The sequence below is a fragment of the Polyodon spathula genome, chromosome 4 (assembly GCF_017654505.1).
Source record: "Polyodon spathula isolate WHYD16114869_AA chromosome 4, ASM1765450v1, whole genome shotgun sequence".
Lineage (NCBI taxonomy): Eukaryota > Metazoa > Chordata > Actinopteri > Acipenseriformes > Polyodontidae > Polyodon > Polyodon spathula.
Genome location: NC_054537.1, coordinates 33,330,654 through 33,402,742, shown reverse-complemented (window position 1 = coordinate 33,402,742; position 72,089 = coordinate 33,330,654). Strand labels below are relative to the sequence as shown.

At 36.2% G+C, this 72,089-nt stretch overlaps 1 protein-coding gene across 1 annotated transcript; it reads left to right on the top strand.

The window, feature by feature from the left end:
• The first annotated feature begins 27,252 nt into the window (after nucleotides 1-27,252).
• Nucleotides 27,253-61,442, top strand: LOC121313832 (histamine H3 receptor-like). The gene is made up of 3 exons (XM_041246624.1): nucleotides 27,253-27,403; nucleotides 36,505-36,671; nucleotides 60,540-61,442. The coding sequence occupies exons 1-3, from the start codon at nucleotides 27,253-27,255 to the stop codon at nucleotides 61,371-61,373; spliced, it is 1,152 nt and encodes a 383-aa protein (XP_041102558.1). The 3' UTR covers nucleotides 61,374-61,442.
• Nucleotides 61,443-72,089: the final 10,647 nt, after the last annotated feature.

Here is a 72,089-nt window from a genome sequence, read left to right as displayed (position 1 = left end):
AGAAATAGAATATAACTTCCTGTTTTAGAGTGTGTAAAAAATGTATTATGTTTGTTTGAAATATGCAACTCAAAAGGAGTTGCCTCGTAAATGCAGAGAATTTCATCATTGCCCCATTTGAGTTAATTTGAATATATAATTAACTGAGGTTGATAACATATTATTAGTTTGGTACATCACATCTAAACTAAATTAACACTGTACTGGAATGTTGGATTCCGTTTTGAATGGGAAGTTGAATTAATTCTCGTGCATATTTACATGATCGATTACAACAAGAAATGGGTATTGAAAATACTAATGCAAAGCAGACACTTTGTGTGATAAGACATATATAACCATGTATGCTAATGATGTTATACCATTATATACCAATCAGTATATAACCATGTATGCTAATGATGTTATGGTCATTGTAATTGTTTGACAATGGAATCAATGAACTGCATATTACTATTCACACATATCTCCAACCAATAGACTTTCCTTTCTGTAATATTAGATTAGTTGTGAACCCCTTTTCCCCTTAAACGATTGTTTTATATCTGACACGTTGTGTGGATGTCAATTGTTGTCAAGGGAATCTGAGTTCTATATGATATCACAGAACTATTATGGTATGTCTCAATTACTAACATTTGGCCATTCTTAAACAGTGCGCCTAGAGACTAATTTATATATAAATAAATTGAATACCAAAGTCACTACACTCTGATTTATAATTTTCAGCTATGCATCTCCAACTCAACAATGACTATAAGCAGATGACTGAGCCCTTTGATTGGCTTCTCCTCGCTGATCAACCGTCTAGACTCACTGACATTGACATCTTACTGTTTCTGACACCTCGATCGTGCCTGCCTCTGTCACAGAACTTCACTCTCACTGAAATGGCTCCTCCTTCATCTATTCTCTCCTTCTCTCCTCTTCTCTGCCACAATATTATCTCAGGTAATGACATCAATCTGGTTTCCATCTTCATCTCTGCTTTCTAGTTCATAGATCACAGCAATGACCTGTCAGTCAATTTGAAGTCCTGGGATCCATACCTCCTGAAAAACCTCACCCTCTGTGAATTCGGCCTCTCTTTCTCCATCTTAATGGACATCGTTGGTAAAGTTTAATTCCATCACTGGCAAGAATTAGACTTTTGTCATCGTCGACTTTTCTATCTGATATGATGGCACTATCTTCTTAGACTACCACAAAGCTTTCTCCTCCACAGCAGCTTCCCATCTTGCTCTCGAAAACACCCCCATTGATTGGTCACAGCCAGATCCCAATCAATTCAACTGTTTCTTCAGTGGCTTCCAGGCCAATACATGCAGCGTCTCCACTCTCCTCTGACCTGCCCACCACTCCTCCACTCCCCCCGATATCCTCCATCCAGAAAGACATCCATGCTGGAAAACAAATCTGCAACTTCAGTTCCTCTTTCTACTCCTGAAATTCTTCCACTTTCTTCACATTTGCACTTCCTGTGGTGATGCTGACTCCCGCTCTGCTCTTTCAAATGACATTCAGCTATACTTTCCATACCCATCAAGATCTCCCTCTCCTCTGAAGAACTAAAAAAAAACATCCTGATAGAGAATTTGTCATCTACCTGATTTCTGGACTTTCCCATGGGTCTGCTCTCAAAGAACCTAAAGCTGTCAATTCCATACTGCAGTTTCTCTATGGAGCCCCTCCTGGCAGAATATTCAATTTTAAGCTATAATCCAATTCTATAATCATTAACAAGGGAGCGTTTTCCTACCATTATTCTTCCCTCATCTCCTTCCAGATAGGAGCAGCAATTAAAGTAAACATCAACCAACACCTTATTAAGAAAGTAGGTCACTAGTCTTCCTCATCCATGGAAACCTACATCCCCTCCTCTCTTCCTGTCATTTTGTTTTCTCAGCTACATATTTTGAGTATACCAGGAGTGTAGACCATTTCTCCACCAAGACCAAAAGATGTTTCCTCCCAAGTGGTGAGAGGGGCAAGATATAGTCTAAAATGAATATTTAAAAGTGTAACAAAAATCCTTTACCTAACTTTTTTCTTTGGGCTTTTTGCTTTGGTGCAGGAAGCCGGGGGTCATCTTATGGGGACAAGAGAAGCTTACTTCCTAGCCTTGGCGGCTGGGCAATGGCGATCTCACCTCAACCATGGGTGGTTCTCAGTGAGCTAGAGGGGGACCCCAGAACAAATAATTTGAGGAGATAATAATTCCAATAATAAGACCATAAACTGAATGAGATTTGACCTCCTTGAGGTCAAATAAGTAAATAACAAAATAAATAAATAAAATAGTAAATAAATAAATACTTAAATACATAAAATATAAAAAAATCATCTGGCATCCCTGATCACCTGCACTGGGGTTTTGCACTGTCAGGCACGGTAAATCAGAAAGTATGGTAAAGCCACATTCTCGACCAGCAAATAAAAAAGTCAAGCACAGTAAATGAGTAGTATAAGCATTGGAGAAGGGTGATAAACTGCCAAATTAGTGTGCAAATGTATGATCAACTTTGTGATTAACTTTTATAAGGGTAGCCTTATTTGCTTCTTAGTAAAACATAATGAACGTACTACAAATAAGCTGCAAATAAAATATCTGTTGCTCAAATAATATAACTCGACTGATTTTGTACAAGGATTACTACTAAAAACCAGAGCAAAACACGTACCCTTCAGATGGTAAATTACAAATAGAAATCCAAACCTGTGCAGACATAAAATGGCTGACAAAAAAGACTGAAAAATAAAGATAATCATCTACCTAAATAACTATCGATAAGCGATCAATCTGACAGGTAATTAATATATAAAAACAGTAAATAAACCAACTTGCAACGAAACTGGCAAACATGATAACGTGTCTCTGGTGGGGTGTACCCTGCCCCTGTACATATTTTGTTTTTGTACTATGCACTGCTGTATTATGATTTAAATGTTGCCAAATCACTTCACGTGTAGAATGTGCCTGAGTCCGATTGAACGATTAACAAGCAATCGAGCTCAGGCACAGCTGCATAAAAAAGGTAGAAATCTCCCAGTCTTGGTTCGGTGTTCAAGGAAAAAGAACAGGAGAGAGAAGTGAGTGACTACTGGTTTGTTCAGTGTTTGCTTGTATCTGTTTATTATTTGTTTTGGCCAACGTGCCTTTTGGTTTGTCTAACTGTTTTATTTAATATAATAAATATGTGCATCAGCGCTTCATTCTGTAGTACAGTACTGTGTCTGTCTATTCCTAGTCTGACGTCACCCAAAAAGCCATCCACTTGATAGTGTCCTAAATATATTACTAATGTATTAGTAAGGGGATATTTGAGCAAGAACATGCATAAAAGAACAGATACATAAATCAAATAATGAATCATTTTACCTTCCATGTCTATAGCAAAAATAAGATCCAATAGCTTTTCATCGTCTATATCAGGATCCTCGACCCCACTAGAATAATCACAATTACTCCAATTCGCCAAAACTAAATGCATTGAAGCCTGTGCATCTACCTTGCGACATTGCTTGCGAATTCCATTTTACAAAAATTAGCTCTCTCTGTTTTCACTCCTAACTACAATCTCATTGGGGTTCAGAGTTCCCTTCACTCCATGTGACTGTTTTAAGCCTATCAGTACACACAGATGGTGCAACTGATAAATAAAACAGGCAGTGCTGCGAAACGCGGGGCCTGAAATATTCGGGCTGAGCCTTGAAAGGGTTAAACACTAGATACCATCTAATTACTTTCTATGCGCATGTTCCCAGGCAATAAAAACAAACAAAACAAACAAAAATAGAATATGCAACATTTAATGTCATCTGTGTGGTTAAAGCTTAGTATTAGAGAGAAATACAAAACGTTGTACCTTTTTAAGTTTGCTTTTAAAAATGCCTTTTAGTGTCTTGTTCAGTCAACTAGTAAACTTCCCAAGCAGCACGACTGGTCCTTTAAAGAGCTCCTTTGTGATACACCTTTATAACTCTCCGCCTCAATCATGACCTACCTACTAGTAACCATTTCCAGTCCTATGTCATCAAAAAGACGTAAAGCACAGGTCTCTAGTCGTTTTTTCTCCGGAAAAAGTGAAGAACACCTTTCAATGGCAGAGTGAGACAGATAAAGGCCGAATTAAGCTGAAAAAAGGGCTTATCCCTAACCCTAACCCTAACCCTAACCCTAACCCCATGCACCACATAGATAACATGCACATAAACAAAGGAGATAGCTGCTTCTGCATCCAGCACTCAAAGAATATCACAGACATTTGCAGAGCTTTTGGAGATGTTATAGTAATAAAATAATGACTTGGATCACATTATTGAGGAGTTTGGTGATAAAACGAGTGATCAGGAGAGGTATTTCAGTATTTTTCAGGTTTATCAGTATGCACGTCTATAAAGAGGTATGTGAAAAATACAGCTAACAAGGGGTGGGGCTTGGCTGTGGATACAGCACTGAGTGTGTATGATGAGTCAAAGGGATTTTGGTCTGTGATTCAGCCTCCCGACAGTAGATGGCATCAAACCAACTCAGGACTTCCCTTACCAAGATCTTGTGACCATGGCAAAAGTCATCTTTTTGAGGGGCGGCACCTTGGTGAGGGGTGGAAGTACGAGTATGTAAATTCCAGCCACTGGAGTCAAGTGAAGGATAAGGACACTTATCAGTTGGGGATTGGTGTTCCACCAACTACAGAGGCGGGACATTACATACTAAAGGGAACGTACTACTGTGTTCGGGGTTGGTCTGAAAGTAAAATAGGAGGAGTAATGGGTGGAGGGAGAGACTAGTTTGGTGCAGTGGGATTTTTTAAAAAACACTAACATTTCTTTTGTCTTTTTTTTTTGTTTATGTATGGTTCGCCACAAAGACGATTAAAGACGAGTTCTCACGGTCTGTTTTGGATTTCATCCCTGCACTCCTTCCCTCACACCATTTTGTTTTCTTTTGTTATTTAACTATTTTGTTGTGTATAGATAATAAAAATAAATTATTTTATTTCTGTACACATAAATTACTGTCTGGACATTCCATTTAATACACTCTCGCCTCGCAGTGTGCTTTTGCGATTCAATGCCTTTCAAACTTGTTTTACTTAAAACAAAAGTTAAACAGCACATGTAAAATAAACGGCATGTGTGAAAATAAATTGGACCTGATGCGCCTGACAGGCGCTGAATAAACGGACTGCAAAGTGTTAAGATGGATTAAGCTTCTATATGGACCTTCATTAACATGAAAATAAAAATTGACCAGGGTTTTCAAAAGGAGAGCATTGCTTTTCCTACACAATCTGCACTTTTTTTTCAGAATTAACAGCATATGTAAATCGTAGCACTTCAAAACTGACTTAAGTCTAGCTCAAACCGTTATAATTTAGATTTGTCTTTTGTTATTCTAAGGTGGCCAGTCTCTCATTCATAAAACGGTCAGCTTATGCTCTGTACTTTTAAATAGTAATTATGTTTGAGTGCACTTTAATAATTTAAACATATTCACTCACTTAAATATAGTGAGAGATTTATTTTCTGTGTTCAGGAGCACTTTCAGAACAAACTAGAAAAATGATCAGACCTGATTTGTATCCTTAATGATTCCCTTGTTTGTATCCACTTAACATCTTATTGCAGATCAAAGTACTTGCAGTTTATGCCCAGTAGTACGGGTGATCTGCTGCAATGGGCCACAAAGCTTTTATCATTCTGCTAGGTTTGCATCAGTCTTTTAGGAAAAGGTAAACTTGTGGTACCGGCCACATGATTAAGGGCAAGTTAGCACCCCTCTTCTGCTTCTTAATCGAAAAGCACATTATTATGTCTTACCAAATGCAATTATGAATTCATATTGTTGTATATTTGTATTCATCACCCTGAGTGGTGTTTTTATTTCCATTTGCCTGAATGTAAGTGTGAAAGGGAGGCAGCACTAGTCCGCCTCACTGCACAAAGGGACGACCATGTGAAAATTCCAAGAACACGGGGTGTAAATTGGCTGCCTGGCCCTTAAACTGAAGTAAAAAGCTTTCTGTTCAATCAGGTTTGGTGAACCAGGAGAACACAGAGGTTGCTGTCCGTGCCACAGCGTGTGGAACCGAGTGCTCAAATTGATACAGAGCTGTCCAGGTGCTGAACATGGATGCCGTTTCTCAGATAGAAGGATCCCTCATGTTTTGTTAAACTTTGCTTGATTTCGATTTTTTTACCTTTGTGGACTTTTCATTTTTGAGCAGTGCTCTTGACTTTTTTCTGTTTGTAGGAAAAGGAAACAATAAAGCTCCCAATGTTACTGATACAGGCAGCAGTCGGATACAAAGCCCATCTCTTCAGTTTTACAATTTATTTGATTATCCATCACAGCCCACATTTCTTTTTTTTCTTGGATGCCAAATCAGTCTGTCTTTATTGCTCAATCCAGACGGTTGTCGTGCTGATGTGCTCGGGAGACTGCACTGGGTTGATTCTCAGAGGCAGCATTGCGGCCGTTGTGTGTGCTGATGCGTTGGGCAGGCAAAATAAGCTGATCCCTGGAGCCAGAATTACACTTCAGCAATCAACACCAGACAGAAGGATATCTACATCATCAGATGGAAAGCAACGCAAACGGATGGCGATGCAGATGGATCACATTAGTTTACTGCAAAGCTACGTCTTAGTTGGTGCTTATCTTGGTGAGAGCTGAATTCAAATCAGCATGAAGTTTAACATCTACTCTCATGTAATGGAAATCATGCAGTTTACATAGTGATTTCTCCAATTTCACATGACAAAAATGCAGTAAAAACAAAACGAGCGAAAAAAGTTATGGTAATGTAAAACAGTTAATCATTAAATAGTTTTAGATACTCTGATGTGTATGGTTTTTTTTTTTTAATCTTTTGCTAAATTTCATTGCCTTTTACGTTTTATGCAGTTCTGTGCATGGGTATGTGAGAGAGCGCTCATGCTTTGCTGCTGATTTAAATAAATAGTACCAGGGGTGTGTCTTCCAGGATGACGGTACCCTCATCCACAGAGCATATATGCTAGCCCAATGGTTTGATGAGTATGACACTGATGTTATCCATTGAAGCCAATCGAGCATTTATGGTATATTCTGGAACGACGCCTGAGACAGCGTTCAGCGTTCTCTGATGGGGACGAATATAATATTTGTGGGTATACACTGTATAGGAAAGACAGGCAGGACAGAAGAGGAGGAGGGGTAGCGCTATACATAAGAAACAGTCTTGAAGCCCAGGTGTTAAACCTGGACAAAGAAAATAAAACCGAATCAATATGGGTCAGAATAACAGACAAAAATTCAAAAGGCATAATAATAGGAGCATGCTATAGACCGCCAGATTCAGGCGGTGAGCACAATAATCTGTTATACAATGACATTAGAAATGTGTGTAGCAAAGGAGAAGCCATACTAATGGGGGATTTCAACCCGGTGGGTAGCGCGAAGGATGAAATAGAAATGGTGGAAATGACAAATGACTGCTTCCTAACACAATTTGTGAAGGCACCCACTAGAGGGGAGGCATGCCTTGATTTAGTCTTTTCAAATAACGAAGATAGAATAACTAAAACAGAGGTCAGAGAACCACTGGCAAACTCAGACCACAACATGGTCTCATTTGAAGTGTTTTTTAAATCCCCAAAAGTAAAGACTAAAGCTAAGGTTTACAATTTTAGAAAAGCAAACTATGAAGGTATGAAACAGAGACTAACAGAAGTAGATTGGAGTAAAATAGAGAAAACACCCACAGAAGAAGGATGGTTATTCTTCAAAAATGTAGTACTAGAGGCGCAAAACAATTATATCCCTAAAGTAGACAAATCTAAATGTAAAACTAAATTGCCAAAATGGTTTAATAGATCAATTAAAAAAAAATATTCAGCAAAAAAAGGCACTTTACAGAGCATTAAAAAAGGACCAAAAAGAAAGTACGCAGAAAGAGTACACAGAACTGCAAACGCAAGTCAAAAAGGAAGTTAGAAAGGCCAAGAGAGAAATAGAAATAAACATTGCTAAGGGAGCTAAAACCAATTCCAAAATGTTTTTCCAATATTACAACAGCAAGAGAACATTCAAAGAGGAGATTAAATGTTTAAGAGATACAAATGGCAAAATCGTAGAGGAAGAAAAAAAAATAGCAAATATGTTAAATGATTACTTTTCACAAGTTTTTACAAAGGAAGATACTGACAACATGCCCCACATGTCATCCAGTTCCTATCCAGTTTTAAATAACTTTAGCATAACTGAGGCAGAAGTGTTAAAGGGACTAGGAGCTCTTAAAATAAACAAATCCCCTGGGCCGGATGAGATCCTCCCAGTAGTACTCAAAGAAATGAAAGAAGTAATTTACAAACCGCTAACCAAGATCATGCAGCAGTCTCTTGACACAGGGGTGGTACCGACAGACTGGAAAATTGCAAACGTAATACCGATCCACAAAAAGGGAAACAAAACTGAACCAGGTAACTACAGACCAGTAAGCCTGACTTCTATTATATGCAAACTTATGGAAACTATAATAAGATCCAAAATGGAAAATTACCTATATGGTAACAGGGTACTGGGAGACAGTCAACATGGTTTTAGGAAAGGGAGATCGTGCCTAACTAACTTGCTTGATTTTTTTGAGGATGCAACATCGATAATGGATAATTGCAAAGCATATGACATGGTTTATTTAGATTTCCAGAAAGCTTTTGACAAAGTCCCGCACAAAAGATTAATTCTCAAACTGAACACAGTTGGGATTCAAGGAAACACATGTACATGGATTAGGGAGTGGTTAACATGTAGAAAACAGAAAGTACTGATTAGAGGAAAAACCTCAGAATGGAGTGTGGTAACCAGCGGTGTACCACAGGGATCAGTATTAGGTCCTCTGCTATTCCTAATCTACATTAATGATTTAGATTCTGGTATAGTAAGCAAACTTGTTAAATTTGCAGACGACACAAAAGTAGGAGGAGTGGCAAACACTGTTGCAGCAGCAAAGGTCATTCAAAATGATCTAGACAAGATTCAGAACTGGGCAGACACATGGCAAATGACATTTAATAGAGAAAAGTGTAAGGTACTGCACGCAGGAAATAAAAATGTACATTATAAATATCATATGGGAGATATTGAAATTGGAGAAGGAATCTATGAAAAAGACCTAGGAGTTTTTGTTGACTCAGAAATGTCTTCATCTAGACAATGTGGGGAAGCTATAAAAAAGGCTAACAAGATGCTCGGATACATTGTGAAAAGTGTTGAATTTAAATCAAGGGAAGTAATGTTAAAACTGTACAATGCACTAGTAAGACCTCATCTTGAATATTGTGTTCAGTTCTGGTCACCTCGCTATAAAAAAGATATTGCTGCTCTAGAAAGAGTGCAAAGAAGAGCGACCAGAATTATTCTGGGCTTAAAAGGCATGTCATATGCAGACAGGCTAAAAGAATTGAATCTGTTCAGTCTTGAACAAAGAAGACTACGTGGCGACCTAATTCAAGCATTCAAAATTCTAAAAGGTATTGACAGTGTCGACCCAAGGGACTTTTTCAGCCTGAAAAAAGAAACAAGGACCAGGGGTCACAAATGGAGTTTAGAAAAAGGGGTATTCAGAACAGAAAATAGGAGACACTTTTTTACACAGAGAATTGTGAGGGTCTGGAATCAACTCCCCAGTAATGTTGTTGAAGCTGACACCCTGGGATCCTTCAAGAAGCTGCTTGATGAGATTTTGGGATCAATAAGCTACTAACAACCAAACGAGCAAGATGGGCCGAATGGCCTCCTCTCGTTTGTAAACTTTCTTATGTTCTTATGTTCTTCATGCATTTAAATGAGGATTTTTTCCCACTTATCTACACACCATACTCTACACTGTTAAGGGGGGAAAAAAGTTTTTATTGAGAAAAAAATTATATATTAAAAATACAAAACTGAAAGGTCATAACTGGATAAGTCTCCACCCCCCTGTGTTAATACTTGGTGGAAGCACCTTCCTTTGGCAGCAATTACAACTGTGAGACTGTTGGGATAGATCTCTGTTAACTTTGCATACCTAGATTTGGCAATATTTGACATTCTTCATTACAGAACTGTTCAAGCTCTGTCAAGTTCCTTGGGAAGATTTGATGGACAGCAATCAATTCAAGTCATGCCACAAATTTTCAATTGGATTTTGGTCGGGGCTCTGGCTGGGGCACTCGAGGACATTTACCTTTTTGTTACTTAGCTACTCCAGTGTAGCTTTGGCTGTGTGCTTTGGGTCGTTTTCATGGTGAAAGGTGAACTTCTGTCCCAGTTTTAGCTTTCTTGCAGAGGGCAGCAGGTTTTCCTCAAGGACTTCTCTGTACTTTGCTTTGTTCATTTTCCCTTCTATCCTGACAAGTGCCCCAGTGCTGCCAACATGATGCCACCACCACCATGCTTCACAGGTTTTTTTGCATACTTCAAACTAGATTCAAGGTGGGCTTTCTTGAGTAATGGCTTCCTTCTTGCTACCCTACCATCACATGCACACTTTGACCAGTCTTGGCCATAAAAGCATGCAGCTCTTGTAAAGTTGCCATTGGCCTCTTGGTAGCCTCTCTGATCAGTCTCCTTCCTGCTCAGTCATCCAGTTTGGAGGGACAGCCTGATCTAGGCAGGGTCTTGGTGGTACCATACACCTTCCACATCTTAATAATCGTCTTGACCGTGCTCCAAGGGATATTCAAGGCCTTTGATATTTTTTTTATACCCATCCCCTGATCTGTGCCTTTTAACAACTTTGTCCTGGAGTTCTTTTGAAAGCGCCTTGGTGCTCATGGTTGAGTCTATGCTTTGAAAGGCACTACCCAGCAGAAGTCCTACAGGAACTGTTGAATTTATCCTGAAATTTATTCCAAAATCATATGAATCCTGAATTTATCCTGAAATCATGTCAATCACTACAAGGAAACACAGGTGGAGGCCACTTGTGTGATTTTGAAGGCGATTGGTTACATCTATATTGTGACTGGTTACATCTATAGTGTGATTTTGAAGGTGATATATATATATATATATATATATATATATATATATATATATATATATATATATATATATAATATATATATATGCAAATGGTATTTATTTTGTATATTTTGGTGAGTAAATGTTGATTTTGAATTATATGAAGGATGATTGGTTAAGAGGGATGTAGGAGGAGCCAGGGACCCTATAATACTGGTCTCCATTCCCACAGACAAACTTGTCAGAGCATTTCAGCTAAAGAAAGTGAAACCTGTGTAAAGTTTCCTACAGCAAAGGAAAGTTTATAACTTTATTTAGTGATTTGGACCTTGCTGAAGGGATATCATTTTTTTGGTTTGTTTAAATATCTGTTTTGTCTGCTTCACCCACAATTATTTTTTCTAAATTACTTTATTATTTTTTGTTTATTTCACAAGCTGTATAATAAACATCATCAATTTCTTCACCTTATCTTTGCTTGGACTTCTATTTGTTAATTTGCTGTGAACCAACTCATTATAAATTGGCTTATACTATCTTCACTAGGGTGTAATGTAACAGGGTAACATTTTGATTTCATTTTGCTGCTGGGTCATTACTGGTGAGTTTTACATACTGCTATAATACATACCAGATTTAAAAGTATGTACTGTATTACAGTCCACGTGTCTCTTCTCTTTTGGCAACTGGTATTTTCAGAATCATATTGTTCTGAATTAATATACTTCTGTTGAAAATATAGTACTGTTCCAAAAAGAACAACTATAGTAATCTAAAGGAAGCCTACTTATTTTAAAACACAGTCCTTTCAACTATGTATTTTTGACATTATATCTTTTTTGTGTTCCTTGAAAAAACAGAACTCGGAAAAATGAAATAATCAGATATGCATCACACTCGTTTAACTGTCACTGAAGTAAAAATACTGAAAGCAGAATACTATTAACAATTTGTCATTGTGTTTAATTATTTTGTCTTTTTCAGTATAGCAAGTGTTGTTATTTTTTTCTCTTAAGAATGATGAAGCAATGTGGATGCCAAGCTAAATTGTGACAGCGGCTGATATTTTGCCATTCATAAGAAACAAAAAAATTCTGCACCCCTGTATAACATGCAGGTGAGCTGCCCTTCTGTATAGTGTGCATGTGCACCTTGTATAATAGCCTTTCAAAAACACCAAAGTAAACTCTGTATGGAACACACAGATATTCTATTAAAATTTGTAAAATGATCCATTTTATATACTCAGTTAGAGTGAATTTACTTTTATTATTGTTCTATAGCAAACTTTAAGGGTGTGTGCATATCATTTCCACTGCATCCAGCTATTAAGCACTGTACTCAACATGGATGTATTGTCTCCTTTATCCTCATCCTAAAACAGTGTTGTGACAACTGTGTTGTCATGTCAAATAAATAAATAAATAGTATTTGCAAGAGACCAGCTACTATTTGTCATTGGAATCAAAGGTCTGAAAGGGCAATTTGTAAATTAGATGTTTCAACAATCAGATTACTCTGACACCCAGAAGAGCCATTCAGATTGTTGTGCTGAGGTACCCTGACACACATAATGCACATCTAATGAAAGTACCTAGTACAGTGGGATGCAGCCCTCTTTGTTTTTAAAACTGTCGAGCACTATAACTGCAGAGTATTGTTGGACTGACTTTCCCAACGTGTTTTATTGGATTTTTTTACTGTGCCGAAACTAAAGGTTTTTAAGCACCCTGTGTTTCAATGTAGTGTTTGCAGGTTTACATTTTTAGAGAGAGAGTTCAATCACGTCTTCAGTGTGTATAAGTGCTTCATTTAATTGATTAGTGCCACCTGGTCTAACTTTAAAAAAAAAAGAAAATGCTCATAAAAAAATAATAAACATGTAAGGAAACTAATATATTGTGGTTTATATGTTTGTAATGATTTATGTCCAAAGAGTAATTAATGATTTAACATAATTCATTTACTTTATTCCAATATTCAAGAGTTACACACATAATATTTGAACATTATCTTAATACAAAATAATGAAACCCTAGTTATCACAGAAGTAAAGGTAGAGCTCAATTACATAGACCGTGGCACACACGCCTTGAAGGTCACTGGCAGGACTTGGAAGGCATCTCAAAAAGTGCTTGTGTGTACTCCCAATTTATACAAGACAGATAAACAAGTTTATGTGCCGTGCTAAAATTATCTCCTATGTCGGTATTGTACTTCCTGTTTTCTCAGCATTGTTGTTTCCACAGAACATTAGTTTAGTCAGGCTCTTACCAGCTGATATTCCATGAATCACTAATTGTAGTATTTCCTGTGTAAGCAAGGCATGTGTTCTTGAGTTCAACTAAAGTGCACCCACTTTAGACATACCCTCACTTCTTTTTCACCTCTCCTGTCAAACCGCAACTTGGTTCTTCTCCGAACCCTTTCTTAGCTCATTTCTAACCCCTACTCACAGATGTATACATATCAAGTAAAAAATTAAAAAAAAAAAAATTCAATAGACTTTTTTTTTTTGCAGTCTATACAATGTATATGTATTTCCAAACATACAAAATGCCATGCAATAAATACCAATACAATTTGTGTACATATTGTGAATACACATAATGACAATGATTTAGGGTGCATGAAATGGGGATATACAAGAAAACCCTTAAACTGGATTTAAACTGCATCTTCTGATAGCTTTTTTTTTTGTTTTTTTAATTTTTTTAACCAAGCTTCAAATTACATTTTCTTTTTTTTTCTACACCTTTTTATGACATTTGCAACAATTCTGAGTAGATCTAAATGTAAAAATATTGCATATGATCAAGTATAGTGCTTTGGACTGTTTGGAAAAGCTCAACTCCTATACGATTCTGTAAGTATTCCTTGATTAGATCTATCAAGTACAGCACAGACTGAACAGTAAATTTGATTTTGTAAGCAGTTTTATGTGAATACAAAGGTAACACTTTATATTAAGATGCTGCTTATTAATGTTTTATAAAAGTTTTCTAAATATATAATAGATTAATTATGTTTTTATGAAGGGGACAGTTTTTAGCTGCCTATTGTACTTTGTTGTGTTTAAACACAATCTGTCTATGGCTACTGCATGGTTATAAACGATCTATAATGTTTTGTTAATACTCTATAACATAGTTATTAAGCATGTGTTATATATTTATAAAACATTAATAAGCAGCACCTTAATATTAAATGTTACCAATACAAATATGAAAACAGTTGTTATTATATTAAAACTGTATTGCAGGAATATGTACAACACAACAGGCAGCTATGAGCAGTAATATGTGTTGTCATAAACATTAAAATGCATTTTTAAAAAAGAGTTAACACAAAAATGGGTGCAGTGATGATGTGGTTAATATGTAGGAATGGAAGGATGTGAAGTCAATCTCCACACTGTCCTAGCAGTGTCCTTGGTCTGAGTTGTATTATCTTTCATTACAGGTGATCAAAAGTTTTCCACCTCCGGATATGAGATTAAAGTAGTGGATTATTTTGTGACACTTTCCAGTCTTCGACCCTAATGAGTTCCGGTTCCAGTCATACTCTTCCCACCTCAGTTTATTGAGCAGCAAAACATGGTTTCTCATGAACTTCGCAGAATATGAACTGGATCATATTCATAAGAATGATTGCTTTCTGGGCCCATCTTAGTACAACTTTATGAACAATTTCTTTTTTACACATTTTTTTCTGAACTAAGGTTAGAATCTTGGTTAATATTGGGGATTTGTATGTACTCGCAAATATGTTTTTACATACAACTGCTTGTTCAACTAAATCTCATACACCTTGAGAAGGGTATCTTGGTATTCTGCCATATAACATATAGTAACAGTACTGCTGAGAAAAGAAAGGGATAAGGACATATTAGGACAAATTAGAAAAAAAATGTTTCAATTGTATATTGTTGATTACTGTAATTATTAACAGTGCAACTAAAAAATAAAGATCATAGCCTTTTAGTATGATACATAATCCTAACCGTACTAAAAATAGTTTGGGCCCAACTTGTTTGGTTGAGCTAGCCTGAGTCTATTGTACTGTTGAAATGAGACACCCTGCTATGACACCAAGCTTAAGTGCCTGAGTAATGCAGTTACAGTACAAAGAAGTACTGTAAGAATGCTAGCAATCCTTTGACATGTTTGTTTCTTCCAGGATGACCCGGCAAACTCAGGAGGAAAGAACAAGAAGCAAAAGAGATACAAAGAAAAATGAAAGAGATCCAGTGATGTTTTGCCTGGGTGCACTTTTCTTGATGAAAAACTTTGCAGAAGCTGTAATTTGCTGATACTGCCACAGATTATAATACAGGAGACTATAATTATACAGGAGATCCTCATGCAAGCGCAACTCTCCTGATTATAATTACAGCCATAACATTCTAATTTCACTAATGTCATTTTAAAGAACTGTTCCCTAAAGTTGCAATTAATAATGAACTATATCTGAAATTTCAGATAACCCACCTTTATAGATCTTTTGCAAATGTTTTAGTTATCTAACAATACCACCAATTAGAAACTCAGCAGTAGGAGGAAGGCTTATTTATTTTTTGATTTTTTTGATTCTGTAGATTTTGAATACTACATGCAGGACAGCTGCTATAAGATCGTTACCTTTAATAAAAATGTGCACAGATGAATCTACCTAGTATTATTATTATTATTATTATTATTATTATTATTATTATTATTATTATTATTTATTATTTTTATTACTTTGTAGTTAAGTCTTTGCGATGGTAAAACGTTATTTGATTATTTAGAGGTTCTTTGCTTGGAAAATACTACCCAGGGCTGTCAGTATCAGAATGTAATATAAAGAGTGTGTGTGTGTGTGTGTGTGTGTGTGTGTGTGTGTGTGTGTGTGTGTGTGTGTGTGTGTGTGTGTGTGTGTGTGTGTGTGTGTGATGGTTTAATTTAAACTCTGACCCCGGCATTTAATTGTTCATAAAAATGTATTAGAAGCAAATCCCTAGTTATCTTCTAAACTGGTACATCTGTTAGTTAGTCCAGAACACTGCTGCAAAAATATTGACAGGCACAAAAAAATGTAACACGTAACCCAGTCCTAAAATCTCTACATTTTTATCAAGTATTTTAAAGGTCCTCCTGCTGACCTTTAAGGCTGTCCAGGGAACTGGTCCTTCATATTTGACACTCCTCAGGAGCTGGGCTGCTGGCTATTCTATCAACTAGATGCGCTACATTGGGAGATCAAAGCTTCTCTTCGTGTGCTCCTACTCTTCAAATTGCTTTGTTTCTAAATGCTGTTTCTAGGGTTTTTTAAATGTATTTTATTAACAATTACTGATGTGTTTTATGCTATGTACAGCGATTTGAGAAGTTCCACAGGAAAGATGCGATATAAAAATAAAATTGTTCTGTATAAAATGAGTTGTGAAAACAAAATAGGATTTTTTTTTCTTAATTTAGTCGTTGGCAATGTTTATTACCCCGGTTTTCCCAATTTGGAATGCCCAATTATTATTTTTATCCCGGTTCACCGCTGCAACCCCCTGGCGACTCGAGAAATGGAGGCTGAAAGACACGGCCTCTGAAATGTATTCTTGCCAATCTCGGGCAGGGGTCGCTGATGTGTGGTGAACCGTGGATTGCCCTGCCGACCTAAGCCCTCCCTACCTGGGCCATCCCTGGGAACCCTGGTCACGGTCGGCAATGACATAGCCTGGATTCGAACCTGTGATCTCCAGGCTATGGGGCGCATCCTGCACTCCACATAGACCGCCTATACTAGATGCGACACTCGGGAGCCCTTACAACTTAACATTTTCATTTAAAGAAGTTATTTTACGATGTAGTTGTGGTGCATTGATTTGGTTGCTTTTGTGCTGTCATTGCTAAATTGACCATTGAATAAAAAACACAATTTCAAATACACTGGTAATTGAGAGAACACTCTGTTATTTTATGTTGTTTTCCTTTCCTGTTGGTTTTGTTTGTTTTTCCCCTCAAATGTGACATCCATAATACATTGTGTTAAATGCCCTCTTGACTTTCTCCTTGTTTATGTTTCCTTGGTAACTACAGGGTAGGAAACTGTTACAGCTTCATTTATATACAATATACATATTTATATCTGACTGCTATGTGTGCATGCATTGTACAATATCATATGAAGCACAGATGTGCCCCTTTTTTCGTAACATGGCTCTGATCAGCAAGTAGAAAAGATAATCACTCACTTTACAGTACGGTACAGTATGTATAAAGACTTCCCATTTGGGTTGATGCAGTAAATGAGCTGCACAGGCAACATTTATTTACACCCAGCCTGCTGTGCCCAATACTGTTAAAGTGTTTTTTCAACAAGTGGTGCAACATCTATTTTTTTTCACAAATGCACTATTTTCCTATTGTAGAACATGCACACTATGGCTTAACTAAGGTAAAAATAGGGTCTCCAACATTTTTCCAACAATGGGGACTGTGGAAACAGCCGACACTCCTATTAAATATACAGTATCTGTGATGTAAGAAACACCTTGAAGCTGACAGCCCCACAACCCTACTCACATTAAATGGCATCGCCTGGCTTATAAAAGAACTACAAATTGCAATGAAAACATTCACACATATAGCAACTTGAAATCATAATGTACAGATGTTCAAATTCTATTTCAATAAATAACTCAGTTTTGTTTCTGTTTTTGCACTTGCATTTTCAACACTTTTGTTTTTCAATCTGTTCTGTTCTATTAATAATGTTATATAATTCCAGAAGAAGCCTCTGACCTTGTTCAGTTCCAGCTGAGGTCTCTGTAGAAATTGAGGATAATGAGGGCTGGAACTAAACCATTGAAATGCAATGCAGAAATCCCAGTTGACAGTGGGCTGAAGTCATTTCAACCCTAACGTATGTATTTCAACCTTTAAATCCAGAATAACACAACCTTAGAACTCTTGTTAACTTTCCCCCATATTCTACCATAATCTTTTCCTAAATGCCAAAATATCCTAATACTGCAAGCTGTATACAATGTTTGACAGATAGCTGTAACATGAAAAATAATTTCCTCAGAGGTACTTCTTTACAGTTATAGCAACTGCTCTCTTGTAAGTAAAAGGTTTCATTGCTAACCTCTGCTTCGTAGCTTTGTTTCAAACACTTCAAAAGCATTAGTGTAATTGTCAGTAACACAGTGATGTAATGTCTCTGCCTTTCTCTACCTGTTTTTTGTGCAGGATATTTTGAGCCCATTTCTAAACAAATTATATATATATTAAAAAAGTCAAATCCTTTTCCTGAATAGCAACATAGTTGTTTACATGAAAGTTGTTCTAGATGGTTTTGACTACATTAAAGTATAACAATGAAGTGTTCCTCTCTTGTACAAGGTATTGTTTCCTATTGAATGGATGGCCTATGCAGCCAAAGTAACAGGCCCTTCGAGCGATGATAATAAAGCTTGGGAAACCTTGGATATGAAAAATAGTGAATTCTGTCCAACTCAAATATTTTGGATGGAAGGAATACCTAACAAAATAGCCCTCTGCGATCAAAATGAAATGCATAAACACAACAGTTATCAGTCCAGAATCATTTCTAAAAGGTGGACAGACCGGCATGTGTCTGGACCAGAGGTTATTAAGGGTGAGCCAATACCTGATTGGAAAATATTTTTTCAGACTTGGCGATTGTAAAAGCTCCGCAGTAAATGGCAGACTCGGTGAGCCCACCTCCAGGATGACTGACTCAATCAACTACTCAAGCAGGGATCACATTTAATCTGACCAACCCCCTGTGAAACCTGACCAATCCCCATCACAGAGCTTGTGTTGTTTCAGACCTATCGCAGCTCAACGACTCTATTGCCTCATCCTCCTTCATTTGAAAGTGCAGCGGTGGCGGGTTTTAATATTAAATACATTTTCTTCACAAATCAAATCAAATGAAAAAAAATAGATTTAGATACACCTACAGTCAAATACATCTTTTATAAAGTTATAATAAAAAAATAAGCTGGACAAACATTACAATTACTATTCGTAATTGCATTAACATTAACCCTTGTGGTCCTATGTTGGACCAGGTCCAACATTACAATTCTACCTTTCCAGTCCGATCAAAAAGATGTCAAGCACAAGTCTCTAGTCATTTTTTCTCCGGAAAAAGCCAAGAAAACCTTTCAATGGCCAAGTGAGACTGATAGGAGCTGAGAGAAGCCGAAAAAATGGGGCGGATCGGAACAATACGCATAGTCCCTGCAACACAGACCTAGCATGGACATAAAGAAACAAGATAGCTGCTTCCACATCCAGCGCTCAAATAATATCACAGGCATTTGCAGAGCTTTTTGAGATGCCACAGTAATAAAATAATGACTTGGATCACATTATTGAAGAGTTTGGTGATAAAACGAGTTATCGGGAAGTGTCTATGATATTCTTTGAGTGCTAGATGCAGAAGCAGCTATCTATCTCTCCTTTGTTTATGTCTGTGTTATCTCTGTAGTGCATGGGGCTGTGAGATATGCCCTTTTTTCAGCTTCATTCAGCTCCTGAGCTTCCAGAGAAAAAACGACTAGCGACCTGTGCTTTATATCTTTTTGATGGACTGTAAAAGGAACATTGTAATATTGGACCTGGTCCGACATAGAACCGCAAAGGGTTAAACCTGTTTTACTTTGAATAAAATTACTTTTAAACAGCGTGTGTAAAATAAACCGCGTGTGAAAATAAATTTGGAAAAAAGAACTTGGGGGATTTAAAAACCCATTTAGTTGTTTCACAGCCAAAAACTTAAATTAAACTATTATTATTATTATTATTATTATTATTATTATTATTATTATTATTATTATTATTATTATTGCTAATACAGTACCTTTTATTTCACAAACAAACACATTGAAATGCGTTTCAATGATTGCAAATTAAAAGCACTAAGGGCGTTACTACTAGTAAAACCACACTGCGATATAAATAAAAGGTATACTGTAATAACAATTCTGTAATAATAATGGTAAAATCTGTTTTATGTACAGGGTTCTGCTGTGAAACAATTAAATGGGCTTTTATATCTTCCATGTCCTTACTTTCTCATTTAAATGTGGAATGAAAAACGAGAATAAGTGACTATGTATTGAACTGAATACAAGGCTGATGAAGGCGGATGGAGGGCGTGGTTTAATCCGAAGCGATAAATAGGAGGGCCTGAGTGCAGTTGTGTGGGTAAGTGAGTGATAGAGGTTGTCTCAGTGAGAATGAGAGATTTTAGCACAGAGAGATTTTATTATTTTGTTTTGTTTTGGTGTGGTCCTTATATCAATTGTTTATTTGTCCTGTGCTAATAAACTGCTGAATTTGAGCACAAAGCTACTGCCTGTGTGGAGCCTGCTTTCATTTTACACGCAATGTTACAATATGTTTTTTGAGGAAAATTATATTTTTCTAAGTATTGTACTGTTTACCAGAAGGGGGGGGGGCAAAGCAAAAAAAAAAATCACTGAAGTTGGGGAACTACTAGTCTAGACTAATACGTGGATGTCAAAGATGCAGAACTGGATTGCCACAAGCAGAACCAAAACCGTGTCCTGCGTGTACCCATGTGGTAAAGCATTGTAGGATAATGTGTGAGTGTGCCTGTGGCAATGTTGCCCCGCCCCTGTGTGTATTTCAGTGTTGTATGTTACGTGTAGTGTGTTAGTGTTGTTGTATAGTCATTGGTACACGGGATATAAATGGGTCTGCGTAACACAAGTGGTTTAAAATGTATATTTGTATTTAGGCATGAGGATTGCACAGCACTTCATGTGTAGGTAAAATGTAATAATATGCAAGCACAGGGAATTGCACTTTTATTAATTCACGTGGAGTTGTACCAAGACTCCAATTGAATGACTGATTAGCAATCAAGTCTCGGTACAGCTGCATAAAAGCAACATGTTTTCACTCACTCGGGGTTGTGTGTTCGGTGAGTGGAGAACGGGTGTGGAGAGGAGAAAGTAAAAACGTTAAGTAAATCATAATCTCACCATCTCACCGTGTTTGTCTGTGTAGCATGTTTTGTTTGTATATTTATTTTGGCTAAAGTGCTTTGTCCTGTGTTTTGTTTGTCTTACAAACTTTGATTTTTCCGTCTGTTTAATTATTAAATGCTGAGGGAAAACAATCGCTCAGCTTCATCAAAAATCCACGTCTCTCGGCTCTTCTGTGTTGGTTCCTATTTCTGGTCTTCTTCTAGGAGGTGCTGGTAATCCCATGATGACACCATGTGTCACAAAAACGGCTGTAGTGGCTGACATCAGACCAGAATCAGGAACCAACACAGAATAGACAGAGAGACGTGGAGTTTTGGTGAAGCTGAGCGCTTGCTTTTGCTCAGCATTTAATGATTACACAAGCAGAAAATAAAAGGTTCAAGACAATAAAAATGCAATGCACCTGTTGTTCAGGAGATTTTCTGTTCTGTGCTTGGAAAAGGGAACCCCCTGCATTTGTTGAATAAACAATTCTCTTTTTGATGAACTAAAGAGTTTTGGAATTGTAACTCACAATAACTGGATGTAGTAGTATTTTTCAAAGAGTCCTAATGGAGATGGGAACCTATTTCACACAGGCTCTAAAATAAACCACCTGTTTGTACCTAACAGAAAAGCAAGTGCTACGAAGATATCAAATGCAGAAGCCTATGATATTTTATTTATGTGTGTAAAGTTAGAGAGGATTTAGTCAAGCACCCTGAGGGGTTATGCCAGTATCACTCAGCCATGTCATTCTTTTACACAGTTGTTGTATGATATCCTATTATACACTTGCATGTTATTAATTTTCATAAAGTGCAACCAGGTATGGAGGATATTTTATGCCAGAAATGAAAAATAAATAAATAAACGCATAAATAAACATATGTCTATATAGTTACTTATGTATTTCTATATTTATTTATGTATTCATTTATTTTTCATTTTGGAATAAAATATCCACCAAAAACTGGGTACATGAAACTATAATTGAATTAATACAAAATATGCATTCAAAATTAGGCTACATTAAACTGACGTGGCTTTTCGGTAGTCAGCATTGTTTCTCGCTCAACCCAGGTTAAAGTGTGTCAACCCACATCCTGAGGAGGGTTTCTGGGACCCTGGTTAACCCAAGTGTGACCCAGGTATGTGGCTTCACACTACACAGGATTGTGACCTGGTTAGCCAGGACCTGGGTCCGGACAAGGGCAGGCGTGCCAGTGTGAAAGGGGCTTAACTTTATTTTTTGTCTCGCTGTCCTGACATAATTGCTTTATTATTATGTTCCATTACTGTAAGTGTATGTTTTCTTGTTGGTCCATATCTCCTGAAACACACATTTGTTTTGTTTATCTCTGCTGTTACTACCTTTTAAGCCGACCTGTCCATTGATTGAAATCCTGAAATGATGTAAAAACTGTACTATACATCATTAACATATATGTTTCTCATTTAAATACTGAATAGTTATTCCACCACCTTTCTGTAAATTGCACCCATTCCACCTGTCTGAAAAAAACAGAAAAGTGTTTCATTTTTATTATGGTAACAACGTTCAAGATAAGGGTCGTGTAAAAACAAACAGAGACAGCGAGTTTCGGACTGTCGGAAGACACTTTTGATATTCAGGGCCAACATACGCTCATAACTAGACAAAACACCAGTAGAGCTCAACTAATAACAACCCCAGTCAGTCTTTTTTTTAATCTGTCTAGAGGGAACAGTACACCACATTGTTTTTTACCCCAATGTATTACAGTACTTCTAATTATTTCAACATGTGTATTTTATAATGCCAGATGCCAGAAAAAATCTGCATAACTGAAAAAAGGCACTCATTGCACTGCAGTTTGAGACATTTCTGGTTTTACAAGCTGCAGGACCTGTACACATTGTACTGACGTAGCAGGAAAAAATGGAAATGCCTGCAGCAAGTAAAAAATGAAATGGTTCAAACACCTATGCAAGGAGAGTCATTTCCATCCCTGTAGAGTGTAGCTTGGAAAAACAAATTTGTCAATACAGTTGTCTCCGGCTAAGAGAACACCCATTGGGAAGCAAGCAAAGTGTTCTCTAAGACGGAGTTGACCACCAGACACAATATGTCAAGGCCAATCACAATATGAATAAATCAAATGTATTTATTACTTGTCATGACACTCATCCATCAGCATATGCAATAAACAGAATAAATAAAAGAAAAGCATTAGGCAAGGGTATGTTAATAAACTATAATTATAAACTAACTGACAAACTAAACTACCTGATGACAAGCTAAATTAATAAAGCACGCAAAGCATGCAGCAGCGGCACTAATAGTAATTATGAATAAGGGAGCACTATTCAAGACAAGCATACATTTAAACAGATTAACACAGCACTCCCACACACGTTAAAAAATGCAGCTGCAGCGCTGGATTAATTATGAACACAGGAGCAATAATATTCATGACAATACAGAAATGGAAGATGAAGTGCTTCAGTTAGTTTTTACTTCTGATTTGCTTTTAAGAAGATGACAACGTCGTAAACATGATCATGTGAGAAATCCACCTCAAATGGCTCAGTTTCTCCAAAAATACTCTATATATAGATTATATATATAGATTATATAGATCTATATATATAGATTAATTGGACGCTGACAATGTATTGATCAGGCGGTAATGTAGTAACAGGTTTTCAGACGAGCAACTGGCCTTCACCCAAGTATTACACAAAAATGAATGACAAAACAAGCATTGGTTTGTGGTATTGATAGTCACTGAAATTGTTAATTATATACAAGTAGGTATTTAAGACAAAAAAAAAAAAAAAAAATACTGATTTCTTTCCGAGCACTTTTTGTCACATGATGCGTCCAGTCCACTCTTCTTAATCACGACCTTTCAAGAGAAATTAAAACTCCCGCTCAATTGTGGAGTCTCTAACTGCACACGTTTCCATTCATACTGCAGTTTGATTTGTTGACTCTCCAGTCATTCAAATGTGCACGGCCAAAACAGCAGTTTGACTGTGTGTGCTGCTATATACACCTCAGAAAGGGTGTTCACCTGCAAATATTTGAAATATAAAATATATAAAGGTAAAACTAATTCAGTGGGGTTGATAACTATCTTGCCTATCTTGCCTAACTGTTTTGCCTATGTTGCCAAAAACTCACTTGCCCCACAAAATATAAAAACAAGTCATATCTGGCAAGATACAAAATCTTCACATAGCAAACGCATTTTTAGCATCCCCCACCTTTGAATAAAAAAAAGTGAAAGGACTCTTAAAAGAAGTAAGGGTGGGGGGGTGGGGGGGGGTTTGTGTACCCCCCTTTTTTTTAACATACTTTAATATATGCAATGTTGTTTTGACTCCTTTTTGACTCCTGCAGTGGTGTGTACCCCCCTTTTTTTTAACATACTTTAATATATGCAATGTTGTTTTGACTCCTATAGTATATTAAAGAGAGACCCCAGTTTCAATATACATTTTAATAGCATTTAAGGTGACTTAATGAGGTACTCAGTTGAAAGTGTAGGATCTCACCATAGCGTCAAACATTTTGAAATCATAAATAGTTTGCATTATCAATCCAATTATAGCTCTCAATCAGTGTTAATTTACCTTAAATCCAAACAACATCATTTTTTTTTTACACTATTCAGAAATCAGCCTTTTGTTAAATAAACCATTCTTGTTTCCATTGTTTCCATGTTATTTGATGAACTTGATGCAATAGTGGAATCATCACCATTTAAATGCATTTTACTTATACCTGTATATGTTGTAGAAACAGCCATATTTTTTAAAACTAATATATATATATATTATATATATATATATATATATATATATATATATATATATCATATATATATATATATATCAGTGCAAAAAGTATTCAGACCCCTGACCAATTCTCTCATATTACTGAATTACAAATGGTACATTGAAATTTCATTCTGTTCGATATTTTATTTTTAAACACTGAAACTCAGAATCAATTATTGTAAGGTGACATTGGTTTTATGTTGAGAAATATATCTTGCTTGCATAAGTATTCAACCCCCACACATTAATATTTGGTAGAGCCACCTTTCGCTGCAATAACAGCTTTGAGTCTTTTGGGGTAAGTATGTACCAGCTTTGCACACAGTGTCGGAGTGATTTTGGCCCATTCTTCTTGGAAGATTTGCTCCAGGTTGTTCAGGTTGGTTGGACGACGCTTATGGACCGCAATTTTCAAATAGTGCCACAGATTCTCAATGGGATTGAGATCAAGACTTTGACTGTGCCACTGTAGGACATTCACCTTTTTGTTCTTGAGCCACTCCAATGTTACTGAAGCAGATTCTCTTGCAGTATTTTCCTGTATTTTGCTCCATCCATTCTTCCTTCAATTGTAACAAGATGCCCAGTCCCTGCTGATGAGAAGCATCCCCACAGCATGATGCTGACACCATCATACTTCACTGTAGGGATGGTGTGTCTTAAGGCATGGGCAGTGTTAGGTTTGCGCCACACATAGTGCTTTGATTTTTGGCCAACAAGCTCTATCTTGGTCTCATCTGACCACAAAACCCTTTCCCACATCGCAGCTGGGTCACTCTCATGCTTTCTGGCAAACTCCAGATGTGCTTTCAGATGGTACTTTTTGAGTAACGGCTTCTTTCTTGCCACCCTCCCATACAGGCCAGTGTTATGCAGAGCTCTTGATATGGTTGACTGGTGAACCATTACTCCACTCCCAGCCACTGAACTCTGTAGCTCCTTCAAAGTGATTGTTGGCTTCTCTCACAAGTCTCCTTCTTGTTTGAGCGCTGAGTTTTGAGGGACGGCCTTTTCTTGGCAGTGCCTGGGTGGTGTGATGTAGCTTCCACTTCCTGATTATTGATCCAACTGTGCTCACTGGGATATCCAAACACTTGGATATTATTTTGTACCCTTTCCCTAATCTATGCATTTGTATTACTTTATCTCTAACTTCTGTAGAATGCTCTTTGGTCTTCATTTTCCTTCAGATTCACAGCCTTACCAATGATCCTTCAACAGTGGGGTTTTTATCCAGAACATGTGACAGCAACTTTAATGGTTCACAGGTGGAGGCCAATGGTAAGGTAATTGTGTCCTCGTTAGGGCAATTTCTTTCATCGGTGCAAACTGGGTGCTTCCACAGCACAGGGGTTGAATACTTATGCAAGCAAGATGTTTCAGTTTTTTATTTTTCTTAAAAATATTTCCCAACATAAAACCAATGTCACCTTACAATAATTGATTCTGAGTTTCAGTTTTTAAAAATAAAATATCAAACAGAACAAAATTTCAATGTACCATTTGTAATTCGGTAATATGAGAAAATTAGTCAGGGGTCTGAATAGTTTTGCAAGGCACTGTATATATATATATATATATATATATATATATATATATATATATATATATATATATATATATATATATATATATATACTGGATGCTTATCTTCAAGATTGATGCGCTAAAAAGTTAAAAAGCATTTTATTAAAATGAAGCCAAGTGCAGAAGGAAGATTGTGAGAGGAGAATAAATAGCTTGCTGGAGAGGCAGGAAAGATGCAAATCCTACTTCACAAAAAGGAAAGCAGCGTTGCTTCATTTTAGGCTAGAGGGAGTCATCACATCAATAGCTTCGCTTGAGACAACACAGCTCTGCAAGGAGTTCGCTTTATTTTATTAAACGGGTAAAAGACACTCTGTTGTGAAAACTTTCTACTTGGAAAACTTAATCTGCAACCTTTACAACGTATAGAATCTAAAAGCGCACAGGCGCATCAAGTTAGTCGTCGAAACGTGAAATACTGAAAATACTGTGAAAGGGTATCTTTTTCGTTGTTATATGAACACATGTGTGGATATTGACTTAGTAAACATGTTTTTCCCTCTTATTTGTTATCCTGAAGATGACTATTTTAATTTATTGTAAAAATAAATAAATAAGTAATACGCGTCTTTTTTTTTTTTTTTGGTTTGTTGCCTAAACAGAATATTTAAAGCAGTAAGTGCAATGGATTCAACGCGCAAGGTGCTGTTTCAATCACCCCACAGTAAACTGGGTGAATTTACGAACAACAGTATATATTTTGGCATTTAAACGTACTTATTTTCATGAAAAGACTATGGGAGGGGGTTTAACTGGTTTTAACATCAGCACGATGTCTACCTCTGTCAGTGATGCCTCGAAGGTGAACGGGGAAGCAGCAGGTTCATTCTCTGGCTGTATCATGGTGATATTGGCTGTCCTTATGGTCCTAATGGCTACAGTCACTGTGTTGGGGAATGCTCTGGTTATTCTGGCTTTTATTGTGGATAAGAGCCTTAGAAACCAAAGCAATTACTTCTTCCTTAATTTGGCCATTTCAGACTTCTTAGTAGGTAAGTCACTTATTGTTTGTGGTTTAGGTATTTCTGCAGTATCTTAACTTAGTTCTGTATTGGTAGTACAATAAATGCATATATGTTAGTTTTATTGCTGCAAACAGATATATATATATATATATATATATATATATATATATATATATATATATATATATATATATATGATATATATTATGTGAGATTACTAATATATATATATATTATATATATATATATATATATATATATATATATATATATATATATATATATATATATAACTATATTGCATGACACCTCGCAAACCCTGAAAAAATTAACAAACATCCAATTCATAGTAAATAATAAATATACAAAACATATAAATCATGTGATAATGGGGGGCCGTGCAAAGTTATGAAACTTCCCTATCAAGGTATACCGAGAGGGAGAGACTCAGATGCATGCTGATGTATCAAAGTTGTTTTGTGGTCGGACAAAACGCTTTACATTGTTTATTTTTATTGTTTTAGTTTACATTTGTCATTAATTTGAAACACCATAATGTCTCTGAATTTTCTACTTTCTATATATTAGACAAATATTATAATCTATGTTATAGCTAAAGAAAACAGAATACTGAGGTATACAAAAAACATTAATGTACAAGTTAAACTACTTGTATACAATAATAATTAGATCATATTGTAGCGTGCACCGGGGTAGGGGTCGGTGCTGGTAGGTGACGTAATCTGGGAGCCTGGCTCTTTTGTACAACGTTATGGGCGCTATGTTTCAAAGCTGTAGTTCGTGGGTTAGCGTCTGACCTCCTCCTGTGGTCAGATCTCAAAAGTATGATATTGTTGTTTTTTTGCCCTCTCCCACTTAGCGAATGATTATGGTTTTCCTAACTGACTTTTAAAGAAAACTCATGCTTTATTCTACTTATGTCAACTGTTATGAACTCTCGTTTAGGTAGAGCTGTGCAGTGACATTAGAAGAAATTGGAAACTATTGTTATACTGCAAAAAAACGTGGGATCATGTTATTTACAGTTGATCCTGCCTCAGTGGTATACAGGAAATATATAATTGTTTGCAAACCTTTTATTATGCAAATAAAAATAAAAAATTGGCATCATGGCATTAACTTGTTATTCCAAATTGTTGTTGACACTGCGTTTCATTTGTTTGAGACTTTGGCATCTACTGGAGGATAATTTTTATTTCTGAAACTAGTGAACATAGTTTGATCAAATCAGTTATTAGTGTTATTTGTTGTAATCAGAAGGTCATTTGAATTTTCTAGTACCCTAACAGTCAGAAAGAATGTAAAACTTTTCAATTTAAATCTATACTTTTTTTTTTTTTTATAAACAAACAATTAACATGTTAAAGTATTGTATCCTAATGTAGCATTTGGTAAACGTTAACCACTTTGTAATAAAAAAAAGCAAAATGCACAATTTCTAGTATTTAAAAAAAAAAATCTTTCTCAGCAAACAAACAATACAATACAAGCTTATTTCATTAAAGTATTTGTTCATGACAAAAGTGTTGCCTTTATTACGGCTCTCAGATGTTTATGATCATTCTTAACTGGTTTGTTATGTCTTTTTGGTGAAATATGGGCCCATTCTGGCTTGCATATTTCCTTCAGCTCAGACAGATTGGTTACACAATGCTTGGCTGCAGCTTTGTTCAGATCAGTCCAGAGCATTTCAATTGGATTGAGATCTGGTGATTGCAAAGGCCATTCCTGATTATCTTAATTTTCTTCAAGAATTCCACAGTTGACTTAGCCGTATGCGTTGGTTGTTGTCGTGTTGAGCAGATGGCATCATTGTACTTTGTAGAATGTTTTGATACATGGCTGCATTCATTCGGTCTTCAATAACATGAATGTCTCCAGACCCTGAACTGCTAAAACACCCCCATATCATGATCAAACCACCACCATGTTTAGCAAGCTTTTCTTCATTGAAGGCTTTCCCTCTTTTTGTCCAAACATACTGTGGTCCATTTTGAGGGAAAGTTATATTTTAGATGTGCATACAACTCTTCTGTGTTCAGATGCCTTTGTACAGTGCTTTCATGAACTATTATGCCTAATGCTACTAAATTTTTCTTTGTCCTTGGCTGGTAATCTTGGATTTTGTTTTAGCTGCTCGGATGATTCTCTTACCTTGTGTACCCATAATGTTCTTTGAACATCCACTTTTTTCAAGCACTTCAGTTGAATTTGTCCTGTGGCACTTCTTGATTTTTGCTCTGATTGTGGATTGGTATTCCATATTTCTTTGATCAGGTTCTGTAGCCATTTCCTTTGTTGTAGTTTAGTTTGCTTCAAGTGCTTTTCTCAAACGTGAATCCTGCTCCTTTATCATGACCATCACCTGCTGTTACTAAAAATGTACTTCTTCAACAGATGTGGGAAATAATTACCTCTTTCTGGCTTATGTCTTTATAATGCAGCTTAGTTACTGTGTAATGGTTTTCAATCAGTGAATATATATTTTAATTAGTTCAGTTACATTTTTACAGACTTTTTGATGTAAAGGTTCTTGTCATGAAGAAATAGTTGAAATTGCTTAAGTGCTTTTGTTTTTATGTATAAAAAATGTAATCTACCAGAAAATATGCATTTTGGTCTTTGTTGTATGAATTAGCAGCTAATGTTCACTAAATGCTTGTATTTAACATGTTTTCTTGAATTACATTAACCATGGGGTGCCAATATTTTTCTCTGAGACTGTAGATGGTATAACACTATGTGTATGTGTAATTGTGGCCAAGTGGCTGGTAAGGGGAACAGGTGTAGCGGTGATGCGGTGCAGGAGTGATAAGCAAACCACTGTGATTCAGTGAATAAGTGTTTTATTGTTCTTTTTCCAGGTCTGTTGACCGTCAAATAATAAATCCCCGGCAATACACAACAATGTGTAAAGCACGGGGATGATCAAAACAAGGCACGGTCCTGAACAAAAACAATGGCACGGTCACCAGTCCTGGGTGAATGAAAACGTGCAGGTGCTCAGTGCAGTGGTGCTCCGGATAGTGCTCTCCTTGCGACAGCTCCAGAGGTGTGCGTTAACTGTCATTTGGTGCGACAAAAAAACAGACAATGACTAACAGACAGAAATAACACACAACACGTATAAATCTCTCTTAAACTCTGAGAGCTCCTCTCTCAGTCCTTCTCTTTCCCATCGTTTAACCCAAACAAAGGAAAAGAACAGTGTTACCTTGGCCCCTATATGTACTCCCGCATGACATCTAGGTAAACGGTTGCAGCTGCCTTATTACTTGCAGCTGCCCCTCGTTTACCTTTCAGGTCAATATGGTCTTACAACAGTCTCGCTTCTTTCTTTCCCGACTTCACGTTCCTGGAAACGAACTGTCAGGCCAGCCTTCCAGATACTTCTACTCCCGTTCTTTAGCGCCATCACAGGTCGGGAGGGAGATTTATCACCAGAACTCATTGTATTTCTGTCACAGTAATGGACAGTGTTATGTGGTGCACTGCTGTTACAGATTCTTTCCCTTGAGATGAGATGAAATTAAAAGCTCATAACTACTACTGCAGACGATCCTGGCTATTTTGCTTAGTGGTTAAGACATTTGCTTGCAGTGTGGGAGGTTACAGGTTCACACCTGACCTTCATCCTTTTACATATACTAATGTAGAATGTTTTTCTAAATGTCTTTTCAGCACCTGTGCCCATAGCCAGAGCATTTCTATATTTGTATATTTAATATTTTACATTTTGTGTACTACTATGAAAGCATTTCTTAATATCGCCATTCTTATATTGTAACAGTTGGGGACTAATGTACATAATAACACAGTGTAACAATTTTTTTTTTGTTCCTGGGTAGTAAGAGTTATTTGCTAATTGCTTATGCCTCAAAAATATAGAAAATGGCTATTATACTGTAAATTTACAGTATAATCATAAATCTCGAAAAACTACTCACTTCTAAATCTTTTGTAGTCATTTTTGTATTACTTTAATATAAATACATGTTAATTTGGATTCATATGTTGTTTTTTTTCTGACTTTATGTGAACGAAAAGACACAAATTCGCCCGTTTTCTCATTGGAAATAGTGATATTTTGAAATTTACCTGTTCTGGTCACAAAAGCAAAGTTTGTGGGGAATAATAGCCATTTTCTATACTTTTGAGGCATAAGCAATTAGGAAATAACACTACCCAGGAACACAAATTGTGTTACATAGTGTAATGTATTATAAATCATCTTTAATATTTTATCAAACAGCAGGGAATGCATTTCCCATATTAGCAATTTAAAGTTTTATGCCATATTTGCAGTACATCTGCCAGACTCCTACAGTATGTATGTTATCTTATGAAATAGTCAACTAGAATATTGATCAAAGGCATCAATAAACACCTTCCCAGGACATTTTATAAAGTAGATCCTTGGTGTGCTTATAAAATACCTGTGAACAGGTTGGCTCATGTGGTGACTCCAGACCAGGAAGAAGTACTCAAACACAAATAAAACAATATTGCCACACTCACTAAAACAAAACTATAATAATAGAAACAAATACATATATTGATTCATCACACTCCCCTCCCCCACCTTTGCAAAGCACATATTGTCTTATCACTAGAAGCCCCGCGGCAGTCATTTTGGTGGTTTTTGGTTTTGAAATGTAAGTTTTTTTAGTCATGTAACACACATGGGGCTGCGTGTTCACGTACCTTTCTGTATATATTAAATAGTCTCACAAAGCATGAAACGCAGGAGTGCAGAAATAAAAGAGATACATTACATTATACCTAAAAATCCCGGGAGCAGTCACATTGACGGCCACACAGAAATCAATTGTATTGTGATTATACAGAACTGTATTCTATTTTATTATTTTTATTTACTAGTCCGCAATGTGCTTAGCTGTAATTTAATCTTTGCCTAAGTGAATGACCGACAGTCTATTGTTTTTAATCAGCCTTTTCAAAGGCTGGCGCCTGCTTGCCAGCTGTGCTATTTTGGTCAGTCAATTAGCATCGGGACTAGTGAAATATAAATACCAGAGACCGTGGAGTTTTACAGTGCAAGAAAATATGGAGTTGATGTTTTGGCTCAGATGGCACGGAAGTATTCCGTGAAAGCTCGCTCCCGGCTGAGGCCTTTTCAGGTGTTTTACAATGTATTGGACTTAGCAGCCATCAACTCCTGGGTGACTTAGAAAGAGTACATGGAGAAGAATTTACCAAGCCGAGAATATATTTTACAGTTAGCACAGGAACGTCGCAAAAAGCATTTGGAACAGAGGGAGATTGCCAAGCCTGTACCCACAACTTTCCTAAGTTCTTAACAAATTGATGCAATTGTAAGGAAATGGCTACAGAACAGTATCAAATACATATGAAATACCAAAATCCTAAATCAGAGCAATAATCAAGAAGTGCCACAGGACAAATTAAACTGAAATTCTTTCAAGAAGTGTGCATCCAAAGAAAATGGAATGCAACCACATATCAAAACATACCAACAAATCAATGACCCAAAGCATACGACTCAGCCAAGTGGAAATCTTGAAAAAAATTAAGATCAAAGTTTTGGAATGACCTTCGCAATCATCAGATCTCAATCCAATAGAAATGCTTTGGACTGATCTGAAAAAAGCTGTAGCCAAGCACTGTGTATCTAATGTAAAATATGCAAGACACAATGGGTCCACGTTTCAACAAGAAGATGTATATGTCAGGCTAGAATGCAGGAACAAAAACAGACCAGGTAACTCTGGTGTAAAAAGGCGCTGCGGCACCATTTTTATTTAAACAAAAAAATGTAATAAAAGATTTAAACAGAAAACACTGCAGGCTTTTTAGACAGATGACCATCTCCCGATTAGCAACAATTAAACAATTAATTAATTCAGGAGATGGCCACCTCCTGCAAGGGTTTTCAAGTGGATGGGGCTTCCCATCCATAGTGTAAAACAAAACAAACTATGGCTTCTTGCCTTCATATATATTTTTTAATAAATACAAAAACAAAACAATAATGTGGCTGACAGCACCTCACATGCAATATGTTTGTTATGAACAAAAATTTAAAAGAAATAAGTTTGTTTTTTAATAAATATTATTTGTTAAATTACTAGAAATTGTGTATTTAACTTTTTGTTTTATTAAAAAGTGGTTCAAGTTTACTAAATGCTTGTTCTTAATCTGTTACCTTGAATTATAGTATAATAAGTGATGGGTGCTAATACTTTTGTCTGTGACTGTAACTAGTGCTGCATTGTACTAGCAAAACTAATATCAGGAGACTAAAATAAGTTCACAAGCAAACATAAACAATATTGGTTAATTTCCAATATTTTAAACAGTTAATTGTTCTTCAAAAACTTGGTTGTGTAAAACCAATGCCTAGATCCCAAGAGAAAATAATATATTTTTGAATTTAGTGTTATTTATTTTGTATTTAAAAAAATAAAGAAAGAAAACTTGTGATTTTATTGTTGGATCCCCAGTGATGTTATTATTATTTTTTTTTTTTTCCTTTATTTTGCATTATTTTTGCATTTGCATTATTTTGTCCTAAAACCTAGGTGTTTGTGAAAACATGATTTCACAAAATGACTCCTGCCAGTTCCTCAGCTCCATGCTTAACTAATGCTCTTTTGAAAATTGAATGAAATATGTAAAAAAAAAAAAAAAAAAAAAAAAAAAAATCTGCCTAAATAGACCTACCTAAATGGACAGTCCCAAAAGTTTTTAAATCAGTTATCCACTTTTAGGTTCTGAATCATTATTACAACTTGTTTCAAAGAAAACAAACTGCCTGAAAATGTACTATCATTTTAAAATGCTGAAGCATTATCACTGTATAAAATATATCCTTATGCTCTCTAATATGTAATTCCCTTTAATAAAGGATCTCTACAATGTATGCAACTGGTACTGCTCTTTCTATTACAGTAAGCAACAATGTTTTTTTTTCTTAATCAAAAGTTTTAAAAGGTAAACTGTATATAGTATAAAGCAAATAACAAATAATGTTGTAATTACATCTCAGGGAATATTTTTTATTTTCATTTCTTCATCAGTTCGACTTGATGGAATCTAGTCTGCCTGCCATTTATAGTTCTCTATTTATACTACATGTGTGACCAAGCAGGCAAGTCAATCAACAACTACCCTGCAGAGAAATATGTTTTTAAAACACTTCCCATTCTATCAAATTACTTTTATAAATGTCAGCACCACTCTGGGTTTATCTCTGTTCTGGTAGTGAGGATGGCTTGTATTGAACCATGACTTTGTTACTTAGCATTTCAGTTATATATATATATATATATATATATATATATATATATATATATATATATATTAGTAAAAGATCCTCGCAACTCACATCGTTCGTTGCCCCATTAAAATAGACCTTAGACACGGAAAATTGATTTTTCAGCGCTTACGTGCACTTTTAATAAACAGAAATAAACAAAACAAAAAATAAACAACCTAACTAACACAGGACCGGACAGCTAACCTGTTTACCGGTTAACAAAAAAACTAAACACACACTCACGTACCCTTTCGGCACCACGATACTTTACGGTTGCCTTTGCGCAACCGGGCTCTTCACTCACAGCAGCCTTGAACAAACTGGCTGCTCTCTATAAATACCCTGCACCTGGGTTTAATTTAACAATAACTACCCGGTGCAGGTGATAATTAATAATAAAACAATTAACAAAATGTGCATACGCACATGTTTTCTGCAGGGAGGATATTAACCCCCTCCCTGCTGTATTACAATATATATATATATATATATATATATATATATATATATATATATATATATATATATATATATATATAATATTATATATATATATATATAATAGATCTTTATTTTTCAAAATGTCAGCATAATTCAAATTCCAGTATGACAACTGTTCAAGGCTATTTATGGGAAAAAAAAAATAAATTTGTAGTATTTTTTTTTCAATCTGTCAGTTGTTTTTGAAAAAGGTCTTCATTTTGGAAATGAAATACCTTTGGTTCTTGCTAAATCCCCAGTTTTTATTTTCCATGCATTATTAAGTAAAAAAAAAATCAACCTCATGTTCTGTGAGTGGGATTTCTGGTCTGTGATGTACATAATACAGTATTTGTCTTAAACAAGAAATTATTCTCAACTCCACACCAATGCAATTTAAAAACAAAGGCTGCCACTGCTATATTGTTACAAGTTGCATATTTAGTACTTTGCTTTAATTCACTGAACTTCCCTTCAGCTCCCTGCTATTGTTAACACTAATTGAATTGGAGTAAGTTAGTATTGGAAAGTTTGAGGAAAGTAAAGAACAGGAAGTTTCAGTACTATCCTGCAGGGAAGTTAGTTTGATCGACTTGCTTCACAAGTAAATCAGAGCATTATTCAAATAGTCGTGATACATCCATATGGAATAACTTTTTGACCTGGTTCAAACCATAAAACACAAAACTGCTTAAAAAAAGTTGTTAATATCTACCTAAAACTGAGAAACAACATCCATTTCCTTGTTTATATTTTAGGGATTTTTTTCACTTAAATATACGTGATCTTCTGGCTTAATTAGACAAAGACAGAAAATGTTTGTGTAAAATGGTGATTCTAATGCCAACAAGGAAGAAAGAAAAAACAACAACTAGTAAACTGACTGTAAAGCCCCTTACAGGGTACAGGGGTGCCTCCACATGATATCACAGTCTATTATAATGACCAGTTCCAACTGCCAACAGTGATAATGTTTAGCTAAAATGAAAAAATACACATATATTGTATAGAAAAAATACTCCATGAACATACATGAAGTACCGTGTTCATTTACACTCCTGAGGAAGGCCTTAAATACAAAACTTGATCCCTTTGGTGTCGTGTATGTTTTTCGACCAGCTTCACTCAATAAAAATGGTATTGCATGAATGTTTGTGGCGTGTCCTGTGTAAGTAATCATAAAAATGTATGGTGTATCTTCCTCTCAAAGTGATCCAGCCAAAAAATGATTTTAGTTAGATTATATCATGTTTGAATGAACTAGATGCGTTTGAGAACAGTATTGATAAAACAAAGTAACTGCTGTTTTTTTGTGTGGTTTCTTTAGGTGCCTTCTGCATCCCAATATACATCCCTTATATACTGACTGGGCGATGGACGTTTGGGAGAGGCCTTTGCAAACTCTGGTTGGTGATGGATTACCTCCTATGTACTGCCTCAGTCTTCAATATAGTTCTGATAAGCTACGACCGCTTCCTTTCTGTTACTAGAGCTGTAAGTCTGATCTTTAATACCTATAAAATGTTGTCTTTTGAAATTGTACTCTCTGTTTTATTACCTTTTTTGGCTTATAGTAAAGCCTGTGGACTTAACTAGGTTCTAGGTATAAGTTGTTGGGCCCTAACGTTTTAAGGGAATTTTGATTTATTTAGCTGTTTATTTAATAATTTGATTTTAAATCTGTTTATTTAATTTAATTTGATTATTTTTTGCAGCCCATTTAGCCCTTTCAACTGTTTAAGAACATGCAAATAGCTATAACAAATAATGCTTGTACATAATTGATTTTAAAGTCCAAATTAGACCTCCAAATGAATCTTCTGTAGCCTGGTGATTTGCAATTAAAAAATCTACCATTGCCTCTGTATGGAACCAGGGGTCTCACAGGAAGATTGTACTGCATAGAATATTTAGTCATTGGTATTACCATATTTTCTTCTGTAAACAGCCATGAGTGCTGCACAGTAAATTGTTGCTAACAACAATTACTGAAGACTTCATTGAAATGAGATATGATGTAGCCATATGTATAGCAGGTGCATTAAAGAGCCCTTTTCTGGTCCTGGCTGCTGGAAAGTAACATGAATTTATAATGTAAAATGAAGAGAATTTCAAGTACTGTTATTGTTAATGCAGCATTCATCTTCTTTCATTTCCATGGCCATGTTGGGTTCCCATCATTCACTATCTATTTGCAGTTTTATATAATCCTCAGTACTGTATCTCTACCTTTCTGTTTTTGCTGCTGAACCCCATGGGTGTGTACTTGGCCAGGTCCTTTTTAAAATTTGCACACTTTTCTTCAAGGACATAATTTAAAACCACTACCATCTGTGCTGATGGCAACTGGACTCCCTGTTCAGCCTGAATTGATGATTTGGTTTAAAAAAACAAAAAAAAAAAAGATGAGCTAAGCTTTGTAGTTGTCTGTGCTTAGAAGTCTGAAACTGTTTAATTGTAATACTCGATCATAGCTGGAAAACATCCCGGCCTCTGATTGGCTCAGATATACATTCAAAATTGATTGAGGACACAACACGATCGAGATAGCGGATAAACTTTACAATTTCAATTCTTTCTCATTTTTTATATTAACATCCATATTATACCTACATTATTACTTCTTCTTCTTATTAATAATAATAATAATAATAATAATAATAAAAATTAATCATTCTGTGAAAAACTGCAATGACTGCCAAATGATCATTAAAACCAGTAGGTCATCTTTTTGAACTTTAGCGGACAATGTGTGAAAAAAAAGCTTCACAATATTGTTTTATCAGAATATCGTGTTGATTTCGCTGTGCCTTTAATACGAGCTTCTGGTATTGATGTATGCACTACTGACCTACAACCTTTCCCAATCGCTGTACTCAGCACCAGATGTGCCATTTTCAACATTCGAAAAATGTAGTCTGTTAAGTTGGATGAATGTATTTTGTTTTCAGAACAAGATTTACTATGTAGGCTGTATATACGGTTTGAGAAAAAAAACCTGAACATACTATTATGATTATTATTATTCCTCTTGTCTCTGCTACAAAGCTAGGGCAGTAAAGTGAAGTTTTGCACCACCTGGTATTTTAGATAAGTAATAAAATTTTTTTTAAAAAAAACTAAAACTGTATGAATATAATTTTGATCTTTATTTAACATCATGTAATCAAAGAAACTACAAAATTATATTGCAAAAGTTGACCGGAAGCCATAACAGTAGTACAGTATTTCATGTTAAATTTCGAAATGTCACATTTGTGAATTTTTGCCAGTTTTTCATTAAGTATATCGAAAAATTACGATATTAGTGCTGTAGGGATAGTAATGTGACACTGAAAGGGATACGGCAGCCTTACATAGAAAGCAAAGCTTTAACAAATATGAAATTTAATGGGGCCTTGTTTCTTTTGATTTCTTGTCATTGGCATAATCCTGCTCTCCAATTTCAATTTAAAACCACTGGCTCCGAAATGAGAGAGCACTTGAACAAGATCTAAAGAGAAACATGAGGGCACTTCAAAACACAGATTCTGTTTAATGTTATTAAATTAAAGGATATGAGTGACATCACAGTAATCTTATTTTTAGTGAAGTTTATTTATTTATTTATTTTATGCAAATTTTGCTTTAACTATTGAATCAAACAAAAATCCAAAGAAAAACACTCAAAGCTAGCATGTTGGACATTTTATACATAACAGCCAGTTGAAATGACTATAAAGCTTATTTCTGTTATTATTAAGTAGTAGTAGCCATAGTATAGTATAGTTGTAGTATCAGTATTTTAACATTACTGTCCAATGTAGAGGTCATTGCTGCTAGATAATTATCTCTGTGGTTGATATACATGCTCTTATAAACAATTTGTATTTATTTATTTTTTTCCAGTTTGCATTTGTTTGTTTGTATCCGAAGAGATTTTAACGTGATTTGTACTCAATCGCATTAGGGAGCTTGAAACTTCTGCTTCTGCATCACATGCTTATGTATTGTGTATATTTGGTCTTTCGTAAATTTCGGTATGAGTAATTTGTATGTCTATTGTTTCAAGGGCTATGTTTGAGAGTAGCTGCACTGCAGTGAACCTAATTTATTGATTAGTGCCTCTGCAAGACAACCATGCGTGCTCAGTGTGGACGTATTTATCCCATGGGTCTTGAAGTGTACCAATGGCTGGATGTACAGTAGTGGTTGCTTTGGCATAAAACTTTTATTTTTTTCTAGCAATATAATTATCGGACTTGCTAGATCAGTGTTTTCCAACCCTGTTCCTGGCGGCACACTGTGTCTGCTGGTTTTCATTCCAACACAACGCTCAGTTGCTTAATTGAACCCTTCATTGAACTAGTAAAGTGATTAACTGGGCATTTTCCCGTTATTTTCAAGCTCTTTGTTTATTGATACGGTTCAATTAAGCAATTGAGCGCTGTGTTGGAACGAAAACCCTCAGACACGGTGTGCCAACAAGGAAAGGGGTGGCAAACGCTGTGCTAGATCATCAGATTTTTCAAACAACCTGCCACTGCAAAAGACCAGTGAAGGTCAAGTTACCAGTGTTAAACACTGCTAATGTTTTCTGTTTATTTAACTAATTTCAGTAATGAAAGTACATTTCTTGCTTCTGTCTTTTATCTCTTTTCGTATTTTATTTTTTGTTGATAATTTCAGGTTAATTTGCCCAGTGTTTTTAAGAATGTACAGACTACAGTAGAGCAAGGATGCTTTTTAAAATATAAAAGGACACTTCCAAAATTCTTTGTTTTTGCAGCCATTTAAGAAAGCAGCTGTTAAAATATGGTCCAAAATTTGCAGGCCATGGCTGTTTAATGGCTCTATAGAAGTATTTGTTTTTGTGCAGGGGTAGACCATTTGTGGAAACAAATATGGAAAAAATGACCTTGTAAGGTACTTTTGTTGACTTCATTAAAACCTCCCCCACTCATCATCGACAATTACTAATACATTGTCCTCTGGTAGTTTGATTTATTATAACATGATCTAATAGTCAGTCATGACCTAACCTATTAAAACCACTTGTAATTTATCTTTGAATATTTATAAAACTTGTTATCATCCCTTTGATATTACATCAGTTTTCCCCAAATCGTCTATTTATGATCTTTAATTTTGTTACAACACTGCAGTTTCATTGAGTCATATTCAATGTTTGTGTCCTGTGATCAGTTCATGATTTAGGAGCTAATCACTCAATTTATTTTGTGCTCAATAAAGGCCTGGTCACACGGGTGACTTTTGTTGAAGGTAACAGCAGGAACACATTTGGTGCCTGCGTGTTGCCTTGCAGTTTGCGGTGGGCACACAAGAGCCAAGCCTGCAGTGACAAGCTGGCAACAATGTTATGCAACCCAATCATAATGCAGTTTTTTGTCATGAGATGTAAACATGCAGCGAAGGAAGACTACGATATAAAAATGTACCAATTCAATTAACAAACTTGTATTTCCTTCTTAATTAAATAAAAAGATGTACAGTAGTAGAATTATTTAGTTAATAGGTCTACGTATTTAATATGCCAAACATAATAAATATATTGGTATTCATTATCCTAAACAATGTTTTCAATACTGTACTTTTATAATTCCAGGCTTAGAGAGAGCAAGAAGGTAGACCAGAGATTTTTGAATTTTTTTTTCACTTTGTTTACTTTTAAAATTAAAGATGTTATGATTGGGGGTTAATGTAGGAATGACAGGCATACTGCATTTAAAATAAAACATATTTAATTTAATTATTATTGTAAGAAATGTATTCATAACTTAAATATATTGCAGTCGTGGACATTAACATTCGCTTATCCACCTACACACTGTATTGCATATCTATAGACTACATATAATTCACGGGGCATGAGCTGGGTATGTAAGGATAGGGCAGAGGAAGCAGAAATAGCAGATAGTAGGACAGAGTGCCACTGAAGGAACAGACTTAGGACAGGGGAGCGGGCGAAGCCCAGGCTTAGCAGCAGGCCGATGGCCTGGGCTGGAAATTAGGATAGAAAGGTGGTTGCTAACTGAGGGTGGCTTAGTCATCGCATCCCAGGGGCTAAGCCCAGCTACTAAAAAACCTATACAAGGGTTAATACTTGAAGAGCCGACCCTTGGGAGAGGAAATCAGTCCTGGACGCCAGGATATGAATAGAAGTATGAGGGAGTCGCACCTTGGGAAAGTAGGGTACCCAGCATCTGAAGCTTCTGTAAATAGGCGCTCGTTGAACCCTGTGAATGGACGAGACTCTGCACTGCCTGGTTCCTGAAGTAAAGAGAAAGTGTACAGGTTAGTATGGGACTCAAGTGCTGGAAGCGTAAAGCGGCCACATCCCAAAGAGAGGAATGGATAGAACAGAGCCTCACTGGGTGAGGTAAGATAAGCACATGAGCTGCGATAGGATAGTGTGGCCGGGGGTCCGCTCTGACTCATAGCAGTGAGAATCCCCCCTATTAGAAGGAAGGTAGGCGGATGCCTGGACCTGAGGTCAGGGAAGTGAGATTCACTTGACCCCAAAGGATGGACCCCCAGCTCTCTGCGAAACACCTGCGCCGTGAGACAATGACAAAGAGCACATGACAATGCATAACATATACAAATCACTAGAAGGGCATACTAGCAATTTTAGAATGGGCTGCAACTATATCAGAGGAGGGTGAATGACTGTAAGAATCCACTGTAGAAGAGGACCAGCTCCCCATATTCTTGATCAGGCTGTGATTGATTCTGGCCCTCACGGCAGAGGTGGCTGCACCTATGAGGAATGAATGGGGGTGTAGAGCCGAGGAGGGAGGCCTGCTCTGGAGATGAGGGTGGAGAGGTGGGTTGTGAACCAGTGACGAGTGATGACAGAGCAAGAGGAATCAATGAACAGAGGATCCGAGGTGGGGGGTCCTGCTGGGGAGATACCTTGATGTTGAAAAGAAAGAGAGATAGCGGACTCAATACTTGATGGCTGAATTAACTGACTGCCAAAATTGATCCGTCTTGGAGGTACAGAGCTGAATGATGAAGTAGGCATCTAAAATAGGCTGAGAGGCAGATGGTCTCCATAAGTAGATCCTCATAGGGGGAGAAGCAGCCATTCCGAAGAGTAGAAATGAGCAAATGGAGACTGTCCTTTGATATAGGCAGGCGGGAGGGTGAGGTAGAGGGAAGGCTGTTAAGAATCCCACGGAGGGTCAGGCAAACTACTAGTATGGAGAGAATGGAGGGAGAAGGCATAGACATGATACGGTAGTGATGTTGGATCCTAGAAATGTAAGATTTAATAGATACTGAAGCGAGATGGTGCAAATCCCTAGAGTGGACGATGAAAGCCAGGATCCGGTTTTGATTGAAGGAATAGGATGCATTCGATTCTGGGTGCAAAAAGTTGAAGATGCTGACCAGGATGTAGAATAGGAAACTCTTGAAGAATGGGCGAGGCCTGCAGACATGTAATGCTGACCAGATTGAAGGAGGTTACTGAGAGTAGGATTCAGTCAAATAGCAGCTGGTGAAACTGGGAGGGGGGGGGGTGTCTGGAAGGGGGGTTGGTGAAGCAGGCGGGACCAGCTGAGGGAACTTAGATACTGAAAGTAGAGGCAGAAGGAATGCTGGAACTGAAGGCTGAGGTGGCAGCTGGAGCTGAACGAACATATGAATCGACTGCTGAGGAAGCTCATCACCCTTTGCGCCCCATTTTGGAAACAAGGACAGAGAGATGAGATGCCAACCATCCTATGTATTAGTTAATACAGGATCGATCAGCGGTCTGTTACAATCATGTCTGTTTGGAAGAGAAAAGGTGAGCTCACATTCAGAGATTTGGGTTTCACAACTCCAGTCATTCTCCTAATGGTGGAACTCCTTAACTCAGAATCAAGACAGATTTCCAGTCTCGTACTACGTCTCTCACCATGTATTAATGTTTGTAGTATTTGAGAGGATGAGCGAACATATGAATAGATTGCTGAAGAAGTGAAGTGCCCCGTAATTTTTATGTATTATATATATACATATAGAGAGAGAGAGAGAGAGAGAGAGAGAGAGAGAGCGAGAGAGAGAGATTAGATGGAGATTAGAGTTAGCCTTGACTGCAGAAATGGCTGCCACGATCCGAGTATTAGAGGAAAGCTGGAGCGTTGGAAGTTCTGGAGGAGGGCAGTAAACTAACGCAACTTTTGCATGCTGCAATAATGAGCAGATCTGAAAGGGAGCCAACATCTGCTGTAGTGAGGAGCGATTAACAGTAGAGGGCGGGATCTGCTGAACAGTGTAGAGATCTGAGGAAGTAAATGATGGAGTGCTGTCAGTAGTGTGCAGTGGTCTGCTGTAGAGAGCAGAGGTATGCTGAAGCAATTATCTGTAATAGTGAACGGTGGACTGCCATTTGAAAAGTTAAGGTTTTAGATCGTGCTGGAGATGGGGCTGCCTTTGGGCAGCGATGAAGAATGCTTAGGAGGCTGTGTGGTCCAGTGGTTAAAGAAACGGGCTTATAACCAGAAGGTCCCCAGTTCAAATTCCCACTCAGCCAATGACTCGTTGTGCGACCCTGAGCAAGTCACTTAACCTCTTTGTGCTCCATCTTTCTGGTGAGATGTTGTAAGTGACTCTGCAGCTGCTGCATAGTTCACACACCCTAGTCTCGTATCTTGCAAAGCGCTTTGTGATGGTGGTCAACTATGAAAAGCACTATATAAAAATAAAGATTATTATTATTATTATTAATCTGAGATCACTGCAGAATCTGAGAGGATGAAGAATGCATTGCCCTGAAGCTGCTGCAAAACCTATTGATTTGATCAGGAGCAGTCTATGAGTTATTGTCCATTGCGGGGTAGGAAGATGCTTTGACTGACACATTGATAATCATAGGACATGGTTTCCGTATCTGACTGGCAGCTCACATTGAATAAAATTATAACTTTTAAAGTTGTTTAGAGCACCTTGATGAAGTTGGTCAGTTTAGAGGAGTAGAGACAGGTGAGGAAGTGCAAATCCAGGAACAGGAAGAAGTTGCAGGAACAGATGCCTGATGCAGGGAAGCTGGAAGTTAATGTGACTGTGGATTTTGAGCATCTCAGAAAGCCGATAAGAGTGTGGCTTCATGACCAGGTCCTCGAAGGGTGGAGGAAGAGCTGAATTTGAAGAATGTCAGTCAAAAGGTTGAGGCAGGAGGGGACGCCTGAGAATCCCTCGCAATGACAACAAACTGCAAGAATGGATAGAAAAGTTGGAGTTGTGTGAGATTCGCAGCGATAGCAAACCAGCTTAAAATATGTAGAACGTGTGGTGTTATACTGCTGTTTAGAGGTTGTGATTGGAATTTTAAACCTCTGGCTCAGTTAAGAAGGGTAGAATATATTTGGTTATCATGATTAAAATCCCTGATTACAGGCGAGGAGTAACGACAGATCCAGCAGACAAAGCTTTGTGGTAGATTTAAATAGAGCTAAGTCAAGGCAATCACTGAAGACGGGAATGTTGATGTCTTGTCGGCAGAGATTTGAAAGTTTAGCGGAGGGACAGTCTTTCTAATGAAGATGCGGAGAAAGTTGAGTAATGGAGCGACGCTTTGGACGGTGCTGTTGCTGGGCTGGAGACTGGATGAAGCAGGAAAGACTAACATTGTAGCTCCTGCAGCCAAATAGAGAAACTGAATGATGAGAAGAATCACCGGAGCAGATAGGAAAATAATTGATAATATCTTGGTAGCACGGTGCAGAGAAGTGAACTGCAGTGAAAGGAGCGAGGCAACGAAGTTTACATATTAGCGAAAATGTTAAGATGAAGCACAAATGTTGGCATCTGAGCATTTGCTACAACAAAAACACTAGACAGTGGGAGTGCAGGTGATAAGAGCTTAAATAGGGAATTAGAGACTAATTAACTTTAAATTAGAGATCCCCAGCTACACACCCCACGAACTCTGCTATGCTATATTTAATTGGATGAAGTGCAGGAATCGGATTGTATCATATAAGGAGTATGGAACAAGATGGCAGAATGAGAGTAGTCTTTATTTGGGTGCTACAACCTAAACCAAACTTAATACTGTCTTAAATTTGATTAAACGTAGTGTTTGTAATTAAGATATGATTTAATTAATTTTTTTTACTCTTACCTGCTTTGTTTTTATCCCTTTTTATTTATTTATTTATTTATTTCTCGGCTACGCATTAATAAGTGAAAGATGAAACTTAAAATCTGCTCGGCAGATAATTGTACTAAATGGTCAAAGGTTGGTTCCATATCTCAAGCCTTTTTATACTCGGAAACAAACATTAACAATGGCTGCAGCACACAACTGTGACACTCGACACCATGCAAAAGCCCAAAGCCAAAAAGAATAAAACTGAGGTAAATTGTGAGATTTTCAATGAAGTTCCAGGCCCTGTCCACACTATGCCTTTAAACCAGCTTAAAAGTGCTAAATACGGTTAACATCCACACTACGCAGTGTTTAATACCATATTTGAGAACTGGACTCGAGACCACCTCAGGGGGTAGTCTCGAGTCTGGTTCTAAAGTAGATCCCATCAGGTAGTATGGTTTGTCAGAAGTGTGGACACTGTAATACCAAACTACATTTGTTGTGTATCCTGCAATACCCTCAGAAGGACTACACTGAAGTACTTGCTATCAGTGTACACTCCGCACTAGGTATTCATTTTTATGCGTAAAAAAAATAATAATAATCTGTCCGGACATCTAAATAACAAAAGCACAATGTTAAATCAGGAGACTGCAAAATTGAAATGCGAGTTAAAAGTAGGATCGGGGACACAGTTGCCAAGTCCACTTATAATAAGCAGAATTGGACTTGTTTTTATTGAGAGTCGCCTTAATTTTCTGAGAGATTTTTTTGTAATTTAAAAATGGTTGTAGGAGTGTTTTTGGTGATTGACGGGTGTCAATGTATATGCACTTCATTAGAAAAAAATATGGAATTTGTATAAACACTCCCACTCTCCCTCTGAAATGGGTCAGCCTTGTTTTGAAAGGTAGTGCTACCTTTTTTTCTCATGAGACTTGGCTGCATTAATCGGTGATGAACTTGTACTTTTTCCAAAGTACTTGTTTAATTTATTTTTAGCAATATGGACCTCTATTAATATGAAGCATAACACATTCTTTTAAAATAAAATACACTGCATGGTGGGATACTATCGTATTTATTTCCACTGTTCATTGCGCTGCTAGGAACTGTAACCAAACTATTTTAATAGCATGTGTACACATTAAGCCCAATTAATCAGGAAACAGTACTTTAGTGTGGACACTTTGAGCTGGATTAATTAAACCATTTTTGAGTACGGTTCTCGAGATCAGTTATGTAGTGTGGGCAGGGACATATTTAGCACCATCCAATGGCTCTTAAAAAAAATGTGATGAACAAGCAATTTGTTTGAATTCTTTGGAAAAGCAGATAAGAGAAAACAGCAAAGAGAACATTGTTAAATTAGAGCCAAATGATCTCTCTGCTAAAAGAAAATGCGGAGCTGAAAGAAGCCTGTTTAGAACATAACTGATATAAGAGACGTTGGGGACTGAGACTAAACAGAGTTCCAGAGAAAGCTGGAGAGAACATCAGAGATATGGTCATCGATAAAACTGGCCAAAATAATTCCTTACCCAGCTACCAAGCTACAAGATGTGGTGGAGTCTGTTCACAGACTCGGTCCTAAAAATAATGTAGATAATCAACCACGACAAATTTTAATTCATTACGAGAATCTTCCGTGATGGGGTATGAAGAGCATGTAAAGAGGCTACATTTTGCAAGGAGATAGGCATTTGTTTTGCTGAAGACTTGCGCAAGTCAGACAGAGAGGCATGGAAGTAACTGTGGCCAAGAATTGCAGAAGCAAGGAAGAGTGGAGCCTGTGCCTACATTGAGGAACAAGGAATTACATGTGATGGAAGATGCAGGTTTTAAGTAAATTAAGTGTAAAAGATGTGTTCACTGTTGGTAGAATGAGGCGTAGTTGGTGTGGGAAGAACTGGACTTGACTACAGGCGTCAAATAACAATATAAAAAGCAAACAATACAAACTTAAAGCCTTACTCGAAGCTTGGGCTCTTGGCTAGTGCAGTCCCAGTGAACAGTTCCAACTAAAAGTTCATTTAAATCTCGAGAGTGATTCTTCCCAGATTTGCAACTGGGAGCTGTTGACATAACCTCTCACCCTAGTTACTGCAAATGGTAAGTAAAGTTACTTTTGTTTTAGGTCAACCTTTGTTGAATTTCTTCCCCCCCCAAGTAAAGTGGATTCAACAAACAGTTAAAAAATAAAACATACTATTAAAATCACTGTCTGCGTGTTTCCATTGGCTTTGTTGTTTTTCCTTTTCAGGCTATAAACAATGTCCTGTTTATATCTCAGGCTTGCACCACTCCTGAGAGTAAGCTTTACTTTTAAAGAGGAAGGGAAACGGCAGGACTTTGTGCATTAAAATGATTCATCAAGTGCTAAACATAATATTTCCTAGGCAAAACATCATTGTATTTATCATATAACCCAATAAAAAGACTTTTAAAACTATGCAACTAAAATTTTGATGTATTCCGTCATATTTACAGAATTGGAGTGCTCACTGGCTCTGCGTTTAAGTTTCGAAGTGTAGTGGTGTATATTCTGTTTAGTTTTGACAAAAAGATTGTGGAATACCGTTCTTTTCAGCCCTGAATGGGCTGACATGTACGCCTTTATGAAGAAGTCGGGATCAGACTTACAATACCATATCTGGAGAGAACGTGCTGTGTTTTCTCCATCCTGCCTTGATGGAGTTTTGTCTTTTCACATGGTGTCGCACAGTTACAGCTTGTGTGGTCGTATTCTAAAATAATTTGCTGGTTTTGACATAAATATAATTTTCGAGGTCAATGAAGTGAACACTGCGTAAGCGAGCATGTTGTAAGTCTGTTACACTGTTTCTTTACTGCCTGACGGTTGATTCTTTGCTGACACGTTGTTTGCCATTGTTGATATTCGTTTACTTTTCTCACTTCATGGACTTCTCACACACCTCCCGCCACCTTCTCCAACCAGTGACGTCACAGGAGTGATTTACAGCAATGGCAGATTACAGTTTGATTGACCGCGGAATTTAAACAGCTCGTTTGACATATAGCGATCAGTAATAATGAAAACAAACCCCAGATTACATTGCTTTCCCATTTATTATATCCTACTCCTTTTGCCAACAACCGGTTATATAATTCACATAGTCCATGTATAATTTGTGTGACCGGTATTATATATGTATTCTTCCGTCTACACAGAGTAAGCAACACGTGGTTCACTGTGTTACTTGTTCATACAGGATACTTAGACTGCCGTTAACAGTAATAAACATTTGTACATCCAATCTTCTGATTCTTGCACACTAATATCTCTCTGCACATTATCTTGTGGTTCTTTGTTTCCACACCACGCATTCCCATAGGAATTAGACTTTCTTTAACAACCGTCAGCTTATTTACTTTCCAGACTTTTAAAAGCTGAGATAAAAAACGTTCACAAACAATAGCATTTGTACTTGACAAGGTGGTAGTTGTAAGAAGACAACGTTGCTTCTCCTACCCTCCATAAACTTCTTTTTGTTGACCTAGCGTAGCTCCATTTAAATTTACCTCCAGCTGTCCCAGCTGTCAGTTATCCCGTCTGCACTAGTACCTATGGGAACTGCAGTCTTTTATCCTATCAAGCCAATGTTATGGGGTGGAAATGAAGAACAGTATTTTAACCCTTTCTATTCCAACTTCTATTATTCATATTAATTTTAAACTGTGGCAAATTACTTTCACTTTTCAGGTGGCAACAATAGAAATACCCCACTGTTTCTACTGTTCTCACCTGTTACCAACCCTATTTGCCTATAACTATAACTGTTCCTTTAAGCATTTTTTTTTTGTTTTTTACACAACAGTACTCACACACGTTTTGGTCACCATCATAACTGGACTGTAATAATCCAGCACCTTTGCACTTAAGCATTTGGAATTGTATATCAGCCTCTGTACATGAACCGCCAATATCTCTCTCACAAGCACCTGGGTACATATTTTTACGATACCACAACAAAAGGGGTAGGCTGTTTTTTTCTTTGGTGCATATGTATAGCTATTATGTACTACATATAACCTTACAGTACAATAATATGACAAAAAATTGATTAAATGATAATACCCGAAAATCTTAATATATTTAATAAAGTAGCCAGCGCAAATATAGTATTCAGTGGTGGATTGTGCCGATCGCCGGCTTATTTTGAAAACCCTGCATTCATTGTCAATGTTGTTTATTTTTTTTGCAGTCTAACGTTTTAGCCTCTCGAAGTGCTTAACACAGAAAACCTGCCACTGTTGTGTCAAGACGTAACACAGCTGTCATGTGGTTCCAAGATTTTTTTTTTCACCCAGCAACGTGCAAGTGATCTAGTCTGCTAGAAGCGCAATTAATCCTTATTGTTGAAGGCACAGTAGCGTCTGCAAGATGGGCAGATCAGGTTATTCAGCTGGGCAGCGACAGCCACCTCGCCGGGCGGCCCATCCGGCTGAAAAGGCCTGGGGAGAACCCTGAGCAAAAGTTTTGTTTTTGTGGATAAGGAAAAAAAAGTTACAAGAAATAGATGTCTACAATGATTTATTTCAGCATTTTTTTTTTTTTTTTTTTTGTGCAAAACTCCAAAAATGCTCATTCAAAAGTATTCATGCCCTGACAAGGAAAATTAAATTAATAGCTAGTTGAGGCACCTTTAGCTTAATAACCTCTTTTAAACGATTAGGATATTAGTGAGCTTTTGGCATGCTTCTTTAGTGATTTATGACCATTCTTCAACGCAAAATTGTTCCAGAAACCACAATACCAGGGATAACATAAAAAGTCTACTTTTATACTATTTCTGGCTGAAAAATATTTTTCTGGAATACAACATGGCCATTAATCTACACAGAAATATAACAGAGAATCACACAGAACATATTATTGTAAGACAAGTAATAAGTACAAAATAAATAAAAGAAACAGGGATATATGTTCTAATCCAAGGCTGTTATTGTAGCGTGGCCAGGTCATGTTGTAAGCAATTACGTGGGGTCTGGAAAGTATGGGGATGATTGCAGAGAATACTATGGAGATTAAAATGGCCAAGTACATCATTAGTTGTAGTAGTGCCTGTTACATAATACCTTTGAAGGGTATTTTAGCACCTGTTGTGCACTGTTTGACTTAGACCTTTTTTATGTCATTTTTTCATAGCACAGTTGTTTTTTTACACAATTTTTTTTAGAACATCATCCCTTTTTTTTAGGATATCTTGAAACAAAACTCCCTCTCTACATCAGTTACTGCATAGTGTAATGTTTATTAATACCTGTCATTTAAGGTTTAACTGAAGTGTTCTATTACAGAATATGACTGGGTGATACATGCAGAGAATACAAAGCTTTCAGTATTTTCAGCTTCTTTGTTTATGGTGAATTGGTTATAATTGATTAGTTATTTTTTAAGGCTTATTTTGTATTTATTAATGTGTCCTGTAGCAATATGTATACATTCTATAAGTATTTATTTATTGGCACTCTCTGTTTCAATTTTTAAAATGTTTACACCTTGCTGTGCATATGAGAACCTGCACTTTTTTGGTTAGAATTTTAACCCTATATATTTGTGTGTGTGTGTGTGTGTGTGTGTGTGTGTGTTTGTGTGTGTACACAGGGGTATAGTGCTATATTTAGAAGTGAGGGGTGGCTAATATCTACCATCACCTCGCAGTTGCTTAAGATTCATAGGTACATCATTATTTTTTGAAAGGAAAAACGACAAAGCCATTCTGAAGCTCACCCTTAAGCTCGCACAGTTAAATAATAAAGATTGCTATGAGACCCTAACTGCAAACCCTATAATATGTTTTAAAGAGGAGAAAGATGAAAGATCTTAGACAGAGCATTATCTAGTAATTTGATAACACAAAATCAGTTTGGATTCCTGAAAGTAGAACATCCGATAACGCCAGTATTTTATGTATTACCAAAAATGCATACAAATCCTCCGAAACCACGAGGGAGAACAACGGTTTCAGGAAATGATTACATTTCGGAACCTCTAAGCCAATTTATGGACTACTTCATTAAATTAATGACACCAGAGAGGTTATCAAATTACTAGCAAAACACATTGTTCCTGCTGAAGCCGTTGTGGTCATTTTCGATGTGAAAAGTCTGTAAACCTCTATATAGTAATATATCACATAAAGGAGGGTTAGAGGCTTTGTAATTTTTCCTTTAAAAAAATAATGATGTACCCATGAATCTTTTATTGGAATTAACTGCATTTGTATGAAGAGCTAATTATTTTTTTATTTAATAACAAATATTATTTACAAACTCAAGGTACAGCAATGGGGTTGCCATTCACACCGAATTATGCAAATCTGTAAATGGGATATTGGGAAAGCCAATTTATATATGCAATTTTGTAAATTATATATTGATGATATATTGGGGTATGGACTGGTTCTGAAGCTGATTTAATCCTTTTTGGAGACTATATTAATACAAATATTTTTTTATTTAAAATGTACATGTTTTTTTATTAATCTCAATTGTATGCTTGATACATCTATTTTTTTGAAAAGCAACTGATAGAAATATGATTCTGCATGCTAAAAGCGATCATCCGAAACATATGATTTCAAATATACCTTTTGGACAATTTTTACGCTTAAAACTTATATGTAATGATACATCAGATTATGAAATGAAAGCTTTGGACATGCAGAATCGTTTTTGATCTAGAGGGTATAACAGCGCAACAATAAAAATGGCTTACAATAGAGTGGAAAAAGTAAAACGAGTAGACCTACTAGATCAATAATGATCAAATAATTGAAGAAAGATTGACATTTATTACTGAATGCAACTATATCTCCAATGGTATATATTAAAAAAAAAATGTTTTAAAACACTGGAGAATGCAAGAATGTGATTCCCAGCTTCGCTCACTTATTACCACTCCACCAAGATTTTGTTTCAGAAGCGGCAGAAACATAAAAGGTTCAGTAGTGTCTTCCATGTATAAATCACCACCTACTGATAATTGGCTTGCAACACCAATGTGTGGAAATCATCGCTGTGGTAAATGCATTCATTGTTCGAATACACAGAACACTAAGTATTTCAATCATCCACATACAATCAAAAAATATGAAATTCAAAGACTTATCAACTTAACAACTGTAACACTACTCATGTGATGTACATGTTGAAATGTCTGTGTGGTCTAACATACATTGGACAAACAAAAATAAATTTTAAAATTAGAACAGCGGAACACAAGGCAGCCATTTACAATAACAATTTGGATAATGAAAGTGCCAGACATTACCAAATGATGAAACTGAGCTCAGCTTCTAGACTTGAGTTTATAGGTCTTGAAAGAGTTTCAGAGAGGTGGAAATACAGTTAAACTACCGTTAAGAAGAGAAGTATACTGAATATTTACTGTAACTGTTATCTTAGATATACCTATATTAATGCAGATACAAACAGTTTGTCTATTAAATATTTGTAAGTCTTAACTTAATACAGTTATGGTCGTGATGGAATGATCAAATGAGAAAATGTTTACTTACAATGACAGCTTGTACTGTAATCGTAATGTCCTATTATTCATTACTTGTGAGCCTCAATTGAGAGTTTGTTCATTAAGTACTTCTGAATTAATACATTGTATTTATAAGATATAACTAGGTACCCATAAGCTTCAATTAATGGAACAAATGGACACTGTAAGATTACCAGTACCTCTGTTGCAATCATGTATTTTTTATATTTTATTTAAACTTGATTAATTATGTAATAAACTTGATCGTTATTTGTAACTGTTTTAATGATTTTGGATATTACATTATGTCCTAATCAATTGAATCATTACATTTAATGTTGCCAATTATGATTGAGTGTTTAATAATGATATAGAAATAGAAACTATTTTCAAATTAATCATAATGTTCACCACCTGACAAAGACTTGTTGATTCGAAACGCGTCATGGGCGTGGATATGTTTGTTTTAATACAATTTATGTCTGTTCAGTAAAATGAAAAAAGAAACTCTAAACCTTTGAGTACCATGGATCACTAGAAGAACAATCACTAAGTGTGCGACCTAGCTTGTCTCTACAACTTTGGACCACAAGGAAACAAGGTTTGATTAATCATTTATAACAAGTTTTTGTGAACCGACAGAGACAATTCCTTTCACTAGATATATGTATATGTATATGTATCAGACTTGTAGTGGAATCTGTGTCCTAGTGTCGAGTCCGAGTCTGAATCATCAGGGTCCAAGTCCTTTTTCAACTTGTCTGTCACTATCTTCTTTTGGATGAATGTACCTGAAGTTTATAGATAAGCATCAAGTTCAAGTTTGTGGGTGTTGTTTTTCACTTCGATAGAAGCTGTGATCTGGACTATAGAGCTGGTGTAATGTTAGAAAGTGGTACATCATCAGAATGTGGTATGGGCACAAAAACTTGACGTGTATAATGTCAGAAAGTGGTACATTGTCAGATTTTGGTACATTTGTACTCATTGGTCATATGATGGGTGTTTTCCTATTGTAAAAAAAGTGGTACATTTACCATTAGTGATACTTTTTTTTTTTTGCAAATTTAAACCGGAAACAGACAATTTCTCTAAAAAAAAAAAACAATTCACAAGATGTCCACCACAAAGTTGTACAAGTAAAAAAAAAAAATGTACAAGACCCAATACATTGCATATGATAAATATTTGCATACTGTTTTCTTAATGCTGGAAAAAATATGATAAATTACATAAAAAAAAATTATGTAAAAGAATGGAAAATATGATGCATTAAATTTAAAAAATATATATAAAAAACTAAAAACAGCATAACAGACCAGACTTGAATGGGCGCATCCCTGCTTTCTTAGCAGAAGATGTTTAGACATACGTGAGAAAGCACATTGCACAAGAAAACAAGAAACCCATTCAACTGTTGTTGAGGTGAAATATTGGAAATCCCAATGCGGTGACCAAATATTATTTAGCTATGGCTCACCCAGAGTTGCTATATTGTTTACAAAATATATCTGGTAAAACTGTAAATAGTAAATCTGACTTTGAAGGACATTGGGTGGCAGTAGTCTTAAAATTGGAATCACAATGATCCTTGAGTTTTTTAATGAGTAGATATATTCATTCCTGTATCAAGCAATTCTCATGGTTTCATTCTAACAACAATTCTCAAAAATCTGTAATAGACAACTGACTTATTTCTATTGTCATATTAAAATGTGTGTCTAATTGCAATATTACAGCCTCCCCCATCTGATCACTCCTGCATATTTCTTTTAGAACCTCATAGCCACAACATGGATTTAAGTCTTACTGGAAATTTACATGTAACTTACTTAACAGTTAATATTTCTGTAATAAAAGTAGGGCTAGTATTAAAGAAATACACACAAAGCAAAAATCATTATCTTCCATTAAAAAATGGTAAACGTTGAAATATCAAATAATAAACCTTTCTATTAAAGTTGGTAAAGAGTTAGCTAAAATTAAACAAAGTAAACAATAAGATTATTTCAGCTATAAACCTAATTTGCAATAAAAATGAACTAAATAATGAAGAATGCAATAACAGAACTACAGTATATAAAGATAAAGCCACTGGGGCTTTAGTTCAGTCTAAAAGTGGCGAGAAAAGGGTAATAATAATAATTTTTTAAATTTAGAATAGCAAAGGCAAAGTAGAAACTCTATAACTACTCCCCTCATTAATAACACTATGTAACACAATTTTTGTTCCTGGGTAGTAAGTGTTATTTCCTAATTGCTTATGCCTCAAAAGTATAGAAAATGGCAATTACTCCCCACAGACTTTGCTTTTGTGACCAGGACAGGTAAATTTCAAAATATCTCTATTTCCAGTGAGAAAACGGGCGCTTTTGTGTCTTTTCGTTCACATAAAGTCAGAAAAAAAACAACATATGAATCCAAATTAACATGTATTTATACTAAAGTAATACAAAAATGACTACAAAATATTTAGAAGTGAGTCGTTTTTCGAGATTTACGATTATACTGTAAATTTACTTGATTTTGTCTTGATTTTTTTTAAGCCTTTCATATGTTGGAACACCCATTTCTATTCATAGCCCTAAAATCATTTGGGTTTGGTGATAAATTTACAAATACAATTAATCATATGTACTCGAATATTAATAGCTCTGTTTCCTTGAGTTCAGGAACCTCCCCCCAATTTGAAATTTCAAGAGGAATCAGACATGGTTTCCCAATCTCCCCTCTCTTATTTATAGTGGTTTTCTGAGTTATTGACAATTCTAATTAAAAAGTCCCCTGATATACTTGGCTAAATGTTTTGGGTAAAACATTCATTATCAGCCAGTTTTGCAGATAACAGCAATTTTGCATGAGAATGACACACAAGTGTCTGATGTTGTTTATAAAATAGTTGTGTTCTCTAAGGCTTCAGGTTTATGTCATAATTTTATAAAATGTGAACTTATGTCTATTCATTAATGTGTTATAGACAACATAGAACTATATTCCAATCAAAACTGAAATTAACTACCTAAGAATTACCGTTCCAAAAAACTCAAAAAATAGAGAGTAGTAGGAAAAAAATAAACTAGCACTCAGCTTTTGGTTAAAGAGAGCTTTATCAATCTTTGGATGTATTCTCTTATCAAAAACAGAGGGGTTAGCCAGATTGATATACCCATCTCAGTCGTTATTAAGCTCATAAATTCTATCATCTTTAAATGTATACGGCATAACAAAATCCATTATATAAGAAAGCCACAACTAGTAAAAGATTATTCAGATGGTGGCTCAAAGGCATTGACTTTGAATCCCTGATCTGGACCTTTAAGCTAAACTGATTAAGTATATACAATAGGGATTCGGTTAACCGAATCCGAGTCCTATATCCGCCCAGACGCACATCCCTCCAACGTGTGCAGTTCTTATTTAAATAAAAGACACGAATCTGGTATTGAACATAACTGTTGTATTTAATAACAAGAACACATTTGATGAACTCTGTCACAGCTCTCAACTCTAAATTACTGGTGGCGCATGCAATGAAATATATATTTTTTGTAACTATACAACTGTCAGACGTTGTTGAAGAATATGCTTTAGTAAACTAAATTTTACGTTATTGCAATGTGCCAATACAAGTCAAACCATTTGGGAACTGCTGTGTTTTATTAAAATAATTTAAAACAATTTCGTAGCCTATTTGATATGTGTTACACACACAGTGCATTTAAATCTACGTGGGTTTTATTGTGTAGGGACTCATCACCTTATTTTTTTTCCTGATAGCTCTCAGATAAGGTTGTCAACAGGCTGTAGAATCTCAGGACACTTTAAGGCAGGTCAGGTTTTTTAACTCATCTTGAAAACTCACCAAGAAAATAGTAGGTTATGGCAAAGATGCAGCTCTCCTTTCTTGTAAAGGTAAAGTAAACGGTTCTGTATTTTGATGTTTCTTTCATGGGGGGAGGGGGCTAGTGGTAAATTGTGTTCATATTCCAAATCATTTATTACAGAACTGAGAGGTTTGGAGTTCTAGCTTAAATGCGTCTAAGATGTTTCAAGACTTCCCAAAAAATGATCAGACTATTACAAACAAGCATTTCTAGATTGGAAATTGGTCTCACAATTTCACACCTCACAACTCAATGCTATGGAATAATAGTGATCAAAATAAACAAGAAATCAGTGTTTAAAAATGAATGGTTTGATAAAAAATATTTACTGAGTTACTGGATGCTCAGGGTTGATATGTATGTAATAAATGTAATAACAAATGGATTTGTGATGCTCTAAATATAGCCATATTTAATTATTTCAAATCAAAGTACAAGCATGACATCACAGATCTGTTAAGGCATAGAAAACCAAGAATCTTCTATTTAACCCATCCAATTTCACCAAAACCTAAAGAAACTCACTTTAAAATTATTAGCTCTGTATATCCATCCGGTGAATTTCTTCCTAAAAGATGTAGTTTTGAAAATAACTCTTGTGCATTTTGTCTATCTAATACTGAATCTTTAAAATACTTATTTTATTCCAGTCCTCATACTAAACAGTTTTGAAATGGAATTCATACTTGGTTGTCTATAAAAAATGTCAGAATTACAAAATGTTATGTATGATGACATTATGTGGTATTTTAATACAACCTGTAATAGTGAAATTTTTTTATTGTAAATCTTACTATTTTGTTAGCAAAATGTTTTATTCACAAATGTAAATCAGGAGGCTTGAAGCCTTTGGTCACAGCCTTTATTCATGAGATCAAACTTGATATAAAAGCTCTAAAAATAGTCTGATAAACCAATGCCAACTTGTTTAATGAGGTTAAACAATTTGCATTTTCTTCATGTTATTCATCTCCTTAACATGTCATTAATGCAATCTGAATGCAATGTGTCAACCCCTGGTAATGTATTGTGTTTATTTTCTTTGTTCTAGTGTTCCTTTCCAATATGTCCCTCATTTGTTCTGTAATTTCTACATTTTTAAAAATGACAAAAAACAATTAAGAATGTACAATATGTGCTGTCTGTCTCACTTTATGGTCTTCAATGTCTTTATTATCATGTAACACTACTGTCAAATACGATCGGCAGGTATTGAAAACGTTGCCCTCATGTCGCCTGAAAAGTAAAACATTGTGCTAAATTGGAGAGACATCGCCGGTGTGGTCACACGAGGTGACAAGTATCGCCCGCTTGAGGCCATCGACAAAAGTCGCCAGTGTGACCGGGCCTTAACACTAGAAGCCCTGCGGCAGTCATTTATTCATTTGGTTTTAAAATATAATTCTCCACTTGTGTAACACATATGGGGCTGCTCATTCATGTACCTTTCTGTACGTACATATTAAATATTCTCACAATGCATGAAATGTGGGAGTGTGGAAATAAAGGAGATATATTACATTATACCTAAAAGCCCTGGGAGCAGTCACATTGACTGCCACACAGAAAACAATTGTATTTTGATTATACAGAACGGTATTTTACTTTATTATTTTTATTTACCAGTCCACAGTGTGTTTAGCTGTAATCAGATTAGTTTCTGCTCTCTGTCTGAGTGAACGACTGACAGTCTATTGTTTTTCAATCTGCCCTTTAAAGGCTGCCGCCTGCTTATCAGGTGTGTTTTTTTGGTCAGTCAATTAGCATCGGGACTCTGTAAAGTTTTCTAATAAGTTTATTTATCTACATTGTTCAGTTGCTTTTGCGCATCTGATAATAAACTGATACCTGTTAAAAAGTAAAAAATGTATTGCTGTCGTTTTGGTTTTGTACATACATATGTTGTAAACCGATGTTTCTCCTTTCGTTATACTATTTGCAGGTATGAATATATCTATTGGTCTTCTAATGTTAAGAGTAACTGAAATTAGAAAAAAAAATGATATAAAGCAGATGAAAGCAAGATAAGAAAAATGACATGCTATGATGTTGAGCTTTGAAAAATGAGGCTTTTATAACAGTGAACTGTGCACGTCTATTTATTCTTCAACCTTCTAAGACAGGGTTCTATCACTGCAATACCTTTGATAGCTGTGTGTGTGTATTGTTCCCAGCATAAAGTGTGGCTCCAGTGATTTGTTGAAAAAACTACATTTCCCAGAAGTCTTTAGGTCTGAAAGTCATTCAGATTACAAATGGGAAACACCTTAATGTACATGGTTAAGTCAATTATGTGTTAATAGACTTTATTCACGGCAGACTCAAAACGAAGCTTAGTGTGCAGCTGGGTTTTTATTAATGCATATTAAAATAATACAAAATGTGTTTGAGTAAGTACAAGACAGTTTGTCACACAATGCATGACAGAAAGGGCATCCTTACATTAACTCCAAGTAAGCCACAGAAGGAGCAGTCAGAAGGGTAAACACAAACGTTGAGTTCTGTGTTCGCTATTTTAACAATTGCTTGCAATGGTTTAGTTACTTACGTTACTCTTTCTTATACTTCTACAACACAAAGCATTGAACGTATTAATATAACAATGGATTAGTATATATCTGAACAGAAACTTGGAGGAACAAACCAAGTTTTTAGGTTTCAGAGGCGGTGCTACCTGAACCCTGTAAGGAGACACACTCTTTCTCATTGACCAGAAAGCCTTAGCCCTAACGCTACTAAAACTAACATATAAACACTTTTTTGAGGATATGTTAGCACAGCACAGTACAGTATTCACTTTCAGATCACAGGATAAGACAGTTTCTAATTCATCTTTCATTTCATGAATGTAACCATTGATCCAGTTGCTGTACCTTCTCTGTTATGCACATTTAGGAATTAATGCATCGTTAATTGCCCAGTTATCAACTTCTTCTTGCTTTATCGGAGGTACACAAATCATTGATTTACTCCACGTATTGGTGGCTATGGTGCCCACAACAGTAGCTTGCACACCAAGCCTCATTTTCAAATCTAACATGGCCTCTGTGAGAATAAAGTCCACTGATTGTTATGATGATTAACCTGTGTATTTAAGCTCTCCATTGTCCTCAAACTGTGGGTGCTATGGATGATTGTGTAGTGGAGTATGTGGAGGAGTGTGGAGTGTGTAGAGGAGTGTATAATTTCCGTAGTGTAGGAAGGAGAAAGGAGAAAGGAAATCTGTACTGTTAAAATTGGAAAAACTAGATGTAAGTGTAAATTACAACTTTGGAATCTGTAACGTGCTTTGCTACAGGAAAATGGTTTAGCCATCCTGTCGTTAGCTAGGGCCATGCATTATGCGCAAATATTTAATCAAGGTTTTCTGTGGCATAATAAACAATGAGAGCACTGCAACCCATATGTTATATTTTATATTACCTGGATTTGAAAAATATGTTGATGTTCAACATATCTATCGATTCTGCTCCGAATAGAACGTACCTTTCTGAGTTCATAAGCTTCTCGGTGCCATCTTTTCGTAGTGCATAAACACAATAACAAATGTTGAAAAAAGACACCATCTATTGGGTCTATAAAGAAAAGGCAAGGCACGTTGCTCAAGGAAATTAGCTCTATTAGGCAGCAATCCCGATTCCAATTTAATGCATGATCACGTACACAGATAAAAAATACTCTAAACACACACTAAATATGGTATTTATCATTTGTACTGGATGGGCTTGGTTTTCAAATCAGCATCGCACAAAAAACACAATTTTTCAATTTAGTTCCCATACTGTGTTTGCAGAATTGTTAGACTGATTTTCTTTCTTTCTTTCTTTCTTTCTTTCTTTCTTTCTTTCTTTCTTTCTTTCTTTCTTTCTAAATTATAGGTTACATACAGAGCCCAGCAAGCAATGACCAAGCATGCTATTACCAAGATGGTTGCTGTGTGGGTGTTAGCATTTCTCCTTTATGGTCCTGCTATAATGTTCTGGGAGATTACTGTAGGAAAAAGCAATGTTCCAAGGGAAGAATGCTACGCTGAGTTTTACTATACTTGGTATTTCCTGCTTAGTGCGTCAACATTTGAGTTTTTTGCACCTTTCATCAGCGTGACCTTTTTCAACTTAAGTATCTACATGAACATCAGAAAAAGAAACATAAACAAATCAAATACAACGAAAGAAGGAAATGGCCACTTGCAAAGCCGACAGAATGAAGAGAAGCTGGGTTCAGTGTTTTTTGTGAAAACAAGCAAAACTTCTCTGAGCGAGCCAGTGGCTGATGATGTGGTGACAGAGGAGGAGGACACAACACCTTCCACCAGCTGCCCCAGCAACACCTTTGCATTCAAAAAGAAGAGGGGGTCATGCACCTTAAAGTGCATAAATGTCAACGCTTCAACATCAGAAGGACGGCTAGACACTGTGTCACAGAAACTCACCCAACATTTTAGACTGTCCAGGGATAAGAAAATTGCAAAGTCTCTCGCCATCATAGTGTGCATTTTTGGCATATGTTGGGCCCCGTATACGCTGTTGATGATCATACGAGCAGCCTGTAGTGGGCGATGTGTGCAGTACCACTGGTACGAAATCACCTTTTGGCTCTTGTGGCTGAATTCAGCCATTAACCCATTTCTGTATCCTCTCTGCCACAGCAGTTTTAGAAGAGCTTTTGCAAAGATACTGTGCCCAAAACAACAGTCTATAGAGCCAAACTGAACCACAATCCTGTCAGTGACACTAGAAAATACAAATGACCAGAACAAATGCATTGGGAACCACTATACAAACAACCAGACCAACTCCAGTGGGAACCACTATACAAACCATGGCAGCTTTGTGGAACTTAGTATTTTTGGAAATGTTGGTCACTTTGAAATCGGTTCATGAACCCAACAGTATCTTGAAACAATGGTAAAGATGTAGTGTATGTTTTGCTTATCATACAACTTTGTACTTGTTTCTTACTGTACTGCTTGCTAATAATCTAAAGTAACTCCAGCACTTGAATGTTGCCAGTTCTTTGACAAATGTAGTTTTAATTAAAAAAATACATAGTTGTGGTGTACAGTAATAATTTGTAATTCAGTTGTTTGTTTTTTAAATACTTTCTATTAAATTGAATGCATTTTGCACTGATGTGTTTTACAATAATAGTTGCATTGTAAAAATATATATCTTAGACAAAATAATTGTAAAATAGAGATGTAAGTCTGTTATGATTAGTTTTTTTTTGTCATGTAATCGTTTTTTTCTGTAAAACTAAAATGAAAGTTTGTAGCCAAGGGAACAGGAAAATACCTTTATTATACGTTTTTGTTTTTTTGTTTTTTTTTAAAACTGTGACACATAAGCTGAATACAGTGCTTTTGCATCACCTGGCTGAGTTGTTTGACCTAATTTTAAAATGGATTCTGATGAGGAAACATCAAATTTAAAATGCCATCTAGATTTATGTCTGCAAAAAAACTAAAACTAGAAGCCAGGCCCACTGCTAACCCCCCAAAAGCATTGTTTAGTATGCTGGTTTATTAGAGCCCGTATATATATATATATATATATATATATATATATATATATATATATATATATATATATATATATATATATAAGATGGATAAGACCTTTACTTGAATTCAATATGACATTAGTCGTAATGAGGAATAAGGTTCATTTAGTATGGAAGTAAGGTAAATATTGCTACCTTAATTAAAAAAGCATCTAATTTAAAGCATCTTCCAGATATTTGCACTGAGACTCCAAGCAGTAGACTAACATACCTGAATCCCGGTGCTCAGAAAGCACGATTTTTCTCAAATTATTGTTAAGCCTGTGCTCGCTTGTTTTACAGATTTGCCATGTTTACTGCTTATTCCAGTTTTACAGAGGTTTCTGACCTCAACTAACATTTTATTGGCTGTTTTATTTAATTTATTAGGTCTACATTACAGTAGGTCCACAGAGAGTAATTTAAAAGATGCGGTAGACTCAACAACTCTTTTATTATTAATAAATGTCCTGCTTCAACTTGTCACTTCTGAGGATGCATTTGTCTAACAAACAAAAATGTAACGCAGGCTAAGTGTATGCATATGCCTGTTAGTACAGCACCTTTCATCAAGAAACCATTTTCGAAACCAGCCCTTGACATCTGAACACCCAGACACACCCATGGAATTCAATAGGTGTTTGGCCAGATGTTTTTCAGGCATTTAGTGAAATTATCTTGTTTCTCCCACTGAATGCAAGCACGACTTTGTGAGGTTTATATTAGCAATTTATTTTCCATATATTTTAATTTTCTTTTTTTTTTATACGTCTCCTTAAATCTTCTGTTGTTGGTGGGAACCTCATTGTTTCTGAGTCCTCAGCATTGGTTGAATGTCCATGTCTTTATTTTGAATGTGTTATTTCTTTTCCATTGTACTGTGCTTGTTATAGCAAGAGTGGCAGTGGTGGCGATTTGTTTTTAAATATCATTCACTTTTCTATGCTTTAAGAAACATGATATATAAAATAACATTGGCTTTGGGCTGGTAACAGTGGCTGCGCCATTCATGAATAGCTGCCCAAAACCAACTCCAGACATTTTTGTGTGATAATAATATCTTCTAACCCATATATTATTCTACTTAATTGGACACTTGATGACACTACTTAATTTGCCTAGATGAAGTTCAGTTGTAGTCTGTAACTCAGCTGAAATACACAACATTAGAGAGTATTGCCATATTATATTTGTGTTTATGGACACTTTGTTGTGTAATATACATTGTATATGTATGTTTAGCATAATTCACTTATAAAGAATATGTTCTTCTTAAATTAAAGTATCATATTTTAAATATTTGTGACACTGTTTTGGGATTGTTAAGATGAGCTGAAAAAGGCTATAACAGTGAAGAAATGTCATATGAAGGAAAAGTATAATGTGGAAAGCATGGGGACTGTAATTAATAAAAGTGCTAAAACATGTTGATTGGACAATACCTCCATTTTGTTGCAGGTTCAACCTTTTTAAATTATAACAAGCACAGGATGAAAATTACCAAACTCAAGTCTCTCCAGCCACTATGGTGTATTACTCACTATCTTGGTGTTTTTGTTCTTGAGTGCAATGGAGATACACTGCGCACCAAGATAACTAGTGACCACAAGCGACACCTGTCCTTGTACTGGGATGTTTTCATTGGCCAGCAGATCTGAGACAAATATAATTATATTTGAGATAAAAATGTATAAATATCAAATATTTCAGTATGTTGTCCGCAAGCAAATAATTATTTGAAAATATGAATATATATTTTGTCTCCAAACAAATAATTATTTGAACAGTATTTAAATATTGGGCAAACTTTACAAGTTAAGTAAATCTCCTTGGAAACCTATAATCAAATAAATAATGAATATTTGATCAATAACCTGGTTTAACAGAGTAAGAGTTTAACTCCTCACTTTATAGCTATTTTATCTTCACCTGGATAATTGGTTTACTCTGAGGTTGTATAAACTAATAATCCCCTAAAAACCTCAATTGCGAGTTAGTGAAGGGGACTATATATAAACTGTCGGTTTTTAGTTCAAGTTCAAGTCGTTCACTTCCTACTTGTTTATGTTACCATCATGTTGTTTCCTAGATCTAAGGCTGCTTTGCATTTCATTATACCAGACAATACCTTGGATAAATACAAAGCCACTTATAAATATTCTAAACAACAAGTTGGCACCTCAGTGAACTCTACCTCAAACCTCTTTGTGCATCTTAGGGCAAGTACTTGTTACGCTATTATGTAAACATTCTTGAGGGTCTTTAAGACACACAGTGGAAAATAGGCCATACTGAACATAGCAGATGACATTGTAGTGAGTGTAGTTAAATCGTGTTATGAATTCAAGTTATAGATGTTTTGAAATTATAAATATGCATGCTGCATACCTGGATAATATTAGGTGATAATACTAAACAGAACCTTTGAGTTTCACACTGTTTAAATCACCTCCCCTTTTCACCTTGTCCTTGTTGTTCTCTACCGCCTTCCTAAACCCCTTACTCATTTTCTTGATGAGCTTGACTTCCTCCCTTCCCTGTTGTTCTATTAGGTGACTTCAACATACACCTCTCCAACCCTAACCACTCTGCTGGATTTCTTCCCCAACAAGCACTGCGCACACCAAGTGTATGAAGTACTGTGCGTGCTTGCACTGAGCGCCATGTGCAGTGAATGCAGCGTGCACTGTGCACTGGGTGTACCAAACACCAAGGGCGCTATGCGCACCGAGGTACTAACACAATGTGCATTGAACACCGTGCACACCGAGCACCATGTGCACTGAGTACTGTGTTCATCGAGCGTCATGTGTACAGAGCGACAGAGTCGTAAGCCCCGCGTGCTCCGAGCACCAAGGCACCGAGGTACCAAAGGGTGAGCATGCATTGAAGTCACCCCAGATAGGGCTCTATTGACAACTCTGATATAAAGAACTCAGTAAATACCTACCAATAAGCAGGCATATCCCATATAAGTAATGTTTTGGTGGTCATTTTCGAACTAAAAGGGAACCCTATTTACAATTCAAATCGAACAAAAAACACAAGCCCCTAAATTGAATGTCTGTTTAATTCTTGTTTGGTAACTGTACTGGGTGTGTTTTTACTGTCTGAATTATGCTAATGACAATTTGGTGTAATAGCTTTGATAATGTAGCCCATTGTCTCTTACATACATACTGTAAATCTAAATTCTCAAAGCTATTTACTTCGAATCATCGTGAGAACATTTTCAAAAAAGACAAAACACAACCAATAAAGTTACCAAACCAGATATAAAGAACTAAAATGTTTAACTTATGAGTTTTGAGTTGTTTCTTATTCATGTTAGAATTGTGGTGTTTTTTTTTTCCTTTGAGAATCTAGCCCACAATCCCATCCCATCATCAAGGGCTGGCTGGCAAGCTTTTCTCCCACCCCCTACCCTCGTTTCTCACTTGTCTTGCTTCTCACATTTCTCATGCCATTCTTTTAACAGAGGTATGTAAGAAGGTTGTAAGAAAGAGAGGGATAGGGTGAATCTCATTTATACGTGTAAATGATGAAAACACTGTGTAACAATTTTTTTTTTTTTTTTTGTTCCTGGGTAGTAAGTGTTATTTCCTAATTGCTTATGCCTCAAAAGTATAGAACATGGCTATTATTCCCCACAAACTTTGCTTTTGTGACCAGGACAGTGATATTTCAAAATATCACTATTTCCAATGGGAAAATGGGAAAATGTGTGTCTTTTCGTTCACATAAAGTCAGAAAAAAACAACATATGAATCCAAATTAACATGTATTTATACTAAAGTAATACAAAAATGACTACAAAAGATTAAGAAGTGAGTAGTTTTTCGAGATTTACGATTATGCTATATTTACACTACTCAGGAAATAGTGATATTTTGAAATATCACTGTCCTGGTCACAAAAGCAAAGTTTGTGGGGAATAATAGCCATGTTCTATACTTTTGAGGCATAAGCAATTAGGAAATAACACTTACTACCCAGGAACAAAAATTGTGTTACATAATGAAATCACAGGAAAATTCACATCCAGTTTTGCATGAAAACCTGCATTTCACATGTAAACATGAAGGAGCTTGTTTATCCTTAATTAACATCACTATAAATATTGCAAGGGGGCAGGTCAGTTGTTACTGTGAATTCCAAGATGGCAGAAAGTAAGTGGCTGATGGGCGGTTTTGTGGTTAGCAGTGGTGTAGTTCACCTTAATGATAATACGGGTGGCTTTTTTTATTATTGTTTTTTGTTTTGTCTGGCCTGTCATGTTGCAGATCTCTTGTGGGTTAACCCTTGTTATAGTGTTAAAGCAGCTGTTTGAGAATACCCTTGCTGTAAAAACTACTCTAAAGAGCAAGTGAGTTGCTTACTATTAGGACTTCTGCTCTTATTATTATTGAAGTCATTGTATTTTTGTATCTTGCTCTTAATTGTACTGTATTTCTTGATATTAATTTTTTTGTATATAACTGTAAGTCATCCTGGGTAAGGCCGTCCGCTAAGGAAAAAATAAAAAAATAAAAAAATATAAAAAATAAAATAATAATTAATGTCTGTAACTGAATTCCCTTGCTTTTGATCCCAGCTATGTCCAAAGACAATCCATGTCCGCGCTCCACTCAAAGCGAGGAGGAAACCCATTCATTAATAAGTATAGTTAGTGACTTGGATGTGTCGATTCAGCTCGATCTCCCGAAACAGCTTAAGAAGCATGTGTACCAACAAGTGGTGGATGACCTCTCAGAAAAAGGAATAGAGCACACAATCCGTCAAGCTAGGGACAAATTAAAAAAATAAATAAACAGTCCTGCCTGCAGGAACGAGCAAGGAGGTGCCGTTCGGGAGAAGCAGGATGGTCCCGGTTTCTGTTCTGGGAAGACATGGACTGTTTATTGGGGCAGCGTCCTGTGACAGTTGCAGCTGCCAACTTGATTGAACTGACACCTCCCAGCGTGCTGCATCTGAAGAAGGTACCATCTTGTTGCGTGTGCATCTACATTCAATAACTTGCATTACTGTTACTTAAAAGTAATTGGGATACTTTTTATTTTATTACTTTAAAACAGCTCCACTAGTGCTACACAGTCAGCAGCCACAACCTCCTCCAGTATGTAATGTTCAAGATGTATTAGGACTACTTAACCCCTACTGTCGCCGTCAGCGTGACTGCTTGAGGTGGATGAGACAGCAGCAGCAGCAACATCAGGAAACTGGTCATGTTGTCTGAGTTCTGGCAGAGCTTTGCTGTGGCTGTGGCTATGACATCCACCTGACCCAGGTGACCTAGGTGACAGTTTACATCATTAATATTTAACACAATGGTAATTACAATAAAACCTAAAATAAATAAAGAAAGGAGAGAATCTCTGACAGCACAAGCCTCCTCAGATCGTTGGTGGCCAGTTTAAACTGGCGGCTGAGGTAACCATCTTCCTGTTTGTCTTACAGGCATCAGCCACTGATTCTTGAAAACCTCATTTTGTTCTTGACACAAGTGCAGGATACCACAGACAGTGGCAATTTTGGGAACAAACTCACTTCAGACCATTTCAACAGTATCCGCCATCTCCCTTTCAAGTGCCCAAAAGCCTTTCAACCACTACCTGTACTTGCCCAAGCGTGGTGTTAAATGCTTCCAATGCAGCTGTCGGCCGTCCAGATGGGTTGGATTTCAGCCAGGGAAGTAGGGGTTACGCAGCATCACCAACTAGATATAAGTACATATCCTGATCCCCTATAAGCTGTATTGCCTGAATGAAAAGGGGAATATAAATTACTATCGTAAAAAGGATATGAAATGTATGCAAAAGTCAAAATATTGTATTTTGAGCCATTACTGACATCTCCCAAACATCAAACTTATTATTATTAATTATTATTACATTAATATTGAACCCTTAATTTGAAACTACAACATTAAAACACAAACGCTGTTAAGTGTGAGGTTAATATATATTATATTTAAGTGATTGACTACTATATATATATATATATATACTATATATATATATATATATATAATCTATATTATATATATATTATATATATATATATATATTAACTGAACAGCCTATTTTCCATTAAGATTACATTAATCCCTTAGAAATACTAACCTGGGAAGTGCGTTGTTGACGCCTATCATATACAATCCTGAAGACCGGAACACCACAACATCATGTGTAGATCCTGACATGCCACACGAGATGTCTCTAATCCTCCGAAATAAACAGTATTTCAACATATTATGGATTTGTGACTTTATAAGGTACTTTACATGAAAAGTCATAGTATTCCTTACAGAGACATTGTCAAGACATATGTAAACTCTCTCTCTCTCTCTCTCTCTCTCTCTCTCTCTCTCTCTCTCTCTCTCTCTCTCTCTCTCTCTATATATATATATATATATATATATAGTAACACAGCAGGCAGGAGGTTAATCCTCCCTGCCAAAAAAAAATCAAACTGTACTTGTTAAATGATTTGTATTGCTTAATTGTAATTGTTTTATAAATAATTGTCCCCTGCACCTGGCGATTATTGTAAATTAGAGCCAGGTGCAGGGTATTTAAGAAAGCAACCAGTTTGTTTGTGGCTGCTGTGTCGGTAAGCTTGACTGTGTGCGTGTGTATGTACAGCCTTAGAAAGGTGATGTAAAACCTTTTATAACTTGTAAAAAAAAAATGTGTTTTTGTTTGTTTGTTTTATTTAACAGGTAAACAGCTTAGTTGTCCTGTGTTATAGTTTAGGTTCCTGCTCTTGTTTTAGTTATTGCTCGAGTAGAGCTAGGAGTTTGTTTTCATATATTTTTATTTTGTATTATTAAAAATAGCATGTCAGCACTTTAAAACTTCAAATCTGTGTCTGGATCTGCATTTAAAGAGATAAATGAACCACAGAGAGTGCAGCCAGAGAGTGCAGCACGTATATATAAGTATATATATAATATATATAGATATATCTATAATATCTATATATATATATATATATATATTATATATTCAGTATCAGGTTCATATATATATAATACACATTTAAAGCAATATTCAAGAAATTTAGCCAGTTTCATCCACTACTGCTTGGAGAATGAAAGATGCCAAGTACTTCCTGTTGAAGTAATCTCGCAGACAGTGTCGTGGTGCTTTGATGGGAATGTGGGCAGCATCAATCACATGCAGAGCAATGTTTTTTTGCTTCAGTTACATCTGGCATAGCTATGTACGTGTTGCAGTGCCTCTGAACAAGGGAGTTGACAAACTTGTAAATACAGCGATGAACTGTGGTTTTATGCATCCCAAACACATTACCAACTACCCTGTACTCAACTGAGGATGCCAGCCTATACAGAGCAATTGCCACTCTTTTTTCCATTGGCACAGGAGGCCATACGTAATTCCTATTTGGCTGCATGTCTTCCTTTACCAGTTCCACTATAATGCTGAATGTTGCCCTTATGACGCAGAAGGACTCTATCGACTACAGATCTGCGAAAGAGTGATGCAGCACAACCTCATCCCATCAGAAAGACGGACAAACGTGTCCAAACCATCCTTTCGCTAGCCATTTGCATTAGATAACGAGGCATAAGGATTTGCTGGTAGAGGATGTTTGGAGGTTCAAGCTCTCGAAACAAAGGGAAGACATTCACTGTTCCCAATCCAGACAGCCTTGGGAGCATACGTGGAAGATGTTTGGCACAGAACGTTAGAATCCTATAGTTTATACCACCCATTTCATTTTTAATGAGTTGAAACCGGATTCAATACTAACGACATGCCATCCTGTCAATGACATTTAAAAAACAGTTTAAGCAAGAACAGTAAAACACATTATTAAACAACCAGGCACAAGATATTTTGCTTTATTACAACCTTAGATTCACTCGTGTACCAGTTCTCTGCGCATGTAAACCCCATTTTTACAAAATTTCACGAGTAATCTTCAAAAACAGCACAAGTACTTTAAGCAGAGCTAATTTACATATCAACCCACCTTTCCCCTTCATTTGCATGAAGTCGGGTGAAAAGCCCGGTTTACTCCAGTAAAATAAGCTGAGCGAATGGAAACCCAAAAAAGCGTTTTACACGAGACATTTTTCTCAAGCAAATGTCTCAAGCTAAAAAAGACAAGCATGGAAACTCCACCTATGTAGCAAAATGTGAAAAAACAGGTCTGGTTAAGAGAGCCACCTGGAGGACTGTGGCTACTATATGACGACCTTTCACAAACACATTAATCTCCAGGAATCTGCTTATTATTGTGCTGTAAACAGTTTCCATCTATTAGCAGGGTTTAAAACACTTGCTGAATGAAAGAACTGTTAGAATTTGATGAACAACACAAAGGTCCTGAAATGTTAAGAAATGAAAAATAATAGAAAGAATGAAAGAATGGTCTTTCATGAATCAATTCTGCCACCTACTGGTAGTTTTATGTTTCATTTCTCTTATGGGTTAAAAGAACCTATATTCAGTATTCTGATGAAAAGAAATGATGAAAGCTATTTGGTATTTCACTAACCTGGCTTACATATCTGTTTGGAGATGGTTACATAAAAAAACAAACAAAAAAAAAAAAAAAACATTATGTTAATTTTTATTGTATTCACTCAATTTCAAAAGGATGAAAATGTATTACTTTTTTTGCACAATATAAACAAATAGATATATGTACTTATTTTGACTTTTAAAATGCATGCCAGATATAGCATGAAATATTAAAATTAGATTGGAAATGTATGTTATCAATTGTATTCAGTCACGATAACCCTTACAATAATCATTGCATTGTAGGCACTCAGTTATTCTTGCTTTGTTAAACTTATAAGCACAGACTGCACATTTGACGTGGATATTAGTGGTAGCTAGAAATTGACTGAAGGTGAACTGGTTTGTGTAAATTACCTCTGGTATAATATCTGCCTTAACATTTTTATGGATTGTCCTGACTGTCAAGTGATCTACTGCCTGTCTCAAATATCGCAATACTTTACATAACTTACTGATGCAATGCCATTGTAATAATAATAATAAAAAAAATTATCAGCAGTTTTGACTCTAAAGTGAATACAGAAAGTACAAATAACTCCTGCAAAACAGATTTAGTATTGGAAACTCAACTGAGATACCTGTTAAATGACTACAAATAACTTCCTAGGATTTTTTTACAAGAAGACATTTATATGAATAAAGTTACAAAAAACAGACTATTTGCGCAATGGACTGTTGATGATGAGGACTTACTTTCTACTGTCCAGCAGATGTCCCCGTAGCTCTATACAAATCTTTGCTTTAACCCGATTGCAGAGGTGAAACACATATTTGCTCAGCAAAGTAACCTTTAGCAGTTCATATTTAAATGCTAATATGCTACATAAAAAAAAAAAAATATATACACCTCACAGTGGAAAAAGGTCTTACATTTGTGTTACTTACATTTGTGTTGCTGCTGTAAATACCTGCAATATTATATATTTATATATATATATATATATATATATATATATATATATATATATATATATATATATATATATACACACACACACACACACACACACACACACACACACACTGAGTGTACAAAACATTAGGAACACCTTCCTAATATTGAGTTGCACCCCCTTTTGCCTTCAGAACAGCCTCAATTCATCGGGGCATGGACTCTACAAGGTGTCGAAAGCATTTCACAGGGATGCTGGCCCATGTTGACTACAATGCTTCCCACAGTTGTGTCAAGTTGGTTGGTAGTGGATCTCTACTCCTGATAGCTCATTCCATCTCATCCCACAGATGCTCAATTGGATTGAGATCTGGTGAATGGGTAGGCCACTGCAGTAAGCTGAATTCACTGTCATGTTCATGGAACCATTCCTGGACAAT

What these genes read in the sequence shown, in the direction of transcription:
- LOC121313832 (XM_041246624.1), top strand. Translation starts at nt 27,253, where the DNA reads ATGGTGATATTGGCTGTCCTTATGGTCCTAATGGCTACAGTCACTGTG. An exon ending in CATTTCAGACTTCTTAGTAG is followed by an intron (nt 27,404 to 36,504) that starts GTAAGTCACTTA and finishes TGGTTTCTTTAG; the next exon opens with GTGCCTTCTGCATCCCAATA. An exon ending in TCCTTTCTGTTACTAGAGCT is followed by an intron (nt 36,672 to 60,539) that starts GTAAGTCTGATC and finishes TCTAAATTATAG; the next exon opens with GTTACATACAGAGCCCAGCA.